Raw genomic sequence first — 72,089 nt, forward strand, 5'->3', positions numbered from 1 at the left:
CTTGCCACGTCACCAATGCTAATTTTTTGGATAACACATTTGAACCCTCAAATTAGTGCTCAAAATGACCCTGCTCAAATTGACCACTCCACCTTGGACACTGTGGATGCTCAATATCCCATGCCTATAAAAGATCCAAGGCGCGTGCTAAGGTCCCATAAAGGCCTAAACACATGTCTGAGCCGCGGGACACTCGGGAAACCGTCCTCTTGCAACAGCCTCGCATCACCTCATGGAACATGGCATCTCGCGAGGCCCCAGCCTCGCGCCACCCCTCGACGTGCCCAGCGCCCCCGCGTAGACCGCCTCGCGTGTGCACCTCGCCCACCGCCTCACGCGCCACGCCACTCAGCAGGCGTCTCGCGAGGCCCCAGCCGCGCGTCGCGGCACTCAGCAGGCGTCTCGCAAGGCCCCAGCCTCGCGCCACCCCTCAGCGCGCCCAGTGCCCCAGCGTGGACCGCCTCGCGTGCGCACCTCGCCCACAACCTCGCGCGCCGCGGCACTCATCAGTAGCCTCGCGTAGCCCCGCCTCAGCCGCGCCACGAAGGCCTCGCGTGGGAGCCTCTCCTAGCCCCAGCGGCCTCGCGTAGAAGAATCTCCTAGCCCCGTGGGGGGGCCTCGCATGGGAGCATCCCATAGCCTTGACGACCTCGCATGGGAGCCTCTCCTAGCCCTGACGGCTTCGCGTGGGAGCATCTCATGGCGTCTCCACGAGGGCGACCTTGCATAGCCCCGCCATGGCTACGCGAGGGCCTCGCATGATAACATCTCGCGCTCCTCACCTTGTGGTGGCATCACCTATGGAAACCCCACCGTCTAGAAGTGAAAGCCCAAGTATGATTCTGAAAGGTCATGATGGTACAATCTCGTACGGGGTACGGCTTGTAAGACCCCGTACCTCTGACCGTGGCACTCATGCTAGTCAGGTAGTGGGAACACTAGGAGAAAGGACATGGCCTGCATACTCCCAATCAGATGTCAGAGTCGACACCATTATCACCTGTACCACTCTTCTGACATTCGTACGGTAGAGTAGTGGAGACCTCCTCATGGTACCTGGCTATGTACTAGTATCAGCACCACTACCCCTGAGACCACTCTCCTGACAGAGTACTTGTGTACCACCTGGTCCCCTGGACCACCATGTATCCAAGGCCATTAGAGCCTACTATAAAATGAACCCCACTTCCACAGAGATGGGGGTTGGAAAATTGATTGTATGCAGAGGCCATTGAGCAATATACATTTTTCACTCCATTATTCATCAATGTTTATCCTTCCATAAGTTAATTCTAAGTTTTTATCTAAACATCGCCACATTTACCTTTGAGTTTTCCGACCTAATTTCGTTGACGAGATTTCATCGTCAACAGTTTGGCGCCGTCTATGGGAAGACAAGCATCAGGCCAACGTTCTTTCATCACTACCAACAAAGAAAAATGCTAAGACGTTCAAAACGCCTACGGCAAATGCAAGATGATGAAGTTTGCGGGGATGGAGTAGAGTGGAGGGTGTCCAAGAAAGACCCCCCTCCACCTAAGCATGGAGGTAGACCGAAGGAGCCTCTTCCCCCAGGGGAGGAGAGGGAAGTATCATCCCCAGCTATCCAGCCCGGCGGAGGTCATTCAGAGCCACTAGTGTATCCACTTAACCATCCCTCATTGACACCACGCTCAGGCCACCGAGACCCAGGTCCCTCGACGCACTGGCCAGGCAAGGGTCCCGGGGTGCGCTCGGTAAGCTCCAGCTCAAGGACTCGCTTCTACAAGGATGAGATTCACGAGTTGCATAAAAAGACTCGAAGGCTGGAAACCACGATAGAGAACATGCAGGAGGTTATAAAGGACCTACTGCAGGGGAAGTCAAGCATACCCCTCCCTAAGCGTAAAGGGAAGGAGCATGAAAAAGGGGAAAACACTGTCCCCGTAGATGATGGGGGAACCCAACTTACTACCAGTAAAACCCCCCGGTCGGAGTACCATGGGGGACTTAGGTCGATGAAATGTCCCCAGGAGCAAAGGCGGAGGGAAGATGGTGGTCGTAAGAACGAGGTCGAAGTCCCCGCAACAGAGGCACCCCTTGGCCTAAGAAAAGAGCCCCATGGGAAGAGGTCAGAAGTAAGAAACGCACCCCTCGCGGTTCCCCCGAGGAACACAACCAAGGCAAGGGATCAGCATGAGAACCCGCAAAACTCCTTATGCAAAAAGAGGAGGGGACTATACACCAAAATGTGAAGCCCTCAAGGCAAGATCACCACTGCACTTGGGGGGCACATGGATGATGAAGAATTCGACCATGATTCACCCTTCAAAAGGGAGATTCAGGTTGAGCAAATGCCCACTGGCTTCATAGAGCCTCGCATGACTCCGTACGAGGGTACTACAGACCCAAAATATCACTTAGACTCCTTCAATAACTTGATGAGGTTAAGAGGGGTCAACAACAGGGCAAAGTGTCATTGCTTTGTCGTTACGCTTAAAGGAGTGGCGTACAGGTGGTTCAAGAGGTTAAGGCCAGGAACAATCGAGTCATGGCAACAATTCTCTGAGGAATTTCTTCAGCAAGACCAAGCAGCTTGTGATTACATCATGCCAACTACCAGCCTCGCTAACATAAAACAAGGCGAGAATGAAAGTCTGAAGGACTACATCCATAGGTTCAGTATTGAAGCAACAAAGGTGGGAGGTTTAACCAAAGCGGAGCTCAAGATGGCTATTACAGCCGGAGTTCATCCAGGAAGCAAGTTATGGGGTAGCATGCTCAAAAGAGAAGTTTCGAATTTGGATGACTTCGAGAGAGAGCACAGAAGTACATACGTGTGGAAGAGGGCCATAAGAACTTCCATGTTGAAGAAAGCGAACCTTCCTCCAGTTGCCCTATTACCAATACGTCTGAAGATTCCATATAGAAGGGGGCGTCGTGCTAGAGGTGTCGCTGACCAAGTTTGAGATTGAACGAAGACCACCAAGCCATGAAAGTCCCGACCCAAAGGGAGATCACCTCAAAAATTGTAAAAAAAGGTCTCCAAAGTAGACGCTTGTAAAAAGGGTCTCAAAAGTAGACGCCACCAAAAAGGGTCTCCAAAGTAGACGCTTGTAAAAAGGGTCTCAAAAGTAGACGCCACCAAAAAGGGTCTCCAAAGTATAAGCTTGTAAAAATGGTCTCAAAAGTAGACGCCACCAAAAATGGTCTCCAAAGTAGACGCTATCAAAATGGGTCTCAAAGTAGACGCTTCCGAAAAGGGTCTCAAAGAAGACGCTTCCGAAAAGGGTCTCAAAGAAGACGCTTGCAAAAAGGGTCTCAAAGAAGACGCTTGCAAAAATAGTACTATGCCTAATGACGAGAAAGACGCTTCTCGCAAGAAATAATAAGCGCGCGCAACAATATATAAAAGGATAACTAGAACCCAAGGGGTCAATATATCCTTATAGATACGATAAAGGTGCACCAAAGAGAGACCTATCGAACCCCCTTTCGCGTGGGCTCCAAAGGACCTCGAGCATGATAAATACAACAAAAAAAAAGGGAGTATACAAGAAAGCCTTAAGGCCTCCCTATAGACTGGGGGGCAAGTGGGGATACCAAAAATCCACCATAAAAAAAAATCTCTCCAGTACATGGTTAGAATACAAGACTAAGGGTCACTTAGTCACATTATCGGGCTCAGACCTGTAAGTCTTGCGAAATCGGGAGAGTGTCCCAAGGGAAGCATAACCTTATGAGCCGTGAAGTGTGGCCGTGCTAGGCTAAGAGGCCAAGTTATGCGTCATGAGAGGACAGGTGCACGAGGCCCTCCCATAGCGAGGCCGTACTTGTCTTGACGCTGAGAGATGTCGTGGGCACCGGAGCTGTGAATGTAGGACTTCTTCCTTTGTGAATTCCATCCAAGAGAGCCACCCTCGCTACGCGAGGCTCATGGCTAGCCTCCTATGCGCATCGTGTCTACACGAGACATCGCGTCCTGCCTCCAAGTGATCGCATGGGGTACAACCTCGCTAGATTTCCCGTGTCCCGCATGCATAGACGCACGCATCCGAACATAGGTCCCAAAGGGCCACCTAGCTTTGCGGGACACTCTGAGGACCCTGAGTTCGGCACCCTGGAGTTCGACCGCTAGGCTGGTGACCCATTCCCGCAAAATCGCGGCCTTGGCAATTTCCCCCTTCTTCTTTTTCGAGGAGGCAGAAATTTTCGCCAAGGCCCTTTCTAGCATAGATCTGGTTTCAGAAGGCTCCCCCTCAAGCTCCTGGACCCGAACCGCAAGACGGTCCCTCTCGACATTCGACATGGAAAGGTTATGAGCCGAGTCGGCAAATCACTGAGCCACGGTATAGGCCTGGCATGGAGACCTATTTATAAGAATCAAAGAGAAGAGTCTACCAGAGCACCTAAAGGTCCTCTCCTAGACTGGGGGGCAAGTGTGGATGCTCAAAATTCAACACTGGCAAAGAACCCACACCTCATGCCTAAGGTCCCTGGAAGGTCCAAAGCAACCATGTTTGAAGTCCATTTGAACCCTCAAATTAGTGCTCAAAATGACCCTGCTCAAATTGACCACTCCACCTTGGACACTGTGGATGCTCAATATCCCATGCCTGTAAAAGATCCAAGGCGCGTGCTAAGGTCCCATAAAGGCCTAAATACATGTCTGAACCGCGGGACGCTCGGGAAATCGTCCTCTTGCAACGGCCTCACATCACCTCATAGCACATGGCATCTCGCGAGGCCCCAGCCTCGCGCCACCCCTCGGCGTGCCCAGTGTCACGGGCTGCCAACTTCGATACTCGAATTAACGGAACGTGCGGCACTTGTTAGCGCTCTTAACTAGCAAGTCAGCCTAGAATTCACACCTGCGACAAGCAAACTCAATGGTTAGCTGCATTACAAGTCTCACACAAGTAAGGGAAATTATGAAGCGGGAGCAAGCACGAGACAAGTAATCCAGAGACAACATCCCACACAACAATCAGAGCATACAACACATTCAAGTGGCACGCAATGGCCCAACGAAGGCAACAAACAAGCAACACATAGACCATAAAGAAAGCATACACAAAGGGACATGGCAAAGTATTGTTTTATTCATATAAGGCCTTGATAGGGCAAGGGAGTACACAGCTTAAGCCCCTATCTGCTGGTGGCCATGGTGCTTCCTTCAGTCACCAGGTCACCCCCCCCCCCCCCTAAGGAGCATTCTAAGCAAATGAAGTCTTCCCAGGAACATATATGATTTTTGTCTGGGAGACATATGCATAATTACAAAAGTGCCATTCCCTACCCCTGAGGTTACTTGGTGCAAGACTTGACTAATGATCAAGCACCAAGGCATGCTCATACATACAAAATGGCCCCCTAGAGATGTGCCATGACGCAGCACGTCACACTCTCCCCCACTTAAATCTTCGGCGTCCTCGACGAACTTGCCCCTTGCTGATCTTCAATCTTCTGCGTATGCTTGTGCAAGTCCTCCGCCCTTTCCCAACAAATTTCTTCATCTCCGAGCCCTTTCCACTTCACCAGAAACTCTTTCTTCTTCTTTCTGTCCACGACCACGGTCCTCTCTGCTAGGATTTCTTCAGGTTGTCTGCTGCTTTGTGGCTTGACGCTGACTCCTTCTCTGGTAGACTGGTTGCGCGCTGGATCTTCGTGATACGGTTTGAGGTTGCTGACATGCAAAACCGGGTGTATCTTCATCCATTCTGGTAAGCTGACTTTGTAGGAGGTCAGGCCCACTTTCAAGATGACTGGAACAGGACCCTCGTATTTGCAGACGAGTCTGATGTCCTTATTCCCTCGGAATCTCAGTTGTTCGGGCCTCAGCTTGATCATCACTAAGTCGCCTATTTTGAATTCCAGCGGTCGTCTCTTCTGATTTGCCCACTTTTTCATTCTCTTTTATGCCTTCTCCAGGTAGGCTCAGTCAATCTCGGTGGTTTTCTTCCAGTCTTTCATGAAATTGAAGGCTCTTGGATTTCTTCCGCGATACTCATCCACTGTGTGGGGTAACAGCGGTTGCTGACCGTTAACAACTTCAAAAGCGCTCTTGTTTGATGAAGAACTCTTCTGAGAGTTGAAACAAAATTGAGCTACGTCTAGTAGTTGCGGCCAATTCTTTTGGTTGGCATTGACAAAATGCCGCAAGTACTCTTCCAGCATCCCATTGAATCTTTCAGTTTGTCCATCTGTTTGAGGATGGTAGCTCGAGGAAATATTTAGTTGTGACCCCAAAAGGTTGAATTACTCCTACCAAAAGGTCCCTATGAATCTTCCATCACGGTCACTAACTATATTTTGGGGTACTCCCGAGTACTTAACTACATACTTGAAGAAAAGTCTCGCTGTCTCTTTTGCCGAGCAATATTTTGACACCGGTATGAAGGTTGCATACTTTGAAAATCTGTCCACGATCACTAAGATCGCACTCAAGTCTCCCGTCTTCGGTAAACTAGTGATGAAGTCAAGCGACACACTCTCCCATGGTCAGCTTGGGACTAACAAAGGTTCCAACAACCCTGGCGCCTTGTGTCTCTCCACTTTGTCTTGCTGGCAGGTGAGACAGGTTTTGGTATACTCCACAATATCGTCGCGCATTTGTGGCCAGTAGTACCCCTGCTTCAACAAGGCATGGGTTCTCTGCCACCCTGGATGACCTGCCCACAAGGTGTCGTGACACTCACTCATTAGTGTCCTCCGCAAATCTCCCGTCTTAGGAACATATAAGCGGCCACCCTTGGCCCACAAAAGATCGTCTTCTACCCAAAATTGGCGAGTCTTTCCCTCTTTTGTGAGATTCATGATGGTCTTCACCACCGGGTCTTTCACCAGGTTCTCCTTAATGTGCTCTCGGAGTGGAGTGGTTACCATGCTAGCCAACATATTAGCCAGCAATTTTAGAGCTGCTAACTCAGCTTTGCGACTCAGGGCATCAGCTGCCTGGTTTAGACGGCCCGCCTTGTGTTTGAAATGAAAGTCGAATTCTGCTATGAACTCCTGCCATCGTCCTTGTTTAGGGGTAAGCTTTGGCTGGGTGAGGAAATGACTCACCGCGGCATTATCTGTCTTCACCACAAACTTCGACCCCAACAAGTAGTGCCTCCACACTCATAGACAATGAATTACTGCGAGAAGCTCCTTCTCTTGGGCATTGTACCGCCTCTCTACCTCCGTGAGTTTGCGGCTTTCATAAGCTACGGGGTGGCCCTCTTGTACAAGCACCCCTCCCAAGGAAAAATCAAACGCGTCTATCTGCACTTCAAAGGGCCTACCAACATCTGGTAAGGCTAGGACAGGATCTCGCATCATGGCTTCCTTCAGACTTTTGAATGCTTCGACACACCTATCGGTTCACGTCCAAGTTACACCCTTCTTCAACAACTCTGTCAAGGGTGTCGCCCTTCTTGAATAGCCCTCCACAAATCTTCGATAATAGTTGGCTAAACCAAGGAAAGAGCATAATTCCTTCAAATTTGTGGGGGCCTTCCAGTCTTGAATGGCCCGCACCTTCTCTAGATCCATGCGGATCCGACCACGTTCTACTATGTGGCCTAGGAACTTGATTCTCTCTTGTGCGAAGGAGCACTTTTCTCGCTTCACATAGAGTTGGTTCTCTCTCAATTTCTGAAACACTTGGGATAAGTGTCGTTGATGTTCTTCTATTGTGGAGCTATAGACCACAATGTCATCCAAGTAGACTACCACGAACTTGTCTAGGTATTCTTGGAAAACTTGGTTCATCAACGTACAGAATGTGGCTGGTGCGTTTGTCAACCCAAACGGCATGACTCGGAACTCGTATGCTCCATATCGAGTCACGCACGTTGTCTTCAGCTCATCCCCTTCTGCTATTCGCACTTGATAGTAGCCTGATCTCAAGTCCAATTTTGTAAAGAATTTAGCTCCACTCAACTGGTCGAATAAGTCGGCGATCAAGGGGATGGGGTACGTATTACGCACTGTCACCTTATTGAGAGCCTGGTAATCAATACAGTCTCAAGCTCCCGTCGTGCTTTTTCTGGAATAGCACGGGGGCACCATATGGTGCCTTCGATGGCCTGATGAAGCCTGCCTCTAGTAAATCCTTCAACTGCTTCCTCAGTTCTGCTAGTTCGGGGGGTGCCATTCTATAGGCCACCTTTGCAGGTGGTTTCCCTCCCGGCACCAGCTCAATCTGGTGATCAATCCCTCTTCTAGGTGGTAAGGCTTTGGGGAGTTGGTCCGGCATCACATCCCCATACTTCTTCAAGACCATTCGAATTTCTGGTGGGATGACTTCATCCACCGTATCCTCGTATATTGTGGGTAGGATAATATACGTGGGCTCTTGTCTTCTCACGCCCTTCTTCAACTGCAAGGCTGACAACAGCTTGGTTTCTGGAGGCTGCTCTACTTTAGCAGGCACCACTGCAGGTGTCTCCCCCATTATGAGTAAGCTTCCCATAGCTGGGATGGGAATGGCTCCCTTTTCTGTAAGGAAGTCCATACCCAATATCACATCAAAGTCGTCCATTCGCACGACCACCAAGTTAGTCTGCCCCTCCCACGAGCCAATCTTCATGTTCACCTTTTTATCCACACCGATTGTGGCCAAGGCTTCTGAGTTAACCGCTTTCATGCGGCCATGGTCCTTCTCCCATTTCAGTCCCAGACGTTTAGCTTCGATCTCCGAAATGAAGTTGTGAGTGGCGCCCATGTCGATCATCACACTTCCGGCCATCTTACCGTTTAGGGCGACGTCCACGTACATTAGTCCCTTTCCGGGGGTCTTCTTCACTTTCGCACCGTGTTTCTTGAGAGCATTCAGCATCCGGAGGGCACCCATGTGCGTAAACTCCTCCTCCTCCTCCTCTTCGTTGGTTTGTTCTCCTTGAGAAAATGTCGCCTGGAGGGCACTCATCTTGGATTTATGAGGACACTCTGTAGACTTATGTTGTCCGGTACAGATCCAACATGTAAGAGGCTTCTTGAACGGGGGGTTGCTACTTTTGCTAGGAGAGTTAGACTCCACACTCCTTTTCTCTCCTCCCCCACTCTTGCTTTGCCACGACTTCCCAAACTTTTTACTCCCAACATTACTTCCACTAGTCGACGGATTGGTCTTCTTGGATTGAATGTTCCCTGAAGTGTAATCAGTCAGTCGTTCGGCCGCAGCTTGAGCAGTGGCTAGGTCAGCCACTCGTTGTCTCTCGAGCTCTTGTTTTGCCCAAGGCTTCAGACCTTCTAAGAACGCAAAGAGTTTATCCACTTCGGACATGTCTTTGATATCCAACATCAACCCAGAGAATTTCTTCACGTATTCTCTGATTGTTCCGGTGTGCTTCAGCTCTCTCAAATGGCGTCGAGCTATGTAGGCAACATTCTCAGGGAGAAACTGCGTCTTCAACTCTCTCTTGATATCTTCCCATGTTGTTATGGTGCATCTGCCATTCTGAATATCGTCGTACTTCGTCCTCCACCACACTTTGGCATCTGCAGACAAGTACATCGTTGCCATGGCGACCTTGCCATCCTCTAATTCAGCTCTCACGGCTCTAAAGTAATGCTCCATATCAAAAAGGAAGTTCTCTAACTCCTTCGCGTCTCTCGCCCCCCCATAGGACCTCGGCTCAGGGACTTTTACTCTCCCATACTCCATGCCAATGGGTCCAGTTGCAGGCTGACTCCCAACTGCCCTCATGGTGAGGTTCAGCTTGGTGTTCATCTCCATCATTTCATCCTTCATTGCCTCAACTGACTCCCTACAATTCTCTACGAGGTCATTTAATGTTTCTTGTAGGTCCTTCACCGCTCGCTCCACTGCCTCAATACGTTCCTCCCTCGGAGGAGCATTGGATGTTCTTGAAAGGTCTTCTCTCCGCTCGATTGCCATTATGCGGGCTAGTAGATTGGTCGTATCCCGCTCCAACGCAGCCACGCGGTTTAGTGCGTTAGTCGTCTCCGGTTCTAGCCTGACAGAGCCAAGATCCCTGACTCTTTCGTCAAGGCCATCTAGCTCTCCAACGCGCCTCTCCAGCGCTTCAATCCGTTGAGTGTTGCTCACCATCCTGCAGGGTCACCAAGCTTTCTCAAACTTAGCTTTGATACCAACTGTCACGGGCCGCCAACTTCGATACTTGAATTGACGGAACGTGCGGCACTTGTTAGCGCTCTTAACTAGCAAGTCAGCCTAGAATTCACACCTGCGGCAAGCAAACTCAATGGTTAGCCGCATTACAAGTCTCACACAAGTAAGGGCAATTATGAAGCGGGAGCAAGCATGAGACAAGCAATCCAAAGACAACATCCCACACAACAATCAGAGCATACAACACATTCAAGTGGCACGCAATGGCCCAACGAAGGCAACAAACAAGCAACACATAGACTGTAAAGAAAGCATACACAAAGGGACATGGCAAAGTATTGTTTTATTCATATAAGGCCTTGATAGGGCAAGGGAGTACACAGCTTAAGCCCCTATCTGCTGGTGGCCATGGTGCTTCCTTAAGTCACCAGGTCACCCCCCCCCCTAAGGAGCATTCTAAGCAAATGAAGTCTTCCCAGGAACATATATGATTTTTCTCTGGGAGACATATGCATAATTACAAAAGTGTCATTCCCTACCCCTGAGGTTACTTGGTGCAAGACTTGACTAATGATCAAGCACCAAGGCATGCTCATACATACAAAATGGCCCCCTGGAGATGTGCCATGATGCAGCACGTCACACCCAGCGCCCCCGCGTGGACCGCCTCGCGTGTGCACCTCGCCCACCGCCTCGCGCGCCACGGCACTCAGCAGGCATCTCGCGAGGCCCCAGCCTCGCGCCACCCCTCGGCGCGCCCAGCGCCCCAGCGTGGACCGCCTCGTGTGCGCACCTCGCCCACCACCTCGCGCGTCGCGACACTCAGCAGGCGTCTCGCGAGGCCCCAGCCTCGCGCCACCCCTCGGCGCGCCCAGCGCCCCAGCGTGGACCGCCTCGCGTGCACACCTCGCGCACCACCTCGCGCGCCGCGGCACTTAGCAGCAGCCTCGCATAGCCCCGCCTCGGCCGCGCCACGAAGGCCTCGCGTGGGAGCCTCTCCTAGCCTCGGCGGCCTCGCGTAGAAGCATCTCCTAGCCCCGTGGGGGGGCCTCGCGTGGGAGCATCCCATAGCCTTGACAGCCTCGCGTGGGAGCCTCTCCTAGCCCTGACGGCTTCGCGTGGGAGCATCTCATGGCATCTCCACGAGGGGCGACCTTGCATAGCCCCGCCATGGCTACGCGAGGGCCTCGCATGATAACATCTCGCGCCCCTCACCTTGTGATGGCATCACCTATGGAAACCCCACCGTCTAGAAGTGAAAGCCCAAGTATGATTCCGAAAGGTCATGATGGTACAATCTTGTACGGGGTACGGCTTGTAAGACCCCGTACGTCTGACCGTGGCACTCATGCTGGTCAGGTAGTGGGAACACTAGGAGAAAGGACATGGCCTGCATACTCCCAATCAGATGTCAGAGTCGACACCACTATCACCTGTACCACTCCTCTGACATTCGTACGGTAGAGTAGTGGAGACCTCCTCATGGTACCTGGCTATGTACTAGTATCAGCACCACTACCCCTGAGACCACTCTCCTGACAGAGTACTTGTGTACCACCTGGTCCCCTGGACCACCATGTATCCAAGGCCATTAGAGCCTACTATAAAATGAACCCCACTTCCACAGAGATGGGGGTTGGAAAATTGATTGTATGCAGAGGCCATTGAGCAATATACATTTTTCACTCCATTATTCATCAATGTTTATCCTTCCATAAGTTCATTCTAAGTTTTTATCTAAACATCGCCACATTTACCTTTGAGTTTTCCGACCTAATTTCGTTGACGAGATTTCACCGTCAACACAAAATAATAATTATTTTTTGTGCTAGTGCTTGATATGCTTCTATTAAAAGTTAGTATTAATTTTTTTATGATTATGCTTTACTTAAATGGATTCATCCATTTCTTTATTTTAAATATCTTATTTTGTTTATAAGTACTGAACGAAGAAGTGGTTGTAGTTTAGTGGTGAGAATTCCACGTTGTGGCCGTGTAGTCTTGGGCTCGAATTCCAACAGCCACAAAATCTTTCTCATATCGTTCATGTTTTTTAGACCAATTGAAAAGCAGCAGTAATCCTCATTTGAATCAACCGGAAGTACTAGACTACAACTACTTGTGGCGACTTCTTAATTTTCTTAACTGATCTTTATTCATTTTCTTGGAAACCATACAACAATTTTTAAACTTCAACTAATTTGGCAGACAGATTTTGTGATTGCGTTTTCTTTTTTTGATCAAGAAGGAAAGGATCTTCATTGAACAAAACAATCTGTACAAACAAAGTGCTAAGCACTACAAAACCGAAATGGAAAACCAGCCAACAACCCCAACACTAATTACATTGCAAATGCCTTAACAGGGAAAGCTCTTAGACTGAAAAATTTCTAAACTTAACCAAGAAAAGTCTATATTTAATAACAGATTTAATCTCATTAACAAGACAATTAGCTGTCAAAGAATAGTCTTCAAAAACACTTCTGTTCCTATTTCTCCAAATGTTGTACACAGTAGCAGCAACAGCAAGGTTCAGCAAGGCTGCCAGCAGACCACGCCGAGGACGAGCTAGCCAAACACACCAGTTGGAGAAATCACTCGGCCAAGCACTAAACCCAAACCAGCTAAACAGAATATGAAGCACTTGAGTAGATAAACAGCAGGTAAAGAAAAGATGCTGGTGACTTTCAGGACAACAACCACAAACCGGACACAAATGAACAGGCACCACAATATGCAGCTTTAACAGATTATCCCTAGTAAGGAGTTGTTCATTGATCACTTGCCAAAGCAGAAAACGATGCTTAGGTAATGAGAGCTTGCACCAGACAGCAGAATAATAACCCACAATCTGCTGGTTTTGAGCTAAATTATACAGCTTTGATGGCAGAAACCTCCCAGAACTACCTGCTGCCTTAACCTCATTTAGACCAAATTTCTCCCTCATGTGGCATGATTTCCTCCAATACCAGCTACAGTCCGATTTCAAAGTATAACACCAGAAATTACAGCCTTTCAAATATATAGAGTTAACCCATTTAACCCATAAGATATCAGGCTGCTCAGATAAAGCCCAAATGTACTTGGCAAGAATAGCTCTGTTCCAAAGGGCACCATCTCTAAAACCAAGACCACCATACGCTTTGATTGCGTTTTCTTGGAAGTTACAAAATATCTATTTTTCAATTTGAATTACAATAAAAAAAATATCATCTTTCACTAATATCTTAGTTAAGAAATATCATTACAAAACGAAATTGGAGATTTTTGTTTTTTCAACATTGAGATACTGAACCATCCCAATAAATAGTAAAGTTATACAATAAACTGGGTTTACTTGTATGATATGAGTTTGGGCTGACTATAGTGTAATTAGAACAAGTTTCCAGTTCTAAAGGGATATTCTTTTCATTCCCCATTAGGATTACTAAATGTGTCGTATGGTTTTTGTTGTTGAAATGTTGCTTTCTATATTTTAGAGGGAGTTTTTGTGGTCCAGCCTCAAGATTTTATGAGGAAAATTTATGGTCCAGGCAGAATAGAGATCATCATCTTGATTCTTATGTGTATACCAGAACAACTAGGTTTTGAGTGAAAGCACTTTTGTTTTTTTTCTTTTTCTTTTTATCATCATTTTCTACTGGAACTATGCATTTTTGGCTGACATATTATAGGTTATTATGTTGATCATTTGTTTATTAGAGAATTTTTTTTAAAGTATCTATGAATTGAGGCTATTTTGTTTTGTTATTATTTCTTAATGCTGTTTCTTGTTGGCTTCATCCTTAAGTCTCTGAAAGCCATTTTGAGGTAGATGATGTTTCGAGACTAAAAAATTTTAATACTAAAAACTAAAAAGAAGGTACACTGATATAACAATGGATTCCATCAATCTCCCTTTCCATGTTTTGATGCAGATTTTCGTCAACAAAAAATAATGTAAGTGATAACTATTATGTGATGTTAATAGAATGGCCTCGGGAAAGTTATAAAATATCTATTTTTGAATCTGAATTACAATCAGATATATCATCACTAATATCTTAGTTAAATATCTAATTAATCTCCTTAAAAAAACAGAACAATATATAAATTGACAACCACTTTTATTTTGACCTTTATCTTCTCGTTTTTCTAGGGAAATTTCCTTGCTACTGCTCCGAGCTATTACTTATCATCACCACTAATCATTACCATTTATTAAGGTAATTTAATTCACCTATTCGTAATATTCTCATCCCCAAGCTCATTTCATATATTTCTCATATATTTCCCGAGTTGATCTTTATTCATATCGAAAATTATATTTTGGTGTGTTTGAATGTTGGAACAGAGTAAAATGGCACTTATAATCAATATTCACTAGTATTTATTTTCCATAAACAATTACGGTCACTAATAAAACAATAAAAGACCAAAATCATCTTATAATTAACCCATGTACTGGGAGAGCAGATTTGAACAAACTAGAACTAAAACAACTTCTTGATAAGGAAAAAAAATTCCACTTTCATTACTTGAAAGCATTCTATTTATTGCCTTCTGCTGCTACCCCCTACCACTACCAGTAACAATTAGCCATTTATGCCATAATGATGGTCTGACTACAAAGTTCAATTCAAAAAATGAAACAGTTAACCCAACTAACCCAACTAATGGATAACTGAAAACTGAAAAGTTCACAGACAAGGAAACTTATGATTACAATCAACGCCATAGGGGAAAAAATGATTAAATTCATTTTATAAACCTTAGGGAAGATGCTGTTTTCCTGTCCAAATAATACAGATTTGAATTAATGTTAACTTCCTGGAAACATATCAATCCTGAGCCAAAAGACTCAGACTATTTCTGGGTTACACCATCCAAAATATATGATCAAGAATCAAACTTCTCCTTTCAAGCAGATGAGACCCCTTTTCAACCTGCTTCCAAATTTGAACACCGAGCCATGAATACCAGACTTTCGAACAGGAAGGAAAATTTCCACCAATATATATTATATATTTTTCATTTACATCAAATGTAAGCTGTTCTGATCTGCAGGAGAAATCAAGAAAGGAGTTTCCCTAAGTTTGATGATAAAGCAAGAGAATGAAAAGATGCATGTTGATGTTCCACAACTCTCAACAAAATAAGCAAAGGAAATAAAGAGACAAAATGAAAAAGAAGAAAAGCAAAGTTTTATAATTTGCAACTAGACAGCTCGCAGAAATTAAAATCATCTTGCAGTACAGCACTCTACCACGCTTCCTGGATTATATTGATTTTTATGAAAACAACGAAGAATATACTGCACACGCAGTCTATGTAACCACATCTTGTATGCTTATTCAACATGTAATGCAGTAATTGAAATTGGTTTCTTCCGGGATCCCAATAGCTTGTTTTAAAACTAAAGCACCTTTTGCAGTGTCAAAATTATAGCAGTAAATTGTCTCCTGGTCAGTCTTCATGTTCATCTTCACCTTCAGAATCTGTGGAGAAATTATGGAAGAAAACAACCAAAAATCAGACAACATTATAAAGGGATAATTAACAACTTGAGTAAACAACCATCTTTGAATGAAAAATACTCATAGCAAAAGATGAAGACATTCACGGTGTATAAAGTGACTTCTAGTTACAGCATAATGACAATAAGTAAAAACAAAACCATATGAAAGCAAAAACTATGGGCCTGTTTGGTATTGTTTTCTGTTTTTTGTTTTCAAAATTTTGTTCTCAGAAATGATAACAGAAAACTATTTTTGTAGTTTTCAAAAAATAAGAGGTGTTTGGTTAATGTTTTCTAAAAACAATTTTTTAGTTTTTTTTTTTTTTAAATCTTAAATAAAAAAATTAACAAATATATTTACAAAGAGAAAAATATTTTAAAAGTTTGTAATAAATAATGAGATAAAATAATTTGAAAGAAAAAATGATGAAAAATAAGAAGTAAAGTTATGAAATTTTTTTTGAGAACAACAGAAAACAACTTTTTGTTGTTCTCAAAATTTTCTGTTTTTTTTAACTTTGTTTTTAAAAATTGTTTTCTGAAAACAATGCCAAACACCCCCACTTGTTTTCAGAAAACAGTTTTTAGCTTTTAAAAACAAAAAACAGTTTTTTAATTAAGGTGCCAAACACCCCCTATGATTCTATTCGTCCACTGCTAAGGACAAGAAGAAGGCCTTCATATACTACGTTGAAATATTCCATAACCTTGCCAACCAAATTGAACGTCTGATTGGGGGACATTAGAGATAAAGACAAAGGAAAGCAAATCTAAATTCCTATCACAAAATAAAGAAAAATGTAATACAAGTTGAGCAAACCCTTTACTGCTCACAAAAACTAGGATAAAAAAAACTAGTAAAACAGAGGTATATTTTATGGCTAGTACACAAAATCATTTTTTCCAAAAGAAATTTAAACGATGCTCAAATTCCTATTTCATTCATGATCCTATTCAATACCATGCCATCATGAATCGTTGTGCACAAAATATATGCCTAGACTATATATAAGACAAGATTTTTCTCACCAGATCGAACATCATCACTAAGCTGTCCTCTTGCTTGGATTTGCTTGACAAGCATTCTATATATCAACACCCACCAATAAATATGAAGTACAAGCAAGCAGTATAGCAGAGTATTGAACACATAATAATAAATCGGTCCCTCTACTGGGTGCTTCTCCTTGTCCAAGGTAAGAAGAACTTCATAGCTGCCAGGAAGAAAAATAATAATTAAAGCAAAAATAAACCTAACGATCTCTAAACTTTCTGAGAAGAAAATCAACAAATAATATATATGAAGAAAATATCGTTTCTAATGCACCATAGAAGAAATTTTATCTCCCCAAAAAATAGTTCAGAATGGATTCTCAAACAAGATTTATCTTCCCTGCTACATATCTTGTGTAGCAAGCTCAAATTTTTCATGAAACTGTTGTTATTTGGCAGAATATGGCTTTGATTCCATGCCATAGAGTGTTGACTGGGAGGAGCAAGAAACTGACATAACTAAAATTTCAGAAGGTACTGAAAATGCACAGAATTATTTTATAACATTTCACATATTTGGCATTAGATTTTGAATACCACTATACACTGATCACAAACTTAAAACAACATTCAAAAGGTACTTACTTTATAGATTATTAAAGAATATATTCTCAATAGATTTTAATAGAAATACTAAATTCTTATTTGACCTGGACTAAAACTGAAATTTTAAACCTTGAACAAACTTTTAGAAGCTAAGTCAAAAAGTCTATGTTAATTTCGACATTGTATCATACAAACCTTGTACTCCAGAGAATCCAAAATGGGTAGTAAATGAGGCGCAATATGATCCAAGACAAGACAAAAAGAATAAATGCAGAGCTTGCTACTACTTCGGCACCACTGTATTTGGACATCTTCCCTACCTCCAGAAACACATCACTAGCATCATGAATAGCTAAAACAACTGAACCAACACGAGCAAACCTGCAAGAAATTTTTCAATTTTATTTTGTACTATCTAAATCTTGTCTTCACACCTTCTCTATCATGAGATGGGAGACAATACACTTGTGTAACCACATAAGCCCCTTCCTTGTATTTTCTGTAGGATACTTAACCCCAAGGCAAGGGAGTGTTGTAATGAAGAAAACAGAACCAAATTCAAATCAAATTCATGAAAGGCACCTGAAAATATAAGATAGCACTATGAGAATGAATGTTGCAACATGATGACTCATGGACACCCCAAAGTCGGACCGCCTTGTCTCCCAAAAAATCAAAGCAAAGATGGAGTATGTGTAAAATCCAGCAGTATACAAATACAATCCCTTCAATTTCAACCTGGCATCCATAAAATTCATTCTGGTGTTTAGCAAAGCTGAGATGCTCACTTTAGTCATGCGCAGTTAAAAGCGATATCAGTTACAAAAACAGTAGAATGTGAATGTCTGATTTAGGAACAACAGTCATTTGGCATCCAACTTAAAATAATCTTACTTTATTTTCTGGTCAGGCCAAACTTGATTTCCTGGACCCACCCAAAAGTTTCGTGTATTAGTAAACCAAGGCTCATCATATGTTACATAGAGAGCTAGAACCTCTGCTGACAGATAATAAATACATTTCCAAGCTGACTCCTTGAACTTTCTTATCCTCTTCCTTGTATCCTCATTCTCTAATGGCCCTACATTACACCACCTCCCAAAAATCAATCGTCTTCCCAGTCTCTGCAACGATGAGAGTGAGAACATAAAATCTTAGTAAAAAGTACAAATGCAAATAGGTTCAGGGGTCTCAACCACATCTCTTGTGAACACAATAATAATGGTTAAAGAAAATAAATAAGCGAGCAGCTTCTGTCTGACTATTTTAACAAATCAAAACAAACTGATCTTGAACCATTAATGATGAAGCCTAATGTGAAATTAGGTAAATTATAAATTTAGCTAGTCTTTTTAGACTAAGTGTAGCCCACCATATTCAATGCACCCTTACCAAGTTTGCTAGAAATTATATTCATTAGATTATTATTAAATGGTCTATCATATTATGATGGAATTTTCTAGTATAAAATATGAATTTTAAACAGACGCGTATAAACAGGCAACCCATAGTGTAAGAAAAAGGGAAATACTAAATCAATCAATAATGAGATTCTATCTTCTTCAATTTCGCTGAGAATCCAAATTTACTCGTGAAGCCTAAAGAAGGAACTAGAAAGTTCAAAACTACAAAATTGCTCAGTGACACATAAGGATATGCATTGAATTCATGACATTCAAAACTATGAAAAGCATGTGAAAATAAATTTCAGAAAAAACACTGATAAGCGTCCAGCCCAAATAAATGCTCAACTCACCGGTATCATTACTATTGGCATAATGCAAAACCAAATCAAACTAAATAGTATATATACAAAATTCTGTTAAATTCAATTCTTTTACACCCATTCTCACCAAATTTTCTCAGTTAAACTAAATTCTTGCTCAAAAAAGTAATTAATTAAGTTATAAACAGGAAGATAAAAGTCAAACTAAGGCAGGTAAATAAGAAAATCATAAATTAAACCAACACTTATTCAAAGCATAATATCAAAGCAAGCGTCTCACAATAACAACAAAACTACATGTTAAATTCCACATATTCGGATAATAATGGCCAACAGTATTCAGAAACACAAAACTAAGCACAACCCATTAAAGACAAGTCAAACTCCCATCTGCGTTTATCAAAAGATTAACAAAAGACATCCTCAACGATCCAAATATCCGAGAATAAATAAATTAACCAACAGAAAATAAACATTAAATAAGCACCGTTTTCGTAGCCCAAAAGATTAGCAATATAAATACATATGTTATAACGAAGTACCTCGAATACGAATCTGTCGAGCAGGAATCGAACGGAGAAGAAGAAGAGAGCAAATAAAGGAATAACTATGAAATCTTGGTATTGTGGAAGCGATTCTTTCTGCCAGTTTCGAGACTTCACGTTTTCAATCAAATCCATCTCAAATTTTTATGTTCAACGATCCAAAACAAATGAAAACCAAACGCGTCACTAGGTGGGGAGCTCAAATATGGAACAACATGAGAGACTCTGACTCTGACTCTCTCTCCCTCTCTGTAGCCGAAAGATTCTGAAATCTCGTCTCGACCTTGTGTCTTCTGTCACTGCGAGTTTCGTTGTCTCACGATGAGAATGGGGGGGCTCAACTCTGGATTCCAGTCCAGCTCATCTAAATAGGTTTCTTTTTTTAATCTCATTATTCACTTATTTATTTATACTTTTCAAATTTGCCCTCAATGTTGTCTGTAATTATTCAAATACCACTTATTTTTGTGATTTTACTAAATTGCCATTTCATAGTTTTGGGATGTCTGAGAATTTGTGACATTTTTTTAAGGAGATTCACATTTTATTTCCTTAAAAAAAGATGGGAATGGGTATTGGGTAATATCCCATCACCATTACCATGTGAAGAAGAAGAAGGAGTCATAGTTTCGAGCAGCTTTGTTTGGTGCCACCGCCACATGGATATTACATCATTGGTGCAAATTGATTCTAAAAGTACAAATCCAACCAAAACAACCATCTTATTGATATTCTCATTAGGAAAATAAAAATTCAACATAATAAAAATATAGAATAAATAAGACTTTTGCCTTTCCAACTATTTTCAATATCTTATTCTACCCCTTACATTTTGTACTTTATTTAAAATTACTTCTGAACTATTACGGTTATAATATTGTGTTCCTTCTGTTAGTTTTTAGCCTACTTAGAGCAATTACAATGCTCGTTGCTAAAGATATGGCTTGTTGACTTTTTCTGACAGGCAACCAAATATAAGGATGACTTACCATTGTAGCCGAAAGTTGCTTATTAATTATGAAGGAGTCGTTGCCTGTGTGAGGCAACGGTGCCTTCTTTATTTTTATTTTTATTTTAATTATACATATATATATTATATATAGGAAATGTATCCGTTGGTAAAAAACGGTAATATATTAAAAAAAATTCTTCTATAAATATTCATCTATTTCATTCAATTTTCACACAATTTCATACATTTTTCTTCCAAATTATTGATATCACAAAATTTATTTTTTTACCAATGGATTCCCAAAATTTTCCAAATTCTCCAAATACCAACTCCCAAAATCTAAATTTTCAAAATTCATCATTTTCTCCATATACCAATCCCCAAAATCCAAATTTTCAATATTCTCATTTCAATCAAAATTTTCAAAATACTCCTTCTACTAATCCTCAAAATCCAAATTTTCAATATTATCAATTTAACCAAAGTTTTCCAAATTCTCAAAATTATCCCATGTCCTCTTACCCTTACCAAAATTTTGGCTCTATTGAAACACCCCAACAAGCTCCATTCTTCACACCAACAAATTCACTACCATATGCATTTCATATGCCTTCCCTACACCAACCCGAAATGGTTTCAAAAAATTATAGGCCAAGTATGGAAAAGTCTAGTATTGATTTGAATCGTGAAACATCATCGACATCTGTCTCTGAAACCCAACCTGAACATAGTGTTGAAGGGTTGGAAAATGTAGTTCTACACAATGAAGATGAATCAAGGCATAAATGTAAAGTCAAATGGAGCAAGGAAGTCACTATACTTCTGATAAGTGGATGGCTTAATACACCTAAGGATGCCATTGTGGGGAATGACCAAACTTCTACACATTTCTGGGCTCGAATCGCAGATTACTTCAACACCAACCAAAAAGGTGAGCAAGCAAGGACTGGAAGGCAATGCAAAGACCATTGGAACAAGATGGATCAAAAGGTGGCGCGATTCAATGGATGTTATAAACGAGTTCAATTAGCACATCACAGTGGTTGGTCTGATGAGCAAATTCTTGAGAATGCACATCAATTGTACAAATCTGAAAATAACAACTCAAATTTTCTGCTTGTGGACTGTTGGAGATTGCTAAAGGATGAGCCGAAATGGAATACAATGTACCAACCAAAAGGTGGTAAGAGAACAAAGGTGTCAGATACAGGGGCATTTACTTCTTCTTCCAATGCAGACATCAGTGATGATGAAGTACGTGAAGTGCGCCCTACTGGCCAAAAGGCAGCAAAGAGAAAAGGGAAGGAAAAAAAAGACACACATGCTAGATTTATAGAGATTAGTGAACGGAAAGCATCTGCATTGGAGAAATTGGTGGCGATAAAGGAGAAAGAGGCAGAAGATAATAGGATGACAAAATACATGGATTATCTCATCATGGACACGTCGCATATGACTCATGAACAAAAGAAAGATCATGAAAACTTGTGTACTTATATTAAGAATAATATCCTGAAGTTGTAATTGCTATGTATTTTTATCAACCGCATTATTATGTATTTTATTTTATTTAAATAAATTATCATTTATGTTAACGGCTATATTTCAACGGCTATATTTTAACGGCTACATTTTAACGGCTATATTTTAACGGCTACATTTCAACGGCTATATTTTAACGGCTATATTTCAACGGCTATATTTTAACGGCTACATTTTAACGGCTACATTTTAACGGCTATATTTCAACGGCTATATTTCAACGGCTATATTTTAACGGCTACATTTCAATAGCTACATTTTAACGGCTATATTTTAACAGCTATATTTAAACGGCTATATTTTAACGGCTATATTTAAACGGCTACCATGTCTATAAATACAAAATTTCAATATTCCTTTTACTCAACTCTCCATTCAATCCTTCATTTTACTCTTTCATTCATCTTTCATTCCCAAATATCATATACTCTAAGTTCAACAATGGATTCGCCAAATTCTCCGAATCCATACGACAATATGAGTCTAGAGGATATCATAATTGCAGAGTGTACTGACGATCATGATGATCAATATTTCAAAGCGCTCATGGATGGGGGTAGCTCAACAAGACAAGGAAGAAAGAGAGCCCACATTGATAAAGGTCATGTAGAAGGACACAAACGTTTGTTCGATGACTACTTTTCTGATGAACCGGTGTATACAGAATATCAATTTTGAAGAAGATTTAGAATGCGTAGACATGTATTCCTACGCATAGTGCAAACTCTAGAAAATCATTCAGAGTATTTCCATACGAGGTTTGATGCAGTCGGTAGAAGGGGGCTTTCGCCATTACAAAAGTGCACCGTTGCTATGCGAATGTTGGCATATGGAGCGCCTGCCGATTATGTTGATGAGTATGTTCGAATTGGTGAAACTACTGCTATTGAATGTCTAGTCAATTTCGTTCGAGGAGTGAATGATATTTTTGGGACCGAATATTTAAGACAGCCCAATGCTGGGGACATTCGTCGCTTACTTCAAATAGGGGAGGTGCGTGGTTTTCCAGGCATGTTGGGAAGCATTGATTGTATGCACTGGGAATGGAAAAATTGCCCAGTTGCATGGAAAGGACAATTCACGCGAGGTGATCACGGTAGGCCAACAATCATGCTCGAAGCAGTTGCATCACAAGATCTCTGGATATGGCATGCATTTTTTGGTGTTCCGGGATCCAATAATGATCTGAACGTGTTAAATCAATCCCCATTATTCACTGAAATCTTACAAGGGCAAGCTCCAAGAGTTGAGTTTACAATAAATGGCACACAATACAACAAGGGGTACTATCTAGCAGATGGTATCTATCCAGAGTGGGGTACATTTGTTAAAACTATCCCACTACCTCAAGGAGAGAAAAGAAAATTATTTGCTCAATGCCAAGAAGCGGTACGTAAAGATGTTGAGCGAGCATTTGGAGTACTTCAATCTTGTTTTGCTATTGTACGAGGACCAGCATGTTTTTGGCAAAGAGATGTTCTCAAAGATATTATGTATGCATGTATCATATTGCACAATATTATTGTCGAGGATGAAAGAGATGCATATGAGAGTTTGGTTGATTTTAATTATGATGACGGCCCTACAAACACCCCAACAGTTGAAGTATTGCATGGACCTATTTCCGACTTCCCGACAATGTTGCAAAGAAATGCTGAAATTCGTGATAGAAATATTCATCGCAATCTTCAAGCAGACTTGGTGGAACACATATGGTCAAAATTTGGAAATCATTTTAATTAGTTTTTTTTTTTAATTTTGTTAGATTGATTAATTACGATTATGTCATTTTATAAGTTTTTTTTAAATTTAGTCTAATTTAAATATCATGTACTATTTATTTATATTAATATATGAATTTAAAAATTTTAGTATGATAATATTTATAATTATAAAATGATATATTAAATAATAATATGTGGAGACCATGGTTGACAATTTTTAGGGTAACTTGCATTGGAGTATTTTTAAGAAATATGTTGCCAAAAGTGATGTGGATGAGAGAGAAAATAAAAAATTATATTTTTTAGTTGATTTAGACATTTTAGGCAATGTTGGGGTAGTTTGCATTGGAGATGCTCTTAGTTAACCAAGTGATGATTTGACACTTTAGGCATTGACATAGCATTGTCATATCACTACCTTATGTATAATTAAAATTAATAAAAATAAAAATTATTTCAAAAGATTCAAAAAATAGAATTTACTCATTTGGTATTTTATATTTTTGGAAAGTATCGTTTGGGTACCTTATTTTTTCAATAATGTTCATTTAGTACTCTATATTTTAAAATCATATATATTTGGTACATTGTGTTTTAAAATTAATTCAAATTTATATTCGAATATGTATGATTTTAAAATACAATGCACCAAATAAGTATTATTGTAAATACAAGTTGTCAAAACGATACTTTACAAAAACATCTGCACTATTATTAAATTATACATATCAATGAGTACGGGTAACCAGAGTTATTCCTCATTATTTATTGGTTAATACTTGCACTATCCCCGATGGTTAATGGAGCGGGTATAATTATATAATTAACCTATAGAAATGGGAATGGTAATTGAAAAACCGTCCCTGATCCGCACCATTGTCATCCCTAGATGGTATGGCGTGTTTGAAATGGATAACTTGGATATTTGCCCCTTAAATTATTACATTTGCAAAATTGTGCCACCAGAATAATTTTGCATTGCAAAAATCCTTACAAACAAATTAAACTTCATTCTTCATTCTCTTTGTTTTTTTTTTCTTTCTAAAAATCATATTGTTATCTTCACATTTTCTTCCCTTTGGTTATCTCTAAAGCTCATGACTTCAATGTTATTATCCAACAAATAAATATTAAAATGATGTTTGGTTTGGGATAATAGAATAAAATAAAATGGAAAATAATCAATTTTCATTCTATTTATCTGTTTTGTTGCATTTTAGGTGATGTTTGATTGGGGGAAATTGAATGGATTTCTTTGTTTGGTTGTATTTTATGTGACATTTGGTTTGAGAGAATGAAAATGGAGCAATATGAATGAGAATGGAAAATGAATAGAATGGAATAAAATTTAATATTAATTAAAAAATTATTAAATTTTTTTCAATATTTCATAGTGCATTGGAATGGACTTTCCTCTTATTTTCAAATGGAATAGTCATTTTACTAAAATAGTGAAAAAAATCATTTTATTGGAATGAAATTTCAATACTCCAAAATGCAACAAAACAAATTAATAGAATGAAAATTGATTCATTTCCACTTCATTCCATTAACCCCATCTATTCTATTAGAGTATTGGAATATCATTTTTTTTCCATCATTTTATTGGAATGAATATTTCATTTGAAAATAAGATAAAAAATCATTATAATACAAGATTGAAAGAAATATAATAATATTTTCATCAATTTTTTTTGGGTATAATTTGTGAATAAAAAAAAATATTTTGGCATAATTGGTGTGTGGACATATCATTACTAAAAGTCATACTTGTCATAAATAATGTACGTGTAATGTAGCATAATTTATTGCGGTGATGGGGAGGCATATTGGGTTGCGTTAATTTTCTGAGAAAGTTCGACTTACATTGGCCCATGTCACAACGTATTTCAAAGAACAAAGTTCATTCAATTCTCTCTGTGTCTCCCTTTTATGTGTTTAGGTCCAGCAAGTTCATTAAATTCCAATACAATCAAAATTCACAGCGCATGACTACAGATACTTTGCATTTGCATTTTGCATTCATGTTAAAAATAAATAAATGAATAATAAAAACTAAAAAGGTATCAAACTGAGTGAAGATATGGGAATTTTATTAATTCATAAATTATTATGTATTATCATGAACTTGAAGGTATTAATATGTTGCCAATGATTCCTAATCTAGAGGCAAAATTATTTTTTACAAACCGAGAACCAACCAAAAACCAGACCAAAATTAAGATCTCAATCACAAATTTTAACAAATTTTTATAAAATGATAGCAAAAGTACGTAGCATCCTTTTTAGTATTTATGGCAGAAGTACTTAATATTTAATACACATTTGGCCATATTATATATATGTAGTATAGATTCATCATAACCCAAAATTATCTACGAGTGCTGAAAACGTACAAATCGAATTTTTGCTCAAGCATTCAATTTAAAGACTAATAATTATCCAAAAGAGAAAAAGCAACTTTTAAGCTTTTGTTTGTAAAGTGTCGATCAAAAAGTAACCAAAGCAATAATAATCCTTCGTTGATATTGATTTTACTATTAGTTTAGTTCTAATTTGATCAGTTATTTTTTACTTAAAAGTTACTAAAAAGTATCCAAAAAGAAGACATGTTTAAAAAAAATAACTTATATCGGCCTGTTTGGTAAATTTTTTGTTTTGGCATTTTTTAAACACAAAAATGGAAATAGTATTTTATTTTTGTTTCTTTATTTTTAAAAAATAAAAATATGTTTGGTAACTATTTTTATATTTTGTTTTTAAAAACAAAAAATAATAAACGTGTTTGATAACTTTTATTTTTATTTTTTGTTTAACAATATGAGGTGTTGCTTTGAAGAAAAGAAGGAAAAAAAAGTAAAAAATAGTTTAAAAAATTTTTGAAAATGAAAATATTTTATTTTCAAAATTTAATAAATTTTAAAAAATAATAATAAATAAAAATAGAGTTACCAAACATATTTTATGTTTAATTGTCAAATTTTTAATTAATTAAATAAAAAACTATTTTTTCACTACTACAAAACTGAGCTTTCCCGACACCCAACCACGACAGTCAACTCTGTTGACTGTCGTAAGTGTTACCAAACTCAACCATCATATATTACTAAAGAGTAACCAAAATAATAAGTACTCTATACTACCACTTCTGCTTCTGTAAAGTTGTTTTCTAATTCTAAAAGTTATATAGAACGTACAAAAAATTATAAAATAAATAACAAAATAATATATTACTAAAAATCTACTATTCTGCTAAATGATAGAGATCTCATTTCAGTAATTAAATTTGTTTATTGAAATATCATTTACAAGGAACTAAGTGTTTTAAGGATAAAATACAATGAGGGATAAAACGGTATTTTAGTCTCATCTCATTGTAGACCGTCAGGATTGAGTGACAATTATGGTTGTAACAATGGATAATTAATAGTGTATCTATATTTGTTATAGAGAGTTCTATGAATTCAAGAGTGCAATTCTGAGTCTATAGTGGAGTCACGAGGAATTAATAAGTTAGTAAATTTATTTGTTAGATTTATGATAATTTATTGGAGCTTGATTTCTTAGCCCATGGTCCTCATTGTACCTTGGATAAAATCATCTAGATAATCTCAATTAATTGATTTAATTATCAATTAGAATTATCAAAGTTGACCATGTCAATTTTGGATAGTTTCATAGAGTTGTGTAATTTTGAGAAGAAAAGAAAAATTATGGCAGATTTATTAATTAAGATAATTTGGTATCTAAATTAATAAATAAGTTTAAATCAAGGTTCAAATTATAAATAATTAATTTGATAAATGATTTAAATAATTATTTAATTAAGTAAATCAATAGAAAATAATGCAGACCTTGATTTTAAGTCTAATGAGCTTATAATCAAATGGAAAATTTCATGGGCCTAAAGCCCATGATAATTTCGACCTAGGGCTTCAAATTGGCTATTATTTTATTGATTTTTTAATTAAATTAAATGGCTTAATTGAGTCTATAAAATGAGTGCTTAGAGAGAAGTCGAAACACAAGTTCTGACAAGTTCAGAAGTCAGATTTTCTGATAGGTTTTAGATTCTCTCTAACCACAAGTCATTTTCTAAGCCTCTTTGTTATTTTCTTTTCTTCTCTCTGTATCTATCTCATGTGTTGAGAATTGCGCACACTAGTCTAGGTGATTCTAAGGATACATTGGAAGACTGTGAAGAAATTAGAAGAACGGTTCAGTTTCTTGATAATACTCTGTGACAAAAATGATATAAGAGTTAGAGAAACTGAAGGAATGACTCTTTCATTCCACTGCGTATACTGTAAGTATTCTTATCTTTGTTTCTCTTTGAATTCAATTTTAGAAACATGTTCAAGATTATCTCATATTAATTTGTTTAATATTAGATCTACATGAAAATAAATAAAGTTCCTGTATAAGTTTCCAACAGTTACAAGGTGTGACAAATCACATTTTGTCACATTATTTAATCTAACATTATATTATTTAAAATAATATAACATTCCCTCACTTATATTAAATAATCACTTTTTGTAACACTTATTTAATCAATCAAACATTATATTAAAATATAACATTCCCCTACTTGATTACATAATCACTCTCTATAGAAACTTTTGCATTGGTGCATAAAATAAAATGTCTTTCAACTTGAATTTTACCTTAATGTAATTATCACAAAGTTTGTTTAAATTTTGGTTGTTGAAGCATTGAACCATTATTCATTGATAACAAACCGATGATAACACACACATTTGCTATGTTCACTTGAGACCTCAATGTCTCGCTTTTGCACCGTTAATGGCCATGTGCACATTCCATTTATAGACTTTTCTTGAGAATGACTCCCAATTCTCATGAGGGGCGCCATCACCCCTACGTCTATGTTATCCCCATAATTTCAGTTTGATGACGTGGAAATCAGAAGTGACAAGTGGCAATGCATGGTCAGTAAAATGATACATTAATAGTCAATAAATGTGTTGGCTCTTCGGAGTTGTGATAAAGTGATCTGACCAATCTGATAGAATTTATGTCTGACCGGTGAAGATTTTTGACTGACTAGTTACCTGTCTTGGTCGACCAGTTAGGTGTTTGGCCGACCGGTGGAGTGCATGGCCGACCGGTGGAGTGCATGGCCGACCAGTGGAGTTCATGGCCGACCAGTAAGGTGTTTGGCCGATCGGTGGAGTGCATGGCCGACCGGTGAAGTATTTGGCCGGCCAGTGGAGTACATGGGCGACCCGTTAGGTGTTTGGCTGACCGGTGGAGTGCATGGCTGACCAGTGAAGTATTTGGCCGACTGGTGGAGTGCATGGCCGACCAGTGAGGTGTTTGGCCAACCGGTGGAGTGCATGGCCGACCGGTGAAATATTTGGTCGACCGGTGGAGTGCATGGCCGACCAGTTAGGGTGTTTGGCCAACCGGTGGAGTACATGGCTGACCAGTGAAGTATTTGGCCGACCAGTCTTTCTTCAAGGAGTGAAGTTGGCCAACTAGACAGATCATCGTTATGCAAGCGAAGTTCCAGTAACAGCTTCGGCTAGAATTAATCGTACCTACACAGGAATCTCTCAGTTTATCCCAAAGAAGTCGCATATTATTGTATTTTAAATGTTATTATTAATTAAATATTGTGAGAGTAACAAAAATGACCCGGTCAAAGGGAATATCTGATGTACGATCCATGAGCCTATAAATAAATAGCTCGTGGCATCATTTTGGGGATCTGATCTTTTTAGACTGAGAAAAACTCTCTAGTTTGGAGACTTTGAGACTGTTACTTGGGGTATTCTTGGGGCATTTTCTAAGGGAGTTTAGAGAGAGAAACTATGTATTTTTTTACTTACACTTAAGAAACTCAGTTGGTTCAAGTTCATCTGATCTTAAGTGTAGGATATATATCACAACTCCAAGTGGATTAGGCTATTACCAATAAATTGGAGCTGAACCACTATAAAATTATCTGTGTCGTATTTTTCTCTTGAAGGTTCATTGTAGTTTTGACGTCTACTCGTCGTTGGCCAAAATCGTGGCCAACATTTTGGTGCTTTCATTGAGAGCCTGAAGAGAAGAAACACACGACTATCATATCAAGATGGCACCCAAGAATACCAATGTGGTATTCAAAAAGTCAGGCACGTCAAAAGAGCCTGCTAGATCAGAAGGTCCTGGACAACAGAACCCAGAGACTGAGCCCAGGGTCTTTCTCGAGGAGACCACTCAAGAAGTTGAACAACTCCAGGAAGCAATAGGCATTTTCCAAGAGGAGATGATGCAATTCAATGCTCGGCAGGAGTCTTTCGCTGCAGAGATGGCCAGGCAGAGAGTTGCGTTAGAGCAGCAAAGGCGCGATATGGAGGCCAGAAGCGAAGAGCTCAGACAGCGACAGGAGGAAGTCGACCGGAGACATCGTGAAGCAGCACTTGCTGTAGATCGGCTACCCAATTGGGCCAAGCCAATGCTCAAGCCGCGACACAAGCAGCCACCCAGGGAGCAAGAAATAATAATGCTGATCGGAGGACCACTAACAGAGCCAATTCTCGGGGAGCGAACAGAAGCAGGAGTAACCCCCCTGGTCAGGAAGATGATGGGGACCGATCTAGAACTGCCTCGACGCAAAGGGAGCACTCTAGGATTGTCAGGCTCGCTAAGGTGTCGAGCTCCGACCTCCAATGAATGCAACTACTATGCCCTGGGAGATGGCAATCCCAAAAATAAGCTGAAGCTCGCGGCTTGGAGCCACGAGCATATGAAGGCAGGGGCCTTATTGCCCTTGAAGTCCTTTTTTAAGGACTTTCTGGATTTTGTTGGGCTCGCGCCCTTCCAACTCCAGACCAACTAATATAGGGTCTTGTCAGCCCTGAGGTCGCTTTACCACGAACTAAAGTGGGAAGGACCTTCGCCAAGAGAGATTCTATATCCCTTTTGCCTGAAAAGAAACCCCTCCCGAGCTCGGGGAGGAGATGGCTTCTACTACCTTTCAAGCTATCTCAGGGAGAAGAAGATTTTTGAGGACATGCCCAACCATCCTCCTAACTTCAAACTGGCATTCTTTTGGATGGACGGCCTGGCTCCCTCTAAATATTACTTGTTCAGACGAATCCGTAAGTATACAATCTTTTTTCTTTTTGTGCTCGACTTTTGTTTAGGCTCGAACCACTCATAATGTATTCAATTCTCCAGCCAAACATCATCGTCCTACTCCCATGGATGAGGTGAAGGAGCACAAGGGAATTTCGCTCCAGCTTCCATATGGCAGGCGCTCCTTGTCTTATCTTCTTCATGAAGATAAGCTTCGAGCATGTGGCCTCCTAGAGAAGGACCAATCAACAGACGATAGGGCCTACAAGAAGTATACCAAGTGGGAGTTTATGCCTCTCCCAACCGGTAGTCTTCCTCCGAGGCGAAGCTCAAAGGCACGGTCCCCAGCTCGTTGTCGCAGAAGTCCATGCTCAGGGAATGACGCCAATGATGAGGCCTCGAGTTCGAGTGACAGAGGTAAGGTCATTCTTAGCTCGACCTTGTGGTCTCCTTGCTTCCTTAAGCATAAACCCGACACCCTGATATTATGCCCAGATGATAGGGACAATTTTAATGTATGGTCTTGGGTAGATGATAGGGTCCATAGGTTTGATAGCTGGCTAGGGAAATACGACACAATGTATAGTCTGAACAAGGTTTGGGATGGAATAGCCGTCCAATACGGGACAAACGACTATAGGGACCTTTCAAGGTTGACTTCCACGTATAGGGAAGGGACTCCCCTAGTCTCGTCTAAAGATGGGGGAATTACTTGGTCGCCGAGCACGAGCTCGGGGGAGAGTTCCAGTTAGGTTCCCTGTCACTTGTCTTTAATTCCTTTAACTGTTTGCTCTATACTGATTTTAGCCTTTTTAAGCTCGTTTTCTAATGTGATTCGATTATGCAAGTAAAATGGATTCCGACCTTGAGTACATGCTCGCCAGTGGTGAGGGGGCCAAACAAAGCAAGCGCCTGAGAGCCTCGCAGAAATCTGGTCAGCTTGCTAAGGTCCCTAAAAGGACCGAGGTGACTCCTCCCCTAGCTCCTACTATTCTGAGCCCGGTAGCGGACCCTACTCCCCAAGTCGACGCTTCTGTAACAGACGCTCCTCATTTGCCTCCTACTATCAGGATCCTTCCAACGCTCGGCCCAGTTCCAAAGAAACCAACGTCCTCTAAGGGGCACCTGTTGTCGATTTCTACTCATGTTGATGAGTATGTCGTCGACAACGCTGTCGGGACTCACGGAGCCACTCTTGGCTCCGACGTCCTGTCTCGGGTAAGCCAAAGCATCGGTAGTCTTGAGGCTCCTCAGTGGTAGTTCTTGGTCAATGCTCAGGACTCCAACGTCCTCTATGACAAGAGTATCGAGCTCACCTCTGCGGTAATCTCTCTCACTTTTCTATATGTTGGAATTTTGCTTAGAGTATGTTCTAACTTGATTTGTTTGTGTTAGGCTCTTACCGCAGTTGCTCAGCTAAATTACAAGCTGAACAACGAGGTCCACGAGAACATATCCTATGCTCAGGAGTCGAAGGATCTTCAGCTTAAGCTCGTTGACAAGTTTAAGGCCGCAAGGTCAAAGCTAGAGGCTGAGATCGAGAAGGTGAAGGCTGAGCTTAAACAGAAGAGCTCCAGGGTTGAGGAGCTTGAGAAGCTAAATGCCAAGCTCGAGGAGGAGAAAAAGGCCACCTTCGAGTTAATAGAGGGAGAAAAGGCTCGTCTTCTTGAAGAGTTCAAGCAGAGGAAGGATCAGGCGGTTGACTTGGCCATGTACAGGATCTGGGCCAACAACGCCGATCTCGACACCAGCTTCCTAGGCTCTTTTGAGGGCGAGTTTCTAGCCAAATGACAAGCTCGGCTGGAGGCAGAGGAGGCTGCTCGGGAGGATGCTAAGAAGGCTAAGGAGGATACTGAGAAGGCCAAGGAGGATGTTGAGAAGGCTAAGGAGGGTGCTCTTGCCTCCTAAATTTCAATCTTGGGTTGCATCCCTCTGAGACTTTTGTAATAGTTTATAGCTTTTGTTCTTCATACCCTTGGGGCAAAAACAATTTATAGCTCGTAAAAGAGCTATTTACTTATGATATTTGTAATACCATGTTTGACTTCACTTTAATATTTTTGCTTTACATCTCTCAAATCGAAATATTTTAAGCAATTTATATTAAAAGTTTGTCTTTATGTCTGCTTATTCATACAAACACATGCTGGATTTAAGCTCGAGTTTCCATGCATTCTCGCATAGTTTGTTCGATATATCCGTGTCCGATCTCGTCATTTGTCAAGGTCGGAACTTACTTTTACCATGCACTTGAAAGTACTTATATGGCGTGTAAGATAGGTAGTTTAGTTATATCCTGCTTTTCTAGTTACTTTTCCTCGTCCTCGGGTAGCTCCCCAAAGTTGTGAGGTCAAAACTATCTTTTTACAAGATATTCCAGCCTCGATCTCGACTTAATTTGAAGTGGATTTATATCCCATCTTTCTGTCGATCAGTTTTAGCTGGTTTGTTCCAAACTTTTTTAGCTCGTGACTGGTTTTGTAGCGACCCAAATTTGCTAATAAGGCTTGGGGCCTTGATTAGCGTGCATGGAGGGCAATAACTGTTATATTATATTAATATATGTGAATTTAATGAATATGTGATTAGAGTGCATGTTTAGGCGATTAAATATGCATGTGGGCCCCGTTTGGTTGTTAGGGGCATATTTGTAATTTTAGCCCATTGAGGGCATAAATGTGATACATGTGATATTTGTGATATAATGGTGATATATTTGTGATGCACGTTCCGAGACGGTCGTAGGGAGTTGTTTAGCTAGGAAAGTCACAATGGGGTCAAATACCCGGCTCGGGAGGAGCCTAGGGGTATTTTGGGAACATTATAACTCGAATATGAGAATTATTGAGAAATGGTTAATGGCACTTTGGTAACTTGGGTAACTATAGGTAACTCTTGAGGATAGTTACTTTAGGCGTGGAAGTGGTATTCTTGCAAGAGGATAGGGAAAAGTCTAGGTTGCCCTTGAGGATTAGTTAGAATATAGATTAGAAGGGAGGGCAATTGGGTCATTTGGCCTTGGGAGAAGATAGCTTTGGCTGAGGAAAAGTCATTCACGTTATTTTATTTAGGCATAATCTGAATGTTTGTGTTGGGGAGACTAGAGGAACCAAGAAGCTAGAGAGAAAGGTGGAAGAGAGAGAGCTGAATATCTTTGAGGCTAAGGAGGGGATTCAAGGATGAATTGAGGCAACTAAAATCAAGCATAGGCCAAGGTTAATCCATAGGTAAGCTTCATCTCTGAATTTTGGTGTTCTTGCAAGTTCTTTTAGAGTTTGGGTTGAATACTGAAAGTTGGGTTTTGGTTTAATAATTGTGGGAATTCAGCTTGGGAATCAAGGGGGTTTAGCTTGGAGTTGGAATTGGAGGAAGCTTAGAGTTGAATTTCAGTTTGAGGTAAGAATTTCGTGCATCTCTAAGGTTGATTGCTGGTGTGGTTTAAGATTTCTGAAGGATGGTTTAAGTTTTATGAAGTTGTTAACCAATTTGTGAATCATGGGTTTGAATGTGTGTTTGGGTTTGTTATTGATGTTTTCAGGTTGCCATATGGTCTATTTGGGGTTTTGGATTGAATTTGGGACTTAGGTATGTCTTGGTAGTGATTTGGAAGTGTTTTGGCTCGGGAAAATGTTGGGGAAAAACCCAGATTTCTAGGTTCGCGTATGGGCGTCGCGGCCCTGTTCTTCCGTGCTGCGGCGCTAGGATGCATCAGGGGAAGGGCACCTTTCTGAGCGTCGCGACCCTTATGGGTTAGTGCCGCGGTGCTAGGCCATTTCTGGGCAGGGGAAATTTGCAGTTTTTAGGCTTTTGCCCAGGGGGCTCGGGGGACGCTTCTGCTACCTTGTGTGGGAACCGGGAGGTCCCGAGAGCACGGGATTGGTTCCAGGAGATGATTATAATTGGTTAGTAATGATAGTGTTATGTATGTGTTGTGACTAGGTTTTCGGCGAGGCTCGGGTTAGAGGATCGTGCTCGTGATTTCGGTGCTCAAGAAGCTCGGGACACAGGTAAGAAAACCGCTGTACCCAAAGAGCAGGGCGAGGCCCCATAGTTGTGTTGCAAGGCATGGCCCTATATGATTATGTGCAGGGCATAGCCCATTGATTATGTTAATGCGTGTTTAAGTGTTTGATTAATTATGCTATGTATGTAAATATGTGAATGATCGGCAAGAGTCGGGAACGGTGAAGGCCGAGAACGGAAAGGGCCGAGAACGGCGAAGGCCGAGTGCGGCAAGGGGCCGGGAGCAGCGTTTAGCATGCGGAGTGTGAGTTGCTAGGGCGAGACCCTAAAGGATGCTTGGGATATCCTTATGGTGTGGACCGCGAACCCAGGGCCTGGTAAAGCGCCTGGGACGGCATGGCCGTATGTGTTTAGCCTATTGATGGCCTGTTTATATGCTGGGTGATTTATATGCATATGTTGTCTATTTGTGTGGGGTTTTCTTGCTGGGCTTCGGCTCATGGGTGCTCTGTGGTGCAGGTAAGGGCAAGGGGAAGATTGGCCAACCTTGAGTATGGAGGGCGTGAGGCGATGCGTACATGTCTGGTCTGCATGGCCGCCACGGCCAGGGGTATTTTTGGGAGTTGTTTTGTACTGGATTCTATTTTGTCGTTTAGTCGACTTTAAACACATTTTTAGTTGTAAATATTTATAAACAATATTTTCTTTTGGGATCCCTAATGTAAAACACTCATAATTTTTAGTGAATGATTACATTTTCAAATTATGTGATTTTAATACAGTTTAGTTACACTTTTGAGCTTAATGCTTGGTTAGCAAGTTGAATGCACTTTTTAAACTCACTTAGTAACGACTCTAAGGTAGTAGGGCGTTACAGGTTTGTAATCCATACACTTTAATTTTAATAATCTGGTTTCGTCCAAACTATTTTAGCTCGTGTCTGGTTATATCCCAACACTTTATTTTTAATAATATAGTTATGTCCAAATTATCTAAGCTCGTGCATTTGGTTATATCCAAACACTTTATTTTTAATAATCTAGTTATGTCCAAATTATATAAGCTCGCGCATTTGGTTATATCCAAACACTTTATTTTTAGAATACACTTTTAACTTCTATGTCGGGTTAACGATCCAAACATTTGCTTGTTTTCGTGTATGATATTTTTGAGTTATTTATTTTTTCAAACTTATGGTATATATACCACTGATGCCCCCTTAATATCCTATGAGTGTGACCATAGGTTATTAAATTAAGAGAGTTTGCAAAAAATACAACATATTGAAATGAAAATGATCTTTATTCAACATCGAACAATTTATTAACATAAACCTTATAAAGATAAACAAGCATGGTTACAGGAGACATCATTCATACACTATTGATAGTAAGGTCGTAGATGTTCGTCATTCCATGCTCGTGGTACCAATTCTCCGTTCAATCTTGCCAATTTGTAGACGCCAGGTCGAATAACTGATTCGATTTGATAAGGTCCTTCCCAATTGGGCCCGAGTACACCAGCAGCTAGGTCCCTTGTAGCTAGGAACACATGCCTTAACACCAGGTCTCCCAATCTGAATTTTTTGTCCCGAACCTTTTTATTGAAATATCTGGTAGCTCGCTGTTGATATGCTGCATTTTTCAGTTGAGCTTCATCCCGTCTTTCTTCAATCAAATCCAGACTTACTTCGAGCTAGGATTGGTTCGAGGCTTGATCATAAGCATGGCTATGAATAGTGGGTACTTCGACCTCGATTGGTAACATGGCCTTGCATCCATATGCCAGAGAAAAAGGGGTATACCCTGTTGAAGTGCGAGCCATAGTTCGATATGCCCACAAAACGTGGGGCAACTCCTCGGGCCATTTTCCCTTAGATTCTTCCAATTTCTTTTTCATAGAACTCTTGAGAGTCTTATTCACAGCTTCGACTTGGCCATTTGCTTGGGGATGGGCAACAGAGGAGAAGCTCTTCATTATCCCATTTTTCTCACAAAAATTGGTGAACAATTCACTGTCGAATTGAGTACCGTTATCTGATACTATTTTTCTTGGCATTCCATATCGGCAGATGATGTTTTTTACCACAAAGTCCAAGACTTTCTTCGAGGTAATCATTGCCAGAGGTTCAACCTCGATCCACTTTGTAAAATAATCGACCGCGACCACTGCGTACTTAACTCCTCCTTTGCCAGTTGGCAACGAGCCTATGAGATCAATTCCCCACACCGTAAATGGCCATGGGGAGGACATCATAGTTAGCTCAAATGGTGGAGCTCGCGGGATTGTAGCGAACCACTGGCATTTATCGCATTTCTTGACATACTCAAATGTGTCTGCTTTGATAGTGGGCTAGAAGTATCCTTGTCTTATAATTTTGGCTATGCCCCCCAGTGTGGTCCCCACAAAATCCTTCATGAATTTCTTCTAGGATTTTCTTGGCCTCGGGTGGAGTCACACATCAAAGTAATGGCATAGAGTATCCTCTCTGGTATAACCTTCCTTCCACAATAGTGTATCTGGGAATCTGATACATCAGCTTCCAAGCCTTGTTTTGTTCTGCTGGGAGAATGCCAGTTTCAAGGTAATCAACTATTGGGGTCATCCAGGTTGGTTCGGAGTTAATCATGCAGACATCTTCCTGTTCAGGCTCGCTAATAATGGGTATCGACAGGTGCTCAATTGGCACAACATTCAGCGCATCGACCTCGTTGGATGTGGCAAGTCGAGCTAGAGCGTCTGCATTTGAGTTCTTTTCTCGGGGAACCTGCTCTATCGCATAAAACTCAAAATGTTCGAGTGCTGCTTTCGCTTTTTCTAAATATGCGGCCATATTTGTTCCACAAGCCTGGTATTCCCCTAAGATTTGGTTGACCACCAACAGCGAGTCACTGTAGCAATGTATCGCTTTAGCCTTGAGCTCCTTGGCTATTCGAAGTCCTGCCAATAGAGCCTCATATTCAGCCTCGTTGTTAGATGCTTTGAAGCCAAACCTTAAGGTAGAGTGAAATTGACTTCCAGTTGGAGTGATCAATATGATTCCTGCCCCCGATCCATTTTCGTTGGAAGATCCATCGACATAAAGTTTCCACAGCTCGCGGGCTGGGGTTATAACTTCGTCGTCAGATACTCCCATACATTCCACAATGAAGTCTGCCAGGGCTTGCCCTTTTATGGTTGTTCTGGGATGATAAGTGATCTCGAATTGTCCGAGCTCAACAACCCACTTTAATAATCAGCCTGAGGCTTCTGGCTTTGATAAGACTTGTCGTAGTGGTTGGTCAGTTAGCACATGGATGGGGTGTGCTTGGAAGTAAGGTCAGAGCTTTCGAGATGAGTGGATTAGGCTAAGAGCCAACTTCTCCATTAACGGGTATCTCAATTCTGCCCCTAGTAACCTTTTGCTAACATAGTACACTAGTTTTTGTACCTTCTGATCTTCTCGGATGAGCACGACACTGATGGTGTTCTCGGTTGTAGCGAGATATAGGTACAAGATTTCTCTTGTGATAGGTTTCGACAAGATGGGAGGTTCTGCAAGGTGTTTCTTTAGCTCCTGAAATGCAAGCTCACATTCCTCTGTGCACTCGAATTTTTCGCCCCCTCTCAAAAGGTTGAAAAATGGAAGACATCGGTCTGTAGATTTCGAGATAAACCTACTTAAGGTCACCATCTGTCCAGTTAAGCTATGGACATCTTTATGTTTTCGAGGTGAGGGCATGTCAATTAGAGCCTGGATCTTGTTAGGATTAACCTCTATTCGTCGCGCGTTTACTATGAAACCTAGAAACTTTCCCGACGACGCTCCAAAAGAGCATTTTTGTGGGTTGAGCTTCATGTTGTATTTTCGTAACACGGAGAAGCATTCTTCGAGGTCGTCCACATGGTTATTGTTATGTTTAGATTTAACCAACATATCATCAACATACACTTCCATGTTGTTACCTATCTTCTCGGAGAACATCCTGTTTACAAGCCTTTGGTACGTGGCTCCAGTATTTTTAAGCCCAAAAGGCATAACATTGTAATAGTACAACCCTTTATCGGTTACAAAACTCGTATGTTCTTGGTCAGGTGCATGCATGGCGATTTGGCTATATCCAGAATAAGCGTCCATGAATGACATAAGACCGTGCCCAGCTGTGGCATCTACGAGCTGATCGATCTGAGGCAGGGGAAAGTAGTCCTTAGGGCATGCCTTATTGAGGTCGAAGTAGTCGGTGCAAGTTCGCCATGTTCCGTTAGGTTTCAGAACCAGCACTGGGTTGGTGACCCAATCCGGGTAGAAGGCGCCTCGTATAAATCGGTTCGCCTTTAACCTGTCGACTTCTTCCTTCAGGGCTTTCTTCCTATCATCGTCCAAGAGTCTTCGTTTTTGTTGCTTCGGGGGGAATCTTTTGTCAATGTTAAGTGCATGGCTTATCACATTCGGACTTATCCTTACCATGTCCGAATGCGACTATGCGAAAACATCCTGGTTCTTCTTTAAGAAGCCAATTAATTGCTATTTTGTTTCTCCTGAAAGGTTTTTCCCCACCTTCACAGTTTTTGGGGGATCAGCTTCTTGGAGCTTGACTTCTTCGAGCTCCTCTAGAGGCTTGAGGTTGGCCCTTTCTTCTATTCTTGGATCGATCACTTCGTCTATTTCGAAGACTGTTCCATCCTTATTCTGAATTACAACAAGTGTTTGTGCACTTGTCTGCTTCTTCCCTCTAACGGAAATGTTGTAGCATTCCCTTCCTGCGAGTTGGTCCCCTTTCAGAGTCTCGATACCACTAGAAGTCGGGAACTTGATGGCTAGATGCCTAACGGATGAAACTGCCCCCAGCCCTACTAGGGCGGGTCTCCCGAGCAGTACATTATAGGCTGATGGGAGATCCACCACTACGAACTCCATCATCTTGGTTACCGAGACTGGGTAGTCTCCCAAGGTTACAGGGAGTTCGATGGATCCCATACTTTTCTAACATAAATTAAAAGAAAAAGGCTTGTATGATTCAGTATGAATAGGAAAAATGTTTGTACTTGAAGGTTTACACAAACCTCATCTAAAATATCTTCTGCTGGGTTGCCACATATACTAATATCTCAACCATGCGGTCCAAATAATATTTCAAACTGAAAATACACCCAAAGAAAATATTAAAGTCCCTCGAATAATCCACATTGCATGTATTTTATTCCAAAAGTATCACTTTACATTTGAAGAAAACGGAAAATTATATCAATAAGAAATAAAATTATATTTACTCACAAGCCAATTTAGTGCCAAAGTTGGTGAGACAGTTGGCAAGTTCCTGGAACACTGATAAGGGTTGCCGTTAATCCATGGTAAACTAGAGTAAGACTAATTCTTCGTTTCCCTATCCTCCCGGTTGGCTTTGGTCCATGGTGGCAACCAATTGGAAGTTTTTTACTGCCATGGAAATTTAGACACTAGCATTGTTGTTATACCCAGATTTCGAGCCATAGCAAATATGACCTCGAAAGCTGAGTTCGCATTAAATGGTCTCGTGAGGGTTAGGGTATGCTCTCCGGGTTGTAAATCGAAGCCTGCAAAGTACGATACATGACGTCGAATGTACTGACCTCGAAATGATCTCGATCTCGAAGGATAGCTCTGAGAGCCCCTCATCTTCAGGAACAACTTCGGAGCAGGGATATCGAGCTCGATGTACTATCTCGAAAGCAATGGTAGCTCGGGAGATGTCGGTAGCTCGCACAATGACGTGAAACCTGAGATGCTGAAGCCTTGGAGATACGCTATGACCACCTTGAATATCCACAAGTATTGTAAGCATGAGATGTAATCCTCATTTATTGATATAAATCCCCAAGAATTATGGGATATTATTTAGTCAGTTATGCGTTTCCTGATCTTTGGGGAACGTTTCCTTTTATATCTGATTATTGGCATTTAAAGCCATTTATTTTTATTCACAAAAGAGTAACTACCCAAAATATGTGGGATAGTATTCTGCATCCTTCTCTATAAATAGAGAAGCCATGCACCATTGTAATGGACCGAAAGTCTGATCCTTGAGAGAAAACTCTGGAGAATTCATACTAAAGAATTGTTCAGAGATAATCTTGAGATTAATAACAGAGACTCGTGGACTAGGCAGATTTAACTGCTGAACCACGTAAAAAACCGTGTTTGATTCGTTTGTTTATTTTTGGACATTGTCTTAAATTGTTTACGTGCTCTCTTCTTTTATCTGTTGACGAAAAACGGCGTCAACAATTGTAAATTCTCATGCCACTGTGGGGCTTTGTTTTTCAAAACTGTGGATCCAGAAGCAGTGAATTCAGGCGCGGAAATAATATATTGGTTCATCAATCTATTTTTTGTAAAGAAAAAAAGGGAAAACAAATTAGAAAAAAAGGAAAACTTTGAATGCTTCAAGGCAAATACCAAATGAAAACTATACTTACAAATGGATAGAAGAAAACCTCCATTGTTGTGAAATTAGAGAGAGAAAATGAGGTGTAAGAAAAACGGGGATAGACTGAGGAAAGAGAAGGGACAACTCAAAGAGATTGTTATTAAAATTACAAATAATAAAGAAAAATAAATAATAGTGAAAAATTGAGAAGACGGTATACTTTGTTGGTTACCTATTTGTATGGATGAATTAAATATTATCAATATTATTATTATTATTTACTTGAAAAATTGAGAAGACGATATAGTTTGTTGGTTATCTATTTGTATGGATGAAAAAATATTATTATTATTATTATAGATATATAGATTTTAGAGTGACACATCAACTCCTTGTAGCTCTCAATTATATAAATATATAGATTTAGAAGAAAAATTGAGAATGCAAAGAATATGAAATAAAGCTCATATAAGTTGCCTCACTTCTTTTAAGCTTAGCTTTATATAAGTATATAGATTTATAGATATATAGATTTTAGAGTGGCACATCAATTCATTGTAGCTCTCATTTATATAAATACTAGATACAAACAACGTGCAACATGCAACATGCACGTTTGCTTAGTTTTATTTATAGAATTATTAATTATTTTTATTAAATTTATATTAATGTCATATAAATTTTGAAATAAATATCATATTTTAATTAAATAATTTATTTATTTTTGTTTAAATTTATGTTTGTTCTACTTTTTGAATTTGGGGGTGACAACAAGATATTATATATTATATGTTTAATGTAATATTAAACATTATACGTGGATTTTAAATTTAAGTTTCTTTCTAGTTTTTTTTAAAAAAAAAATAATTTTTTGCTAATTCACAGTAGATTATATTATATGTTTAATATGATATTATTATAACAAGTGAGTTTAAGTTTAATTAAATTTTATTTAAGTTATAAAAAATATAATTTTATTATTTTTAAATAATTATCATTATAAAATATCTGAAAAATATCATATTTTAATTTGTTTAATTATTTATTATTTTTAAATAATTAGCATTGTAAAATATATCAAAAATATCATATTTTAATTTTTTTAATTATTTATTTTATTTTATTTAAGTTTAAGTGGTTACAAACGGTTAAATATAAGAATATTCTGTTAAATATAATTATATTACGCTAAAGTTAATATTAAAAAAATAAAAAACCGTTAAAACCAAGAATTTTCGTTATCTACCCACTTATTATATAGAAGATATATAGATTTAGAAGAAAAATTGAGAATGCAAAGAATATGAAATAAAGCTCATATAAGTTGCCACCTCACTTCTTTTAAGCTTAGCTTTATATAAGTACTAGAAAACATAACCGTGCTCTGCACAGTCTTTTGTAATTATTAAAACATATATATTTTTAAATATTTTTTTGGAGATTGTGGGGTGGTGATTCATTTTCACCATACTCGTACAACATGGTCTTTATATGGACACGTGAATGCATATTGACTATAATTTTTTATTTCATGATGGTGTTCACTGTTCATTGTATAGCGAACTTCCAATGTGTTTTTGAAAAATTCTGACAAATTAAAGTACCGAAAACAAAGTTCAAAAAGTTTGTTTTACATGTACTTTTATTTATTATTATTATTATTATACGCTTTGTGTAGTTTTTTTTTTTTTTTATAAAAAGTCTAAATTATGTATAAGAAAATTTATATTTTGTGTAAGACTTATTTTGGTCAATTACCTATTTGAAGCATTTATTTTTTTAAATTAACTTTTAGATCTCGTGTTTTGTCAAAAGAATAAAAATTTGAATTGATAGATTGATTATTTGAACACCGTATTTTTGCTCATTACCCGTTTTGACCATTTATTTTTAAAAATGAACCTTTGGACCATGTATTTATTTAAAAGGTTCAAACTTCTTATGAAAATTAAATTATATATTTATATAATTTTTATTTTCTGTAAGGGTTCACACCATTTTGAACCTTGTATTTTAGTCGATTACCCGATTGGAACCTTTATTTTTACAAATTAACTTGTAGACCTCAAGTTTTGTCAAAAGGTTAAAATAAGAATAGATAGATTTTTAAGTAATTTTTTTTAGTATTTTTCAATAATTAAGTAGTTAAGATATTTCAGCTAAATAAATTTTTAATCAAATTAATATTTTTATATATATTGATATTTTTCATTGTTAAGATATTTTAGAAAATGGAAAATGAATAAAAAAATTAGATTAAATGAGAAAATAGAAAGAGTGATTTGAATAGATTTTAGAGTGTCGCATTATCTCCTCTAAGCTCTCATTTATATATATATATATATTTATATTCTAAAAATAATTTTTCGTGCTTTACATCAACCCCCACATCTTTTGTTGTTGCAGAAATGTCCACTAAAATTACAATCTAGAAAATATTTATTTACTATAGTAAAAACAAATCACAATTCTAAAAAATACCATTAGTAATATCGTATTGTCACAAGCTTAATAAAATATCAAATGAGAGAAAAATACAATTATTAATATTAATGATTGATGATAATAATTATAATATTTTGTAAAACTACTCACTTTTGAATAAAAAAACATAATTATAATGTAATAAGAAAAATAGATATATAGATAACCGAAAACTATTACGAAATTTTTAATTAATTTTTTAGTATTTTTCAATGATTAAGTAGTTAAGATATATATTATAAGAAAAATAAATTTTTAATCAAATTAATATATATATATTGATATTTGTAATTGTTAGAATATTTTAGAAAATTGAAAATGAATAAAAAAATTAGATTGAAGGAGAAAATAGAAATAATGTTTTGAAGAGATTTTAGAGTGTCACATAATCTCTTTAAGACTCTCCTTTATATATTTATATGTATATATATATATATATAGTCTAAAATGAATTTTTCGTGTTTCACATCAACTTCCGCATCTTTTGTTACTACGAGAATGTCCACTAAAATTACAATCTAGAAAATATTTATTTACTATCGTGAAAACAAATCACAAATCAAAATAATACTATTAGTAATATCGTATTGTCACAAGCTTAATAAAATATCAAATGAGAGAAAAATACAATTATTAATATTAATGATTGATGATAATAATTATAATATTTGTAAAACTATTCACTTTTGAAGAAAAAACATAATTATAATATAATAAGAAAAATAGATATATAGAGAACCGAAAATTATTACGTAATTTTTAATTAACTTTTTTAGTATTTTTCAATGATTAAGTTATTAAGATAATTAAGCTAAATAAATTTTTAATCAAATTAATATGTATATATATTGATATTTTTAATTGTTAAGATATTTTAGAAAATAGAAAATGAATAAAAAAATTAATTAAAGGAGAAAATAGAAAGAGTGTTTTAAAGAGATTTTAGAGTGTCACATAATCTCCTTGAAACTCTCCTTTATATATATATAGTAATATCGTATTTTCACAAGCTTAATAAAATATCAAATGAGAGAAAAATACAATTATTAGTATTAATATTTGATGATAATAATTATAATATTTGTAAAACTATTCAAAAGAAAAAATATAATTATAATATAATAAGAAAAATAAATATATAGAGAACCGAAAAATTATTACGTAATTTTTAATTAACTTTTTTAGTGATATAATAAGAAAAATAGATATATAATGAACCAAAAAACTATTACGTAGTTTTTAATTAACTTTTTTAGTATTTTTCAATGATTAAGTAGGTAAGATATTTAAGCTAAATAAATTTTTAGCTTAATAAAAATAGATAAATATTGTATTGTCACAAGCTTAATAAAATATCAAATGACAGAAAAATACAATTATTAATATTAATGATTGATGATACTAATTATACTATTTGTAAAATTATTCACTTTTGAAGAAAAAATATAATTATAATATAATAAGAAAAATACATATATAGAGAACCAAAAAATTATTAGGTAATTTTTAATTAACTTTTTTAGTATTTTTCAATGATTAAGTATGTAAGATATTTAAGCTAAATAAATTTTTAGCTTAATAAAAATAGATAAATATCGTATTGTCACAAACTTAATAAAATATCAAATGAGAGAAAAATACAATTATTAATATTAATGATTGATGATAATAATTATAATATTTGTAAAACTATTCGCTTTTGAAGAAAAAATATAATTATAATATAATAAGAAAAATAGATATATAGAGAACCGAAAAACTATTATGTAATTTTTAATTAACTTTTTTAGTAATATAATAAGAAAAATAGATATATAGAGAACCAAAAAACTATTACGTAATTTTTAATTAACTTTTTTAGTATTTTTCAATGATTAAGTAGTTAAGATATTTAAGTTAAATAAATTTTTAATCAAATTAATGTGTATATATTGATATTTTTAATTGTTAAGATATTTTAGAAAATAAAAAATGAATAAAAAAATTAGATTAAAGGAGAAAATAAAAAAAGTCTTTTGAAGAGATTTTAGAGTGTCACATAATCACTTGAAGCTCTCCTTTATATATATATATATAAATATAAATATATATAAAGATATAGATAGAAAGATATTAGGGTATATTACACATGACAATTTCATTTGTTTTTCTTGTTATTTTTTTATAATAGAATTTGATTACCTAACTGTTGACCGCGTTTTTGGCCAACGACGTGAGAACGTAAAAAACGATGAAACCTTTAAGAGAAATAAAACGACACAGACGGGTTTGAAAAGAAAATAAATAACACGCGCAATTTTTATAGTGGTTCAGCCCCAATATATTGGTAATAGCCTAATCCACTTAGAGTTGTGATTATAGATCTGCACTCAAGATCAGATGAACTGAGCCAACTGAGTTTCTTCAGTACAGATTACAAGAATACAAGAATTCTTCCAGATACAAGCACTTTCTCTCTCTAGAAAACTCAGACCCAAAATTTCCCAAAAGTCCCCAAAAAAGAAGTAGCCCCCTCTTCTAATCCCATAAGTCATATATTTATAGGCTTAGGATCATACATCTGATAACCCCTAGAATCGGGATATTTCATTATATTTATTATATATAAATTACAAAAATATTCAAAATTTAACAGAACACCAAATTTGTGGGAAGAATGAGAGATTCCCGCGTGTGCCAAGACCGGTTCTTGTTGAAGCCGTTTCTGGGAATCTTGACTTATTCCTCCTCTATCTGGTCGACTCATATCTCCTTCAAGCTGGTCGAACACACCTCTACTGGACAGTCACGCACTTGGCTGGTAGGACACACACTCCTCTCGTCTAACATGACACTCTGGTCTAACATACCATATCTCGTCTAACATGGCACTCTGGTCTAACATGCCATATCTCGTCTAACATGGCACTCTGGTCTAACATGCCATATCTCGTCTAACATGGCACTCTGGTCTAGCATGCCATATCTTTACTTGGACAGTCATGCACTTGCTAGTAGGACATGCAAGTGATGGTCGGACATATGCATGCTGGTAGGACATGGACATAGTTGGTAGGACATGGACTTGGCTGGTAGAACATGTACTTGGCTGGTAGGACATGGTCATGCCCGACCGGCCAAGTTCATGCCTGATCGAACAAAGTCATACCTGGTAAGACAAGGTCATACCTGGTAGGACAATGTCATACCTGGTCGGTCATGACACTTTTCAAGCCAGTCAAAATTTTATCACAACTCTGAGGAGCCAATATATTTATTGACTATTATTAATGTGTCTTTTACTGACCATGCACTGCCACTTGTCACCTCTATTGCCACGTCACCGATCTCCAATTTTTGGGGATAACACTAACCATATTCAGATTTTAGTAATTTAAAATTCAGTTTGAATATATTTTTTAATTTAAAATTTTTATTTCTTTCTTGTTACAGATATGATATTAATTATTAAATATTAATAAGTTAAATGACTACATAAAAAAAATCATGTATTGATGCAAAATATATCACATATTCATAAAAAAAAGAGAGGGTACGTATTGATGAAGAAAATATCACGTATTCAATTGAAGATATTTTTTAGAAGAAAAGTTTTAATTTTTTTCTTTCATTCTTGTTACATATATTATACTTAGATTTTTTTTATATTTATATTAGTTATTAAATATATATTAATTTGTTAAATGACTAAATATATATAAAAAAAATATCAACTAGGCCGCTATCATCATTACTTGCTTATAATTTTTTTTATATTGTAAAATATATATTATTATACTTATTTATTGACAAATTTAACATATATTATTTTGCAAAAGTCCCTTACTCTACATACCATACACTATCTTCAACAATAACAACAATAATAATAAAAACTATGCCAAACACCTTAGATACTATAACATATATCAACTAAAAATTATTTCAGCATGTGGCCACTATCTTAAATCGCCTAAATTTGTGGTTGTAACACAAATTATCGTTCTTTTTTACCTCAATACTGCCTACCTCATTTGTCAACTAACAACTAAAAATAATTTTTGCAATAAAAGAAAAAGAGTAGGACCGCATTCTAGTACACGAAGTGATCGGGGATTAATTGTCATCTAATAATGATAAACTATTATTGCACTATATGTGGAAAAAGTTGTTTATATATAAAATTATGGATTTTTTTTCAACACCATACCTAAAATAAATTTGATTTACAATTATACATAACCAAACGATTTTTACAAAAATCACATTGATGTTTCTCCCAAAATTTTAAAAATTGCATTGGCCTGGCAAAACAGGCCACGGCACAATTAATTGGAACGATTATTATAAAATTTAATAAAATATATAAAAAATTTATTTTTACAATTTCTTTTAATCATTTTTATAAATTAGATGACAATCATAAACTTTATGAACTAATTTAGCTTTTTTGTGAGAACTATTTTGTAAAATTCAACCAAACTAATAATTATATTGATGAACTAATTTTTGACATACTAATCAGAATGAATATTTTTATTAAACGGGTCATAAGCAACATGACACCAATCCGATTATAAATGAGTTGACACAGTAACATAAATTGTAAGCCTTTTCACCCACTTTTTGAGAGGGAAAAATAACTTAACTTTTTTATTTTTAAGTTAAATTCCATTCCCATAATATATCCCACAAAATGTGGGCTAGTATTTTTGTAATTAAAATGTGGAGGAAATTACATTTTATATGAGATTTTTAATAAAGTGTGCAAAAATATGGTTTTTTTAAAAAAGAAAAAAAAGTTAATCTATGATTTTTTTTAAGAATTTTCACTTTTATGGGTTTATTTTCCCATCTTTTTGTATAAAAGTTGGTTTATGTCATAGTTTTACTCTTAATCAAGTTTTATTAATTTGGAAGGGTATGCTTGTAATTTGATTATTATTTTTTTAACTTATTTTTTTTATATTAAATTTTTCTTTGGTTGTTTTGCAATTTTTTTTTGTAATATGAATTGTGTTTAAAATTATTTTTTATTTATAATAAACATTTTTTTTCTTTTTTTTTAGATTGTACGTTTCTTTTTTCAAATCCTGGGTAAGGTAACCCGTTACTTGATTGATCTTTGACACTTCTGTAAAAAAAAATCATAGAGCTAGGTTAAATAACATGTACCAGGAGAGGTAACCAGTTATCCTAAGATGAGTAACTTTCTGCCATAAGAGGGGTAACCAGTTACCACAAGAGGGGTGACGAGTTACTCATATTAAATATGAAAAGAAACATCAAATTTGAAGGAAAAAGAGGAAGAACACTTCATTAAAAAATCAAGAAGTAACTATGATTTTATTAACATAGGTAACTAGTTACCATAAATAACCCATAATTATACACACACATCAGAACGTGAAGCTAACCAGTTACCCCCAGAAATATACACACAAAGAACGTGAAGGTAACCAATTACCACAAATCTGAAGACAGAAAAAAAATCAGATCCACCCCCTTTCCCTTCTCTCCCATCTTCTTCCTATAATTTTCTTTCTAGATTTGAATGTTCTCATCAGGGTAATTGGTTACCTATTCACATTTTCATATTTTTATTAGTTTTCTTTTTCAAATTTGGTGTTCCTATAAGAGTTACAGTAAAAAGAAAATGCTGAAAAAATTGATTTGATTTTTTACATATAGTGGAAAAAACTATAAAAAAAATTACAATAATAAAAGATGATAAATAAACAAAAAAATAGTAAAATAATTATGTAATGTTAAAATATGTGTGAAAAAAAGGAAAAAAATGAAATGAGAAAAGAATAAGTACAAAAGATGAAGAAAAATGAAGGAAAAAAAACTTAGGAAAGAAAACTAAAATAATATGAAAAAAAAATAAAACAAAAGAAATGATGAAGGAAAAAAACAGATGAATGAATAAAAATGAAAAGAAGAAGAAGAAAAATAATGGAAAATGGAAATAAAGAAAATATGAATGAAAAAATTGGTAGAAAAAAATGAAAAAAAGGAAAAAAAAAAGAAAAAATGGAAGAAGAAAAAAAGAAAGATAAAAAATGGAATAAGAAAATAATAAATACAAAAATAAAGAAAAAATAGAAGGAAAAAAAAGAAAGAAAACTGAAAAAATATGAAAAAAATACAAATGAAAAAAAAAGAAAAGATAAATGAATAAAAAAGAAAAAAAAGAAGAATGAAAAATGGAAAGAAAAAAAAAGATGAAGGAAAATATTGGTAGAAAAAAAAGAAAAATGAAAAAAATGGAAGAAAAAATAACTGAAAACATAATTAAAAAATAAAGGAAAAAATAAAATACAAAAACTTTCAAAATCAAAGAAAACATAACTATAAAAAATGTGGTATTTTCATATTTTAGTTAATTACTAATTGTGTTTCTCATATGTTAGTTTTTTTTTAATAAAATTTTCCATACAAATTAAGAAAAGTATAATTCTTATATTTTTGCACATTGATGATATAAAAGCCATATATTTGAAAAATTCCCTTAAAATGTGTTTTGCAAGCCCAAATTTTATTACTCCAAAATAATTATACATAATTAGGTTGTTAAATTCAAAGTTACAATTTAGGGGCATTGTCTATTGATTAGGGAAGGGAAGTGAAGTGAATGAGACTTAAAAATTGTTACTCCCAGATTTCGAGATATGAGATTGTGACCTCGAAAGCTGGACTCGTCAAGTGTGAGCTCGAAATATATAAAACGCATGTTCATAGTCCAGTTGTAAAACCCTCGAAGCAAGACGACAACCTCGGAGACATGTAACCTCGAGATTCTTTCTAAGCTCGAAAGAACATAGCATCGGGATACATCCATTGTCGGGTGCCTTCGGATCGAGTAGCCTGAGCTTAAAGAGTACAAGCTCGAAATGTGACAGCTTCGATGGTATTTATCTGTTCCGAGTAGGTCTTGGAATAAGACGGCCAGTTCATAACCTATCCGAAAACCTTGACTGACATGATGCTGGTTGCTGACCTCGAAGATTTGATGAGTCATTTGATGTAATGCATTCCGTACGTTAAAATATATTTATTGTTGTAACATCCCTACATTAAAGGGATATTAAAAAGTCTGTTATTTGTTTCCTGGTCTTCGGGGGGCATTTCCTTGTATATAGGAGTTACAGTATTTAATATCATTATTTCATTTAATAAGCAGAAGTATCTTCCCGAAATATGTGGGAATGAACTCTGAAAACTCTCTATAAATAGAGAGGTCCTAAACACTTGTAGGTAGGGGTGGCAATTCGTGTAAACGTATCAGATTCGTGTCGACACGATTATGACACGACACGATTAAGGTCAACACGAACACGACACGATTATTAAACGTGTCAAAAATATGAACACGAACACGACACAATTATTAAACGGGTCAACACGACACGAACACGATAACACGATTATGACACGATTAATCATAATTATACGAAAAAAATCAGAAAACCTATGTAAAGTATTCGTGTTATCGTGTCTGACACGATTATGACACGACACGATTATTAAATGGGTCGACATGATTATGACACGACACGATTAAGGTAAACACGAACACGACACGATTATTAAACGTGTCACAAAACTCAAACATGAACACGACACGATTATTAAACGTGTCGTGTTCGTGTTTACCTTAATCGTGTCGTGTCGTGTCGTGTTATCGTGTCGTGACCCAAATTGCCACCCCTACTTGTAGGGGACCGATCTTCGGATATCTTGAGAGAAAACTCTGGAGAATTCATCTCTGAAGGATTTCCAGAAAACTCCAAGTCTTAATTAAATAGACTCGTGGACTAGGCAGATTTAACTGCTGAACCATGTAAAACCCTTGTTGTTCCACCATACTATTCATTTGCACCATAGTTCCTATTGTTTAATTGCTCTACAATTTAAGTTGATGAAAAACAGCGTCAACAGTTTGGTGCTTTCATTGAGAGCAGTAAGCAGTAACCTCCCTGAGTAGCTATGGCCACAAATGATCCTAATATTCCTAAAGAAGAAGTCAACTATCCGCGGCGCCATGGGAAATAGCCGATGACGAATCCAGAACCAGAGGAGAGAAGTGAGTCCTTCGACTCTCGAGGACCTCTGGCACCTCCGGCTCCCAGGGACGACGAGGACATGTACTATAATCCCGAGCGATATGTCCCCATTGTGGAACTCGAAAATCGTCAATTGAGAAAACAATTGGCTGAGGCTAAGAAGCGTAACGAGGAGCTAGCTAGATTAGCTGCGAAGGCGCATGCGGCTCAGCCCCAACCTTCGCCTGAGGTCCGAGCCCCACCTCCGCGGAACGTTCATGTTCCTCCCCACAGGCCTCATGGGCGACCTCGCAAAAACGCTACCACAAGAAGAATGGAACAACCTCCGCCACTGGCAGAACAACCTACTCCCTCGAGGCCCCGAAGAAACACCCGGGCTAGAGCTCCGGTTAACTCAACTACTCAGTTACCAGCTGAAACTGGGAATAACCAAGCTCCTGCAGCGGCTCGGACTCAGAATCCTAGTAACACGCAGAATGTTACCGAGTCGGCACAGGCGAACTCGAGACCATCCAGACCCCGAAATGGGTGGCAGCCACCATCACCCATACGACACCCTCCGTCACCAATAAGATATCCCTCACCGCCTCGGAGAAACACACAACCGACTTAGGGTGATAGGGAAAGGCGGGCTGGACGGAAGCAGGGGAATGGAGAAACTACTAGAGAACGGAGAGGTGCCCAGCCTACGAGAAGCCAAATGTCTTGGTCTCGCACTACAGAGACGAGGTAACCTGAGAGGAATCCATCTCAAAACAATCATGCAACGAGCCTCGCCAGCGACGACTCAGGGAACACCAGATCAGTCAATATGTATGATCAAGGACGCAAAAATACTAGGAACCAAAGGAACCACCCTGACTTGCGAGAACACCTGACTCAAAATCGGGGTAGTGGTAACCCCTTGAACCCAGACCTGAGGGATCGCCTAAATGGGCGCAAGGATCCCATGCGAAGGCGCGAGCCTGGGATTGTGATCAACGATAACCAATTTCAGGCGAGACCCCCCGTGGATCCAGTTCAGGAAAGAATTGATCAACTGGAAAGAGCATTTAGGCTCTTACAGAATGAGCGAGGTCGAGATCGGGACGAAGAGTTTGATGAGGAGCTCGAACCATTCGCTCCCCACATTTCCAGCACTCCGTTTCCTCAGGGGTTTCAGATTCCTCATGTCCCACCTTTTGAAGGGAAATCTGACCCGTACAGTCACTTAAGTACATTTAACACTATTATGAGAGCAAGTAATGCGGGTTACGAGCTCAGATGCATGCTGTTTCCAGCATCGCTTACAGGACCAGCAAAAAACTGGTTCAAAAAATATAAGAGGCATTCAATCACTTCTTGGGATCAGCTGTCAAAAGATTTCAAGAAGCAATTTAGAGCCATGATCGGGATAAGGCCCGAGGCATCAGCCCTGACCAACGTCTGGCAACAACCAAATGAAACACTGAAAAACTACCTTACAAGATTCAACCTGGAAGTCGCTCGAGCCGTGATGTAGATGACAACAGTCATTTAATGGCCGTTCGAGCTGGGGTAATGCCGAGAAGTCCCCTCTGGGAAGATATGCAGAGGAAGCCTGTGAGGTCCATAACCGAGTTTAATCGACGAGCTCAGAGGTTTGTCAATGTAGAAGAGGCGAGGTCAACGCTGAATATGACCTCTCAGCCCATAACTACAATGAAAAACGTAAACTCTGCCTCGACCTCGGAGGACCCATCAGCCTCAAAACCCCCTGCAGAAAACCCTTCCAAAAGGAAGAAGAATGAAGGAAGTAACCCCGAGGCGGAAGGGGGAAAGAAGAAGAAAGGGGAAAGGTATTTCTCCGTGTACAAAGTGTACACCGAGCTCAACGAGTCTCCGGAGAATATTTACCTGGCTAATGAAAACCAGGTCCCTTTTAGACGTCCAGACCCCATGAGAAATCAAAAATCCAAGAGAGACTCCAGTAAATACTGTCGATTTCACAGAGATACTGGGCACACTACTGATGAGTGCAGGCAACTGAAGGACGAGATCGAAGGTCTGATCTCGAGAGGATACTTCAGGCAGTATGTCAGGAACCAGAACAATAATCAGGCTTCTACCAGCCAGAGGATAGCTGCACTGCCGCCTGCCCAAAACAGCAATTCCCGAGCTAGGGAAGACGAGAGACCCCCCCCCCCCCCCCCCCCCCTGATTGATGGAGAAGATGTGGTAACCATCTTGGGCGAACCTTATCTCGCAGGATCGGACAAGAACGCCCAAAAGCGATACGTGAACGAGCTAAAAAATGGAGACGGGTCCCCTTATGAACCCGAACCCAGAGCTTCGAAGTACCAAAAGGTTGAATCTCAACCTCTAACCTTTACTAAGGACGATGCGTCCCATGTTCAGTTTCCTCACAACGACCCATTGGTCATCACTCTTCAGCTCGCGAACAAGAGGGTTCACCGAGTTCTTATTGATAATGGGAGCTCAATGAACATTCTCTATAAGGCCACCTTAGAAAAGATGGGACTCACGCTTCGTGACCTAAAGGCTTGTGCAACGACGCTGTACGGTTTTTCAGGAGAAGGGATTGCCTGTATGGGGTCCATCGAACTCCCAATGACCTTGGGAGACTTCCCAGTCTCAACAACCAAGATGATGGAATTCGTAGTAGTGGACCTGCCATTGGCCTACAACGTGCTGCTCAGGAGACCCGCCCTAGTAGGGCTGGGGGCAATCTCGTCTGTAAGGCATTTGGCCATCAAGTTCCCGACTTCTAGTGGCATCGGGACACTGAAGGGAGACCAGCTAGTCGGAAGGGAATGCTATAGCATTTTCATTAGAGGAAAGAAGTAGACGAGCGCACAAGCACTTGTCATTATTCATAATAAGGACGGAACAGTCTTCGAAATAGATGAATAAATCGATCTAAGAATAGAGGAAATAGCTGATCTCGAACCATTGGAAGAGCTCAAAGAAATCAGGCTCGAAGAAGCAGACCTCCCAAAAATAGTAAAGGTTGGGAAAAACCTCCCCGAAGAAACCAAATAACAATTAATTTGCTTTTTGAAGAAGAACCAGGATGTCTTTGCATGGTCACATTCAGACATGATAGGGATAAGTCCAAATTTTGTGAGCCACGCGTTGAATATCGACAAAAGCTTCCCGCCGAAGCAGCAAAAGCGAAGACTACTGGATGACGATAGGAAGAAGGCCCTTAAAGAGGAAGTCGACAGGTTGAAAGCAAAACGATTAATCAGGGACGCTGTTTACCCCGATTGGGTAGCCAACCTGGTACTGGTCTCGAAGCCTAACGGGACATGGCAGACCTGTATTGACTACTCAGACCTCAATAAGGCCTATCCTAACGACTGCTTCCCTTTACCTCAGATCGACCAGCTTGTGGATGCCACGGCAGGGCATGGACTCATGTCGTTCATGGATGCCTATTCTGGATATAACCAGATTTCCATGCATGCCCCTGACCAAGAGCATACGAGTTTTGTAACAGACAAAGGGCTGCATTGTTATAACGTCATGCCATTCGGGCTCAAAAATGCTGGAGCCACTTACCAGCGACTCCTGAACATGATGTTCTCTGAACAGATAGGTAATAACATGGAAGTTTATGTTGACGATATGTTAGTTAAATCTCAAATTAACAATAACCATGTGGATGACCTCGAAGAATGCTTCGTCGTGTTACAGAGATATAACATGAAACTCAATCCTCAAAAGTGCTCTTTCGGAGTATCTTCGGGAAAATTCCCGGGCTTCATTAAAAATGCTCGGGGAATAGAAGCTAATCCAGACAAAATCCAGGCTCTGATTGATATGCCCTCACCTTGGAAGCATAAGGATGTCCAAAGTTTGTTTGGCAGGATGACGACGCTAAGTAGATTTATCTCGAAATCTATAGACCGTTGTCTTCCATTTTTCAACCTTTTGAGGGGAGGCAAGAAATTTGAATGGACAGAGGAATGCGAGTTGGCTTTTCAAGGGTTCAAGAAACACCTCGCAGAACCCCCCATCTTCTCAAACCCATCACGAGAGAAGTTCTGTACCTATACCTCGCTACGACCGAACACGCCATAAGCACGGTACTCGTGCGAGAAGAAGAAAAAGTACAAAGGCCCGTGTATTATGTCAGTAAAAGGTTACCGGGGGCAGACTCAAGATATCCCTTGATGGAGAAGTTAGCTCTCAGCCTAATCCACTCATCTCAAAAGCTTCGACCCTATTTTCAGGCGCACCCCATCCATGTACTTACCGATCAACCACTAAGACAAGTCTTGTCCAAGCCAGAAGCTTCAGGTCGACTGCTCAAATGGGTCGTTGAACTCGAACAATTCGAGATCACTTATCATCCAAGGACGACCATAAGAGGACAGGCCTTGGCAGACTTCATAGTAGAGTGCACTAGTGTGGCCAACGATGAAGTTATAACCTCGGCCTGTGAGCTGTGGAAACTTTATGTTGACGGGTCTTCTAATGAAAATGGATTAGGAGCAGGAGTAATTTTGATCACCCCAGCAGGAAGCCGATTTCATTCTGCCTTGAGATTTGACTTCGATGCGTCGAATAACGAAGCCGAATACGAGGCCCTACTGGCAAGACTTCGTATAGCCAAGGAGCTCAAAGCCAAAGCGATACATTGCTACAGTGACTCACAGCTAGTGGTTAATCAAATTTTAGGAGATTACCAGGCTCGTGGTACGATAATGGTGACATATTTAGAAAAGGCAAAATCAGCACTGGAGCATTTCGAGTTCTATGCGATTGAACAGGTCCCCCGAGAACAGAACTTGAACGCGGACGCCTTAGCCAGGCTTGCTACCTCTACCGAGACTGACGAAATGAATGTCATGCCAATCGAACATCTCACGACGCCCAGTATTAACGAGCCTGAGCAGGAGGATGTTTGAATGATCAATTCCGAGCCAACCTGGATGACTCCGATATTTGAATACCTTGAGACCAACATTCTCCCATAAGAACGAACCAAGGCTCGAAAACTGATGTATCAGATCCCCAGGTATACCATTATAGATGGAAAGCTGTATAGAAGAGGATATTCCATGCCGCTACTCCGATGTGTGACCCCACCCGAAGCTAAGATAATCATAGAGGAAATTCATGAAGGGTTCTGTGGAGACCATGCTGGGGGGCATAGTCTGTCCAAGAAGATCATACGCCAGGGATACTTCTGGCCTACCATCAAAGCAGATTCGTTCGACTACGTCAAGAAGTGTGACAAGTGCCAAAGGTTCACCACAATCCCTCGAGCTCCACCCTCCGAGCTAACTATGATGACCTCCCCGTGGCCATTCGCGCTCTAGGGAATCGACCTCATAGGCTCATTGCCGATTGGCAAAAGAGGAGTGAAATACGCAGTAGTCGTCGTAGATTACTTAACGAAGTGGACTGAAGCTGAACCTTTGGCAACAATAACCTCGAAGAAAGTCCTTGACTTCGTAGTGAAGAACAACATATGCCGATATGGGATGCCAAGAAATATTGTGTCCGATAACGGTACTCAATTCGACAGCGATCAGTTTACCAACTTTTGCGAAAAAAATGGGATAATAAAGAGCTTCTCATCGATGGCCCATCCCGAGGCGAATGGCCAGGTCGAAGCTGTCAATAAGACCCTAAAGAGTTTGCTAAAGAAAAAGTTGGAAGAAGCTAAAGGAAGATGGCCTGAAGAATTACCCCAAGTTCTATGGGCATATAGGACCACAGCCCGTACATCAACAGGACATACCCCATTTTCTCTGGTGTATGGTTGCGAGGCTATGTTGCCAATTGAGGTCGAAATTCCCACAATTCGAGCAATCGCTTATGAACAAACCTCGAACCACTCTCAGCTCGAAGAAACTCTGGACCTAATCAAAGAAAGAAGGAATGAAGCTCAACTAAAAAATGTTGTATACCAATAGCGAGCTACCCGGTACTTCAACAAAAGGGTTCGAGATAGAAAATTCAGCGTAGGAGATTTGGTGCTGAGGCGTGTATTCTTGGCGACACGGGATCCAGTAGCTGGCGTGCTCAGGCCAAATTGGGAAGGACCTTATCAGATAGAATCAGTCATCCGACCCGGTGTGTACAAGTTGGCAAGATTGAATGGAAGCCTGGTACCACGAGCATGGAATGGCGAGCACCTACGACCTTACTATCAATAGTGTAGGAAGGATGTCGCCTATAATCATGCTTGTTTGTCTGTACTATTTTCCTATTTTTTGGATTATTCGAATAAAGTTTGATTTCGTTTTAATATGCTGTATTTTTTGCAGTCTCTCTTAATTGAATAACCTATGGTCACATTCATAGGATATTAAGGGGGCATTAGTGGTACATATACCATCAGCTTGAAAAAATAAAATAGCATATACGAAAAATATATAAGTGTTTGGATATAACCAAATACGCGAGCTAAGATAGTTTGGACGTAACCAAATTATCAAAAACATACAAGTGTTTGGACGTAACCAAATGCGTGAGTTACAATGTTTGGATATGACCAAATATGCAAACTAGATGAATAATATAAGTGTATGGATTACAAACCAAGCACAACCTTAACAGGTTTGGAACAAACCAGCTAAAACTAATCGACGGTAAGTTGGAATGTAAACCCACTTCGCGTTAAGTCGAGATCGAGGCTTGAGTATCTTGCAAAACGATAGTTTCGATCTCATAACCTCGGGGAGCTACCCGAGGATGAGAAAAAGTAACTAAAAAAATAAGATATAACTAAACCATTTACATTACACACCATATAAGTGCTTTCAGGTGCATGGTAAAAGTAATCTCCGACCTTGGCAGAATAACGAGATCGGAAACGGATATCTCGAGCAAACTGTGCATGAATGTATTGAACCTTGAGCTTAAATCCAAACTATGTTTGTATGAATAAGCAGGCATATATGACACTTTAATATAAAATGTGCAAAATATTTCAACCCAAGAAATGTAAAGCATATGTATTAAAATAAAGTAAAAAAATGGTATCTTAAATATCATAAAAAAGCATCTCTTCCGCGAGCTGCAGAATTTTCTTGGCCCCGGGGGCATAAAAAATAAAAAATCAAACATAAAAAACTATTACAAGAAATATAAAGGGACGCAGCCCCGAGGCAAGATTTAAGAAGGAGCATTCTCCTTGGCCTTCTCAGCATCTTCCTTGGCCTTCTCAGCATCGACATCATCCCTGGCTTCCTCTGCCTCATCTCGAGCAGCCTCCTCCTCATCAAGCCGAGCATGCCATTTAGCCACAAACTTTGCTTCAAGAGGGCCTAAGAAGCTGGTGTCGAGGTTGACATTGTTGGCCCAGATTCTGTACATGGCCAAGTCGACTGCCCGATCCTTTTTCTCCTTAAACTCTTCAAGAAGACGAGCCTTTTCACCCTCCATGATCTCGAAAGTGACGGACTTCTCTTCTTCAAGCTTGGCATTGATCTCCTTGACCCGAGCATTCTCCTTCTCAAGCTCCGTGAGTCGGGCTTTCAGCTTTTCAAGCTCGGATGCCTTGGCCTTTAGCTCCTGCCTCCACCTTGGCCTTTGTGGCCTTGAGCTCATCACTCAGTTTGAGTTGGAGATTCTTCGCCTCCTGAGCAAAAGACATGCTCGAATGGACCTCGTTGTTCAACTTATAATTAAGCTGAGCAGAGACAGCAAGAGTCTGGCATACAAAGAAATCAAATTAACATATGGACCAAGTGTAAATACAGCTAATAGTGAGAGAAGAAATATTACCACAACATGGAGCTCGATGCTCTTCTCGTAAAGAGTGTTGCAATCCTGGGCATTGTTCAAGAACTGCCAGTGAGGAGCGTCGAAGCTGGCAAAACTCTGACCTACCCGAGACAGAACATCCGAGCCTAGCGTAGGGTTCGGATGTGTTGTCGATCACATACTCATCGACGTGAGTAGAAATCGAAAGCAGCGGTGTCCTTGAGGCCGAGGGTTTCTTCGGAGGCGGGCCAAGTGTGGGATTGATCTGGGGTATAGGATGAGCATGAGGCAAGGTCGAGGAGGAAGTCTCGGCCTGAGTAGGTGGACCCAAAACCGTGCTCGGAGCAATCGGAGCCTGGGGAGGAGGCATTTTCTCGGTCCTCTTAAGGACCTTAGCAGGCCGGTCTATTTTTCGTGACCCCCTCGGGCGCTTACTCCTCTTAGCTCCGCCGCTGACCAGAATGTTGTCAAGGTCAGAGTCCATCTCACCTGCACATTTACACCACATTATGAGTTATCCCAAAACAAAATAAGTTAACATGATGTAGACAGACCAGGGATGAAAATACAAGTGGAGAGAAACCTAACTGGAACTCTCCCCCGAGCTTGTGCTCGACGACCATGAAATTCCCCCATCTTCAGAAGAGGCGGGGGGAGTACCTTCCCTATAGGTGGATGCCAACCTCGAAAGGTCCCTATAGTTGTTAGTCCCATATTGAACGACTATTCCGTCCCATACCTCGTTCAGGCTATACATGGTGTCGTATTTCCCAAGCCAGCTATCGAACCTATGTACCCTCTCATCTACCCAAGACCATACATAGAAATGGTTCCTATCATCCTTGCACAATATTAATCTATCGGGTTTATGTTCTAGTAGTGAGGGAGACCACAAATTCGAGCTAAGGATGACTGTACCTCTCTCATCCGAGCCTGAGCTCGAGGCCTCATCGTTGGCCTCATTCCCCGATTGCGGACTCCTGCGATGCTGAACTGGAGATGGAGGCCTCGCATTTCTCCTCGGAGGAAGGTTGCCGGTTGAGAGAGGTACGAGCTCCCACTGGTCATACTTCTTATTGGACCGCACTCGAGTATGTTTGATGGAACAGTTCCCAGCAGAAGTAGTTCAAAAGTTTCCTTCTCATAGGATTCGAACTAATACTTTTGAGGGGGAAAAATGTTACTCCCAGATTTCGAGATATGAGATTGTGACCTCAAAAGATGGACTCGTCAAGTGTGAGCTTCAGATATATAAAATGCATGTTCATAGTCCAGTTGTAAAACCCTCGAAGCAAGACAGCAACCTCAGAGACATGTAACCTCGAGATTCTTTCTAAGCTCGAAAGAACATAGCATCGGGATACATCCGTTGTCGGGTGCCTTTGGATCGAGTAGGCCAAGCTTAAAGAGTACAAGCTCGAAATGTGACAGCCTCGATGGTATTTATCTGCTCCGAGCAGGTCTTGGAATAAGACGGCCAATTCGTAACCTATCCGTAAACCTTGACTGACATGATGCTGGTTGCTGACCTCGAAGATTTGATGAGTCATCTGATGTAACAAGTTCCGTACGTTAAAAGATATTTGTTGTTGTAACATCCCTACATTAAAGGGATATTAACAAGTCTGTTATCTGTTTCCTGATCTTTGGGGGGCGTTTCCTTGTATATAGGAGTTACAATATTTAATATCATTATTTCAATTAATAAGTAGAAGTATCTTCCTGAAATATGTGGGAATGAACTCTGAAAACTCTCTATAAATAGAGAGGTCCTGAACACTTGTAGGGGACCGATCTTCGGATATCTTGAGAGAAAACTCTGGAGAATTCATCTCTGAAGGATTTCCAGAAAACTCCAAGTCTTAATAAAATAGACTCGTGGACTAGGCAGATTTAACTGCTGAACCACCTAAAACCCTTGTTGTTCCACCATACTATTCATCTGCACCATAGTTCCTATTATTTAATTGCTCTACATTTTAAGTTGACGAAAATCGGCGTCAACAAAAATAATATGAGTTTCATGTTTTGGCTTTAATGATATTTGTGGATCTCTCTCCATGATCTCTATTTTTTTTGGAATAAAATTAATCACACTACACCAGTGTAATTTTTATGTCTTAGTAGAATTACTATTATAATAAACCAAAGATTGATTTTATTTCATTTTTTAGTTTTGGGCTCATACTTATTAAAAAATACTAGGTAAAAGTAATGTACAATGCATATTAATTTGCTTAACTTTATTTAGAAAATGTATTAACTTATTTATATTATGTTTTTTTAATTGTCATACAATTTTTAAATAAATAAAGGGCTCCTTGGAAAAATAGCCTCTTTTTATAGTGCAATTTGCATTTTGGTCTAGTTTCAATATTTTTTAGCTAAATGACCTCTTTTATTAATGAATTTTTTGTATTACCCATTTTACCCTTAAAATAAAATAATAATAAATTAAAACAAAAATTCTAAAAACTATCATCTTCTTCCTCTCACCCATCCACCCACACCCACACCCATCCACAACCACCCACTCTCATCCCGCCGCCACCACCACCACCACCACCGACGACCACGACCCCTTGCCGCTGCCACCGCCGGTGAACACTGCTCATCATCGGCTGCCACAGTCTCTCCACAAATCCGGCCACCACCCATTGAAAAGGTTGGTTTATATTTTTATGAAAAATGAGAATTTTTGATATTGTTTTTGTATATTTAAAATGCAAAATGATTGTTTTAGTATATTGAAAGTATAAGTAAGGATTTAGGTTTATTTCTGGAGTTTTATGGAGGTTAAAGCTTGAAAATCTGAAAAATTTAATAGTGGTTTTGGCCATTTTTGAGATAGAGAAACCCATAATTTTTTGACAGCTTGTCTAACTTTTTGACAAGGAGTTTGATATTTTAGACCGACTATCTAAATTTCAGACCAGTAGTCATATTTTTTTGACCACCTGTCTAAATTTTAGACCATATGTCGAATTTAGACAAGTAGTCTAATTTTTAGATAGATCGTCGTTTATTTTCAACCACTTGTCAAATTTTTAGACGAGTTGTCAAATTATCAGACAAGTTGTCTAATTTTTAGATAGGTTGTCGAATTTCTAGATTTTCAACTTGATTTTCATTTTTTTTATATAACTTTTCAATCAAAGTAATACCAATAATTTATATTTGTTTATTGTATTATTTTTTTCAGATGTCATTAAAAAATATTGCAATATTATGTGAGGATTGTGGAAAAAGAATGAAGACTCATGAAAATGGATTGTAAATGGTTCACGATCAAGATCAAGTTTGGTACAAACTAACCTAACTTATGAGGAGTTAGTTGAACACATTTATAAAGTTACAGAAATCGATTGCAACCTCTTCAATATAAAATTAACTTACAAGATAATGACAATGGTGGAGATTGAACCAATTGCAATAAAAAATAGTAGATGCATTGTTAGTTTATTTACCTGACAATTGCAAGATAACGACAATGATCGCAACATTCTTGTACATGTCGAGAGTTTACCATTGATAAGATTCCATGTGCTCACGGCGTTGCTGTGGCAATGTATTGTGGAGTAGAAGTATATAGTCTATGCTCAAAATACACGACTGAATTTTGGAGGATGGCTTATGCAGAATCTATTTACCCTTTACCACCTGAAATAGAACGACATCTTCCAAAAGAGGTTAAGTCTCAAGTTGTTATAAAACCAGTGAAGTTAATTCCCCCAGGGAGACCAAAGAATAAACGAATTTCTTCGAGATGAGAGTTTCCCAAGGAGAAGACTAATTCTGCACCTGAATCGGCATCAAAGAAAGTAAAGGGTAAGTGTAACGTCCTGGGTAACCAAGACCGTTACACTGTGTATTTTAAAATAGTGCAAGACCTGCTAATCAATTCATTTGAACAATAATGTGTTTCCTAAGTCAACTATGAGGTTAGGGTTAAAATATTTTGATTATAAATGGTTAATTTCCATTAAATAGATGTTTGGTACATGGGATCCCAAAAATAGGGTTTAAGAGACAATTTACAACTCTCAAAAGTTTTATACAACCCAAAGCCACTCTAATGGAAAAAATGCAAATTTTAAGGCTTTGTCCTTGTACTTTCCCTTGACCGTGGCGGACGAGCAGCTGACAATGTACACCTCACACCCAGAGCTCTCCAACTCATGGTTGGTCCAGCTTTCCTTTACCTTTACCTGCACCATGTAGCACCCGTGAGCCAAGGCTCAGCAAGAAAACCAAAGGAAAACATCAGATTCATGTAACAATAATGGTATTCAATCAAGCTTAACTCATTTAATTCAATCATAAAACATAGTACAAATATTAAACTAATCAATGATAAACACATAATCTTAAGTTCACAAATATTTAGGGTTGGCACACTTAGGCTGAGCCCCCTTATTGATCTTGCTGACCCAGGCTCGCTTAGACCGAGCTGTGTTCAGTACACTTACCGTCAGCCCCAACTCTCTTAGGTCGTTCATTCTTGTATATCACATCAATCTCACAAACACACAGTACAAGCAATCAATAATTAGGAACCTCAATCCCGTTCACAACCACACATGGGTACAATTTTCTTACCTCGAATCCCGAGCTGAGGATACAGAACGGTCTCGAGCACGGTCCTCACTCTTGATCCCTATAGATAAACCTAGTCACAGTATCAATGGGTAATCATCAATTCAAAACCCAAATAAATATTTAGGAAACAACAGCTAGCCATTGGGACCTTGTTTTATACTAAACCGGGTAGTAGAAATCATCCCGAGCGCTTAGGTTCGAACCCCTGAGCCTTCCTAATCCTAAAAACCATCCTAGGCCAAAATTCCCTAGGCGAGCTGCGACCTGGCCCTAAGGGTCGTTGCGTGCCCCCAAGATAGAGACATAACCCCCATGCCTCAAGGGGAGGCGGACCGCAACTTGCCCCCTAGGGTCACGGCACACCCTCAAAACAGAGAGCCCTCATAGGGCACTCAGGGAATGCGGGCCGCGGTGCGCCTCACGAACCCAGAATTTCCTGGGTTTTCTCCTCATCCTTCTTAGCCAAAAACCACAAAATTTAACTTTAAAAATACACCCCATTCAAAACCAGACTTAGACTCACGCCCAGAAAGATTTACCCCATAACCTAAGCATCAAATTCAATCCATGTAACTTTTTTACCCCCCTTTAACACTCAGAAATCAGACCCTACAATCAGTTTCATGCAAGCTCCAAGTCCCACTATCATTTCAACAAAATCAGTAGTCAAAGAGTGAATTTTACCTGAATTACTTGTCTAAACTCTTCAGGAGCCTTGATCAACCTTTCACCCTATTTTTCCCAGCTTGAACCAGCGCAAATCCCAACTTAAACCAAGTCCTTTTCCTTCTGTTTTTCTTCAACTTCAACATACAAGGAGAGAGAGAGAGAGAGAGAGATACATATATGAGGGAGAGAGAGAGAAAGCTGAGACTCACTTAATACTTTCTGGTGAGTTCTAGTTAAGTCTAAGTATAGTTGATCATATCCCTTAATCAAAGTGGACCAAAATGCACCTGAAATCTATTTAGCCTTTTCGTTGTGTCTAAGGGTAAAATAGTCTTTTTTCCTAGTTCCCGCTAATTTCTCAAATGTTCCTACCATTAACCAATTAACCCTATCACATCTAATTAATTACCAAATATTTATTCATTACCCAACAAACCCCAAAATATTCTATATATTCCCAAAATACCCACAGGCTCCCCCCGAGCCGGGTATTAAACCTCGCTGTGACTATTTCGCTAACCCAACCCGCACACTAGGACCGTCTCGAGCCATAAACTGCAAATACATCCACATGAAATCACATTTATGCCCTTAACGGGCCAAAATTATAAATATGCCCTTATAAGCTATAAATGGCCCACATGCCTATCTAATACTCATAAACATGCATATAATATATTCATATAATTATATTAATCATGCGTGTCACATAGTCACACATTAAACCAATTAAACACACATATATCCAATTATGCCCTCTTGACATGCTAACCAAGGCACTAAGCCCTATTAGCAATTTTGGGTCGTTATAGTAAGGTTTCTGATGTTGATGGGGAAAAAAAGCAACGAAAGTGTTCCAATTGTGGATGTTATGGACACAACAAAACCACATGCAAGAAATGATTATTTTTGGATTTATTTTGGACTTAGTTTTATCTGTAATGTTTTGATAATATTGTGTGATTTCATATTTTGGACATGGTTTGATATGTAATGTTTTAACTAGGTTGTCTGAATATATATAGACATGTGGTAAAAAATGTTTAGACAAGTTGTTGAAACTCACGACTAATTGTCAAAAAGGTATAATTAAGATCCAATTCTACATGATAAAGTGTTGTTCTAATACTATGAAGATAATCATCATATCAGTACCTCAATAGCATATCTACCACCCAATCCTTGATCATCATAGTAGTTTGATTGAAATATCTACCACTCAATCTTTAATCATCATAATCTCATAAAGATTACGTTTTGTTTAACTTTATAAAATGTTAATTGGGATATTATAATTAATATATATCGTTATATAGTTATTGGAGCCTTTTTGTACATTTCAAACTTTCTGGACAACCTGTGAAAATGTTTAGACATGTTGTCGAAATTTGAGACTACCCGTCGAAATTTGAGACAAGTTGTCAAAACTTATGAATAATTGTCAAAAGGTATAATTAATATCTAATTCTACGTGATAAAGTGTTTTTCTAATACTATGAAGATAATCATCATAATAGTACCTCAATAGCATATCTACCACCCAATCCTTGATCATCATAGTAGTTTGATTTAAATATGTACCACTCAATCTGTAATCATCATAATCTCATAAAGATTAAGTTTTGTTTAACTTTATAAAATATTAATTATGATATTATAATTAATATATATATATATATCAATATATAGTTATTGGAGCCCTTTTGTACATTTCAAACTTTTTGGAGAATCTGTGAAAATTTTTAGATATGCTGTCGAAATTTGAGACTACCTGTCAAAATGTTTAGACAAGTTGTCGAAACTCACGAATAATTGTCAAAAATGTATAATTAAGATCCAATTCTACATGATAAATTGTTGTTCTAATACTATAAAGATAATCATCATAGTAGTGCCTCAATAGAATATCTACCACCCAATCCTTGATCATCATAGTAGTTTGATAAAGATTAGAATCCATTAGATCCATTGATCATAATAGTTGATCATCATAGTAGTTTGAATGAAATATTTACCACTCATTAAGATTAATTTTTGTTTAAGTTTATAAAATGTTAATTAAGATATATGTTGTTTTATTGTGTTATTTGAGCCTTTTTGGACGTTTCAAACATTTCAGACAACTTGTCGAAATTTCAGATAGCCTGTCGAAAGTTTTAGAAAAGTTGTTGAAATTTCAGACGAGGTGTCGAAAGTTTTAGACGGGCTGTCAAAATTTCAAATGAGGTGTTGAAATTTTTAGACAGGTCGTTGATATTTGAGACTAGCTATCGATATTTCAGACGAGTTTGGTTTTGGGATTGAGTTTTCTTAGGAGCAAAAAGGTCATTTTGGATTTGGGACTAAGTCAATATGGGGCTTTGGGCTAAACACTCTAGCAGGTTCACGTTCATCCCCTCTCACTCTCACTTTTGGTCACTCTAAAGAGCACACTTAAGGAAATTCTTGAAGGTCTTTTGAAATTAGTGGAATTTCTTGAGAGAAGGTGGGATTTGTTGATGTTAGGAGCTGCTCATGGCACTCAATCATCTTACAGTTCGACGAGTTATTATTAATTTTGAGAGGTTCTGTATCATTTTCGACATACAGTCTAAAATTTAGAATACTTGTATCAATATTTCAACAGGCTGTCCAAAATTTCGACTGCCTGTATAATGATTTCGATAGGCAGCTTGATACTTAGACTACCTATTTCAAAATTTTGACAGGTTGTTTGAAATTTTGACTGTCTGTCTAATTATTTCGAGTGCTGGTCTAAAATTGTGAAAATGTCCAAAAAAAGGTCCAATAATCAAAGCTAAATAAAGTGCATATCATCATTATTGGATTATAATTTATATTTTTCAAATAAAATTTTGTTAACCAACCATCACTTGATGATTAAGGATTGAGTGGTGGATATCCTAGTAAAACTACTAAGAAAGGTCATTGTAATGCCCCGAATTCTCCGTTGTGTTTAACGGCGTGATTAGTAGGCCGGGAGGGCCATACTTGTTTAATTACGTTATTAATTAATAAAATGCATGTATATGTTGATTATATTATAATATGATGTGAAATGCATGCATGTGAGTCCATATTTCTAATTACAGGGGTGTGATGGTAATTTGGCCCGTTGAGGGTAAATTGTTTATTTGTACGCATGTCGATGATATATTTTGAGACCACATTATGATGTGGGTTTGCTCGAGCCATTCGGCATGAGACGATCATGGTGAATTTAATATCGGTTTGGTCATAACAAGCTTAAGCTCGGGGCTCGGGGTGAGTCTCGGGGTGTTTTAATGATTAAAGTGTTACTGGGCATTAAAGGGTAACGTGATGTGAATTATTGGAGTTTGAGAATATTGAGATTAGCGGGAATTGGGAAGCGTTAATTATGATTAACGGGATTAGTGGAAAGTGCCAATTTTACCCTTGAAGTGGTTTTAGAAGCTTTAAAAGACCTAGGGGTATTTTAGTCATTTGGCTTGGATATATGTGAAGTTTAGATGGCTGTAGAAATAGAACAGAAACAGAGCAACACTTTTCCTTCCCGTACGTTCATTTCCCTCATTTTCTTCTTTGGAGTTTTTGAGCTCAAGGTGTGGAATTAAGCTAGGAAATCAAGGGGCTGAGGTTGTGGACTTGGTTCAGCCATTAGAGAGGGTGTAATTCCAGGTTTGAGGTAAGTTCTATCCATTAACTTTCTGGTTATACTCTGTTTTAGTTTTAAGTTTTCAGCTTGTAATCACTTGGTGGTTAGTTGGAATCAAAGGGGGTTAGGTTGATGTTTTACTTTGGTTTTGATGAGGGTGAGTTATAGGTGATGTTTAGGGGTTAAATTGGGTGTTAGGTTGGTGTTTTGGATTGGTTTGAGGGGCTGGTTCCAAGGGAAAACGCAGGGGCGGTTCGCTGGTGCGTTGCTGGTTTTAGGCTGAAATGCGTAATGAGTCGCGGCCTGGTTAGGGTGTGCCACGGCCTAAGTTGGCTTCAGAGGTGGAAACGCCTCTGTCAGGAGGGTGAGCCGCGGCCCATCAGGGCAATTTTGGTCAGATTAGTGTTTTTAGCTTGGGGATTCAAGCCTAAGGCCTCGGGGTTGAACCTACTACCCGATTGGGTAGTGTTTAAGGTCCCGGAGGTTAGGTTTTGGTTTGGGAACATTTTATTATTCATTTTATTGATGGAATCCCATAATTGGTTATGACCAGGTAACCGCTAAAAGACCAAAAGGTTGATCGTTATCAGGGGTTGTTCTTTTATTCGTTCTAGCTCGAACCAGAGGTAAGAAAACTGCACCCCACACGTGACATGCATGGTTATTCATGAGGCATGTGGTTGAATGAATATGGACATGAATTGATTATGGAATACTTAGCATATGTTGCTCACTTGTGCATGGTACTGACTTATTAGTCAGATTTGGCAAAGGTGCTAGTATCAACTGTGAAGCTGTGACTTATTAGTCAGGTTCGGTAGTGGTACTGGGCACTGCTCACGCTGCACTGACTTATTAGTCAGAACGGCCTTAGCGTGTTAACGCAAGCCAATAAAGATTAGATCTAATCGACTATCAGCATTGAATGACTCACAGAGCATTAATGCCAGACCAACCCCGATGGTCGATGAATGAAATAAGCGCTTGGAGGCTAGTGGCTTACCTAGCAGCCACTCTCCCACTTGAAACAGTGACATGTTTGTTAGTCACTCAGTATGGTTTACCAGAACCTGTTGAAGGCTAGTGGCTTACCTAGCAGCCACTCTTCCATTTGAATTAGTGACTTGCTTGTCAGTCACTCAGTATGGTTTATCAGGACCTCATGTGATGTTCACTCACTTGTTTGAAAGCTTTATGCTCAGTGTGATTATAATGATTATCATTTGATAATGTTTATGAACAGTGTTATGTTTTCTTGCTGGGCTTTGGCTCATGGGTGTTATGTGGTGCAGGTAAAGGGAAAGAAAAGCTCACCTAGCCTTGAGTGGAGAGCTTAGGTGGTGATGTGTACATATGCGGTCGCTTGACCACCACGGCCAAGGAGTTCTCAGAGGAACTAGGGGGTTTACCCTATTTTTGCTGCTTAGGTCGGCGGGATTGTAAATTTAAAACAGTAATGACCATTTTGTACTAAAAGCGACTTAAAAATGTTTTGATTAGCTCTGCAGAGCAGTTTGTAATGAAATTATCCATTTCCCTTTTTATTGGTTTTATACCTTAACCTGTTAATTACACTTAGAGCACGTTTTTGACCAAATGACTCAGGTAGTGAGTCAAATTTTCGGTCCACCGTAACTATTATGGGGTAACCAGGGCGTTACAGTCATGATTTCAACCATTTGACTATTTTAGGATTATTTTGAAGCATCAAAATCACATATATACAAAATAATATTGCATTGAACCGTAGAGCATTAGATGAAAAATACAAATCTCTACTTTGGGACATTCATTGCATAATTTGCCTTAATTTTAGACCACATTTGCACTTACGTTCACTTAACCAGGGAAATAAATATTTTTCAGTAATGAAATTGGATATGAGTAAGACATATGATCAAGTTGAATGGTCTTTCTTAGAGATGGACATGCTCAAACTTGGTTTTGCCACACCTTGGGTTAATTTGTTGATGAATTGTGTTCATTTTGTTCCCTATTCATTTAATATTCACGGCAAGGTCAATCACGTGTGCTTTCATCTTCAACTCTTTCTTATCTACAAAATATTGACTAACACAAAAAATCCCTTCAACAATACTTGTTGCATTTGAGCTTGATGTAATACTAACATGACTTGTTTCATTACAATGATCATCATGGCATACATGAGGAAGTGGACCATGATTTTCTTCAATAGTGTGAGGTGCGGAACTAGAATCAGGAACATTACATGTGTAGACACCATCAAAGTAATCATCAAAAGTTCTATTTTCATGACATGGGACATTCAAATTTACCTCAACAAGACCATCATCAATATTGTTTCTTTCCCCCTCTTCAACATCATCGTATTTGTCATCATCATCATCATCTAAGCCAACATCGTTATCATTGTTTAAACCAACATCATCAAAATCATCATCACTAGAAAGGTCTGCAATAGAATCAACCTTTGTAGTAGAATTAATATTAGTAACAAGTTTATCCTTAGTGAATGCATTTTCCATCTTCTTTATCAAACCCACTCATAATGGAATCAGAACACACTCTTGCCATGTAAAGAAACTAACAATGTCTCTACTATTATTTATTGCAATCAATTCAATTTCCACCATCGTCGTTACCTTGTAAGTTGTAACGCCCTAATTTCTCATAGATTACCGAGAACACAGTGTTGGGTCATAATCGTAAATATTGCTCTTTTATTTAATAAAAACTTAAAAATAAATACATGGATCCATGGTTTTATAAAAATAAAATACTTGTCTTTAACATAAAAATGAGCAACATTTAAATAAAACAAACTTAAAAAAAAATTTGGCCCGCTTGATCTTGCTCGACTATATGGTCCCCAACGAATACATGACGAAGCTCTTAGGTCCCACTCGCCACCGACCTTTCTATCCTTAATTTCCTGAAATAACAACATCATAAGGAGTGAGCTTCTAAGCCCAGTAAGGAAAATACAAACAAGGGTTAGTCATATAATCAAACATAACATATATTCACCAAAGTCATACAAACACAACATCTAGATCATATCATATCTTAAGTCATAATTCTAAATCATAATCTAAGCCATAAATCATACCCTAAGTCATAAGTCATAGGTCATAAGTCATAAGTCATAGATCATAAATCATAGGTCATAAATCATAACTATAGGTCATATATCATAATCATAACTAAAAATAACAAATCAGATATGATAAAAAGATAAGTGCTTATACAGGGGAGGCAATTAAGCCCCGGACAAAATTTTGTCATACACCGGACATAGGTCCGCATAAAGTTTTGGCAACCGAGCCTACCGGACATAGTCCGTCATACATCATTGGACACCTTAGGTCCAGACACACTTACCCCTTTATTGTACCTGAAATGTTAGGTCATACAAACATAAACTATATCATACATTACATAAACTAGATCATAATACTAAACTATCTAATTTTCCTTACCAACACCGGGATAATTGAGAACAAATGCAGAACTTGGAACACTCCTAAAACCAGCAATAAAAATAGTGAGTATTTCTAAAGGACAGAGATGAAAGGAATAGCACTAAACCACCAAGAGGAAACTTACCGAATAGACACCTTAAGTTCAAAGAACTTAAAATCCTAACCACAAAACCATAACAAAAGTTAGAACCTGAATGAAACTAAGGAATCAAATAGAATGAAACTTAAGAATAAGAGTACCTCAGTTGACCTTATGGATTAGTCTAACTCCAATACCGAAACAGTCTAACCTCACTTCCCAAAGTGTTTTATAAAGCTTAAGAATAGAAAATCTTTTTCCCAACCCAAGTGTTTATCACTCTTATGGTCTCACTAGCACCTTGGAGTCTGATCACAGCTAA

At 38.7% G+C, this 72,089-nt stretch overlaps 2 protein-coding genes and 1 pseudogene across 2 annotated transcripts; 2 read left to right on the forward strand and 1 right to left on the reverse strand.

Moving 5' to 3' along the window:
- Positions 1-14,622: 14,622 nt before the first annotated feature.
- LOC133822832 (ceramide synthase 1 LOH3-like) lies at positions 14,623-19,775 on the reverse strand. Its single transcript, XM_062255274.1, has 7 exons — positions 19,425-19,775; positions 18,051-18,280; positions 17,739-17,894; positions 17,352-17,537; positions 16,587-16,771; positions 15,465-15,537; positions 14,623-15,100 (listed from the first exon to the last, which is right to left on the reverse strand). The coding sequence occupies exons 1-6, from the start codon at positions 19,560-19,562 to the stop codon at positions 15,506-15,508; spliced, it is 927 nt and encodes a 308-aa protein (XP_062111258.1). The 5' UTR covers positions 19,563-19,775; the 3' UTR covers positions 14,623-15,100; positions 15,465-15,505.
- Positions 19,776-21,009: 1,234 nt separating this feature from the next.
- Positions 21,010-21,954, forward strand: LOC133824369 (glutathione S-transferase T3-like). Its single transcript, XM_062257252.1, has one exon. It carries the CDS (start codon positions 21,010-21,012, stop codon positions 21,901-21,903), a length of 894 nt encoding a protein of 297 aa, XP_062113236.1. The 3' UTR covers positions 21,904-21,954.
- Positions 21,955-22,272: 318 nt separating this feature from the next.
- LOC133821188 (uncharacterized) lies at positions 22,273-23,676 on the forward strand (annotated as a pseudogene).
- The last annotated feature ends 48,413 nt before the right edge of the window (positions 23,677-72,089 follow it).

This window comes from Humulus lupulus, chromosome 3 (genome assembly GCF_963169125.1).
Source record: "Humulus lupulus chromosome 3, drHumLupu1.1, whole genome shotgun sequence".
NCBI lineage: Eukaryota > Viridiplantae > Streptophyta > Magnoliopsida > Rosales > Cannabaceae > Humulus > Humulus lupulus.

Bases quoted from the DNA above. Each gene is read 5' to 3' on its own strand.
- LOC133822832 (XM_062255274.1), bottom strand. From the start codon at position 19,562: ATGGATTTGATTGAAAACGTGAAGTCTCGAAACTGGCAGAAAGAATCG. The intron at 18,281-19,424 runs GTACTTCGTTAT...TCATCGTTGCAG, and splicing joins TCGACAGATTCGTATTCGAG to AGACTGGGAAGACGATTGAT. The intron at 16,772-17,351 runs GTTTGTATGATA...TCTTCCTGGCAG, and splicing joins TGGATTCTCTGGAGTACAAG to CTATGAAGTTCTTCTTACCT.
- LOC133824369 (XM_062257252.1), top strand. From the start codon at position 21,010: ATGGTTTCAAAAAATTATAGGCCAAGTATGGAAAAGTCTAGTATTGAT.